Source organism: Haliotis rufescens, unplaced genomic scaffold (genome assembly GCF_023055435.1).
Source record: "Haliotis rufescens isolate VD_foot unplaced genomic scaffold, xgHalRufe1.0.p SCAF_31, whole genome shotgun sequence".
Lineage (NCBI taxonomy): Eukaryota > Metazoa > Mollusca > Gastropoda > Lepetellida > Haliotidae > Haliotis > Haliotis rufescens.
Window position 1 is genome coordinate 5,748,116 of NW_025964013.1, and position 72,089 is coordinate 5,820,204.

At 42.4% G+C, this 72,089-nt stretch overlaps 2 protein-coding genes and 1 long non-coding RNA gene across 3 annotated transcripts; 2 read left to right on the forward strand and 1 right to left on the reverse strand.

The window, feature by feature from the left end:
- Positions 1 to 229: 229 nt before the first annotated feature.
- On the reverse strand, positions 230 to 12,770 carry LOC124114758. Its single transcript, XM_048380559.1, has 10 exons — positions 12,658 to 12,770; positions 12,009 to 12,131; positions 10,298 to 10,495; positions 9,279 to 9,370; positions 8,624 to 8,737; positions 3,696 to 3,728; positions 3,195 to 3,306; positions 2,969 to 3,011; positions 2,177 to 2,328; positions 230 to 446 (listed from the first exon to the last, which is right to left on the reverse strand). The coding sequence occupies exons 1-10, from the start codon at positions 12,740 to 12,742 to the stop codon at positions 364 to 366; spliced, it is 1,035 nt and encodes a 344-aa protein (XP_048236516.1). The 5' UTR covers positions 12,743 to 12,770; the 3' UTR covers positions 230 to 363.
- A 13,750-nt stretch (positions 12,771 to 26,520) lies between these two features.
- LOC124114762 lies at positions 26,521 to 30,921 on the forward strand. The gene is made up of 2 exons (XR_006857895.2): positions 26,521 to 26,606; positions 30,376 to 30,921. It is a non-coding gene; the product is annotated as an uncharacterized LOC124114762 (long non-coding RNA).
- Positions 30,922 to 33,548: 2,627 nt separating this feature from the next.
- LOC125371778 lies at positions 33,549 to 41,674 on the forward strand. Its single transcript, XM_048380502.1, has 6 exons — positions 33,549 to 34,086; positions 34,169 to 34,208; positions 34,367 to 34,451; positions 34,711 to 34,815; positions 35,614 to 35,693; positions 41,607 to 41,674. Exons 1-6 carry the CDS (start codon positions 34,018 to 34,020, stop codon positions 41,672 to 41,674), a joined length of 447 nt encoding a protein of 148 aa, XP_048236459.1. The 5' UTR covers positions 33,549 to 34,017.
- Positions 41,675 to 72,089: the final 30,415 nt, after the last annotated feature.

The following is a 72,089-nucleotide window of genomic DNA, read 5'->3' on the forward strand; positions in this document are numbered from 1 at the left end:
AGTGTTGTGTCCGTCGCTGCAACCCGGTTGTGTTGACCTGTGTAGTCATATAAAGACACATTAACTCATGGCAGTTACTTGTGAACGTAAGTTGTGAATATATATTTACACCAGCTAGTTTATGCTGGGCATTTACCATTACCCTTGTATTGGCATCCCTTGATGTTACTTGTTGGTGATAACTCCCTACTGTGTGTAGGAGAAGTGCAATGTATCATTCAGTAGTGTCTATAGCATCACCCATCATACCTGTATTTACATTGGACAAGGAAAGGAACCTTTGGAATAAACATTACAAAGTCTAGATTTTGTATTTGTTTTTCAAGTTTGCCAGGTGGAGCCGTCACGCCCATTATGTCCATGTTAACCCACTATGGAAGATGAGGATCCGATGACACGTGACACCATACGACGTACAGCTGTCATTTGGAAGCCTTTGTTGGTCGCTGAAACAAGACGTGCTCACTCTCAGTATCCCGCTGTTTGTTTTTAAAGCTGTATACAACCATATTGTAGCCACTGACGACGGCCTGTAAAGAGTCGTCTGAGGACCAGATAGTCTAGTTATTGACATACGAATAACAATACACTTTGTGTACAATAACATGCAATCAATCGAGTCACCGAATCTGACCGCCAGATCCCTTTAGGTGCCCCTTGGGATCAGTACAGGTAGCTGGGGACACAAGTCTAATCCAGCATTCCCACAAGGTCAATGTCCAAAAGAGCTTCGAGCCCAAACAATAAGTTCATAATAGCACCTTTGTGCTGGATGGTCTCATTCAGCCTACCAGTAGATGAGTACCACAATTACTGAGAAACAAGGTTTTACTCTTGTACCGGGAGTTTATTTGACCCGAACTGTACCTGTACATGGACCAGTTATGTCGATTCTAGGTTTTGTTTGTTTTGTTAGCATCACTCGGCAATATTCCAGCTATATGACGGCCGCCTGAAACTAATCAAGTCTGGAGCAGACAATCCAGTGATTGACATCTTGAGCATCGACCCATGCAGTTGGGATACGATGACATACATCAACCAAGTCAGCGAGCCTGACCACCCGATCCCGTTAGTTGCCTCTTACGACAAGCATAGTCGCCTTTTACAGCAAGCATAGATTGCTGAAGACCTATTCTATCCCGGATCTTCTTGGTAGCCCATCTAGTGAGTATATTGTAAAAGGGACCCGCCTCAAAAAAGGTCCTTGGCAATCCTTTGCTGGTTGTAAGAGGCGGCTAAATTGGATCGGGTGACGGCTGATTGTGTGTCCTAGTGCCCGACGGAGTGGGACGTTTTAATGGTATCTGGTTTGTCTGGCCCATATTATTTTACAGGTAGTGATGCAGCTGGAATGGGCTGACTGTGGCTTAAAACAACTAATATCGGGTTTGCAGACTGGTTGCATGGTCCTGGTCTTGTCACATCAGTTGGAACCTCGACACGTTGCTGTGTTTAATAATACGCTAAGACTGACCATTACTAAGACCAATGCTTCCACAATGGACAGGTTCAAGTACCGCCCTAACTTTCCATTCAAGAGCGACCAGTGAAGATCCGGGTCAGAATATGTCTTCACCAACCCATTCTTTCCGTGGCGACTAACGGGATCGGGTGGTCAGGCTCGGTGACATGGTTGATGCATGTCATCGTAACCCAATTGCTCATGATTTCAATCACTAGAATATCTGGTCCAGACTCGGTTATTTACAGCCCGCCGTCATATAGCTGGAATATTGCTAAATACGATGTTAATCTACCAGCAAATAATCCAGTATCCCCAAAGTTCATTATGAAGTCATCAGTATTAATTAGTGTAGCTTCAGTGATTCACTAGTATAAATGTGCACTCACGGTCATAGTTGGACATGGTCCATATTAAGATTTTGTCATATATTTCAGGTGTGTTGGGGTTGTTTTGTTTTGTTTTGTTTGTTTGTTTGTTTTTTTTTTTGGGGGGGGGGGAATTTAGTGACATGTAAAAAAGAAATGTTAATGTGCGGCGTTAAACAACGAACCAAAAACAAACAAATTCATTCACGAACCATCGGCAACTCAACGTCAATAACTTTTACAATACTTTTACAATACGTTATCAAGAAATTGAACATTGAGATGCGATATGTTACCACGAACTGTTTAGTAGGGTGGGCGTTGTGTAGTTTTGCATACTCACCAAACAGAGACCCGGTGTATCCGAACCAGTCCCAACAGCCCTGAGAGTTCGTCGCCGTCGATATTACTTGAGGGTAGAGGATGATGATGTTGTTCAAGTCACCGACTTCGTTGTAGCCGGCGTCGCGGACATACGCCTCCCCCACAAACATCCTGTAGGAGATATACATTGATTTACAAATATAAATTCATGTGCACATTTTGTGAACATATATACATAAACGTAGCTGTATGGTTACTTTGGGCGACACTGTTGATATATTAGGATATATCAGAATGTTTTATCTGGTTGTATACTCTTAACTGAGTGACGGACTAACGGCACTTTGAACAGTTGGTTATTGTGTACACACAAACGCAGACAGGTACTCGCACACACAGTGAGACACGCGCACACACAGACGCACGCTCGCACGCTCGCACACTCACATAGACGCGCACACGCAGACATGCGCGCACACAAACACGCACGCACGTTCGCACCCTCACATAGAAGCGCACACGCATACAAGCACGCACTCACGCACACATAGACACGCACGCACGCACACACACAGACGCGCACACGGAGAGACATGGCCACACACACGCGCACACAAACACAGACGCTCACCCACACAAATACACACAGACTCGCACACACATAAACACACAAATACAGACACAGATACACACACAGACACATATACACGCGCGTGCACACACACATGCACGCACGCACACACACACACACACACACACACACACACGCACACACACACACAAACAAACATTTGTTGCACTGTATGCTCACCTTCCCATCTTACATCCATGGAACGCCACATGCAGTCTGCATTCTGAAACGACACTGTGGTGTATGAACCGGTAACAACGTTCATTCAGCTGTGTCTTAAGATGAAAGGACGCACGGTCAGTTTTCAAAACCATGACTTTACATAGTGTTACTTAATAAATACAGGGACACCTTCTATTCCTTCGAATTCGCGTGTTGTAACCAAACTTGACACGGGTAGACTTACTGTGTTGCTTGTTGGCACACCCTGTCGGGACATAGATATAGCCAACGCTATCCATGCTGTAGGCGGAGGGGAGCGCCAAATGGAAGAAATCATTTTGGTTGAACTGTAAAAACTGAAGATAGGACATGAGTTGAGTATGTGGCCAACCGAACATTGAAAATTATCAAAGTTCTTCAAAAGCCGTTATGTCAATTAAATTCCATGTTTGGACAATATCGTCCAATCTATGTTCAGTCCCTCCAGCGATTGGCTGAAGTTATTCCCGCCTGCTGCACCACCATACGAACACACAACCCTGTATACTGGGTGTTCCTTTGGGAGAAAACCTGAATAAAGCGACGTTGCTTATATTGCTTAATGTGGACAGTGGTTGAGTTCACAATATCTATTCCGAAGGAACGTTATTGGAAATCCCAGATGTCGCCTTGGTGTGAATCGTGTCAAGGTTATATTGGCAACGTTTGTGATGAGAGTCGTGTTGTTCTGTGTGCGTTCACTCACCTGTCCATTTGCCTGTGTCTTTGAGTTTGGTTCCTGTGGGCCAAATAGTAACAGTGGATCAATTTTCACAATAATGATACAATGATATCACATTTACCGTCAGCCAACAGTCAGAGGCACTGACAGTACCAGCGAAGTGTCTCAAAAAACTATTGCATCACTGATTACAGAAACATGACATAAATATGTATACATGTACACTCTGTGCGTGATTAAATGTTGATTTGGTAAGCAGTATGCCAGCTTGTAAAGAAGCGTGTCTGGACCAGCGTGAGAAATAACCCATGCTGTCGAGATACGATTCATACAATCAACCAGGCTACTCGCTGACCACCTAATCTTCACTAAAGTCGGATCTCGCGAGAACCATGGGGTACTAGGGATCTATTCCAGCCTTGAATGCCACAACGAGACAAGTATGGGGCACTGGAGATCTGTTCTAACCGTCACCTCCACGGGGAGACAAGCATATGGTACTTGAGATCTGTTCTAACTAGGATCTCCACGGCGAGACAAACATGGGGTACTTGAGATCTGTTCTAACCGGGATCTACACGGGGAGACAAACATGGGGTACTTGAGATCTGTTCCAACCGGGACCTCCACGGGGAGACAAACATAGAGTATTTGAGATCTGTTCCAACCGGGATCTCCACGGGGAGACAAGCATGGGGTACTTGAGATCTGTTCCAACCGCGAACTCCACGGGGAGACAAACATGGGGTACTTGAGATCCGTTCCAACCGCGAACTCCACGGGGAAACAAACATGGGGTACTTGAGATCTGTTCTAACCAGGATCTCCACGGGGAGACAAATATAGGATACTTGAGATCTGTTCCAACCAGGATCTCCACGGGGAGACAAGCATGGGGTACTTTAGATCTGTTCTAACCAGGATCTCCACGGGGAGACAAATATAGGATACTTGAGATCTGTTCCAACCGGGATCTCCACGGGGAGACAAACATGGGGTACTTGAAATCTGTTCCAACCGGGATCTCCATGGGGAGACAAGCATGGGGTACTTGAGATCTGTTCCAACCGCGAACTCCACGGGGAGACAAACATGGGGTACTTGAGATCTGTTCCAACCGGGATCTCCACGGGGAGACAAGCATGGGGTACTTGACATCTCTTCCAACCGCAACCCCACGGGGAGACAAACATGGGGTATTTGAGATCTGTTCCAACCGTGAACTCCACGGGGAGACAAACATGGGGTACTTGAGATCTGTTCTAACCGGGACCTCCACGGGGAGACAAGCATGGGGTACTTGAGATCTGTTCCAACCGGGATCTCCACGGGGAGACAAACATGGGGTACTTGAGATCTGTTCTAACCGGGATCTCCACGGGGAAACAAACATGGGGTACTTGAGATCTGTTCCAACCGCAAACTCCACGGGGAGACAAACATGGGGTACTTGAGATCTGTTCTAACCGGGATCTCCACGGGGAGACAAGCATGGGGTACTTGAGATCTGTTCTAACCGGGATCTCCACGGGGAGACAAGCATGGGGTATTTGAGATCTGTTCCAACCGGGATCTCCACGGGGAGACAAACATGGGGTACTTGAGATCTGTTCCAACCGGGATCTCCACGGGGAGACAAACATGGGGTACTTGAGATCTGTTCTAACCAGGATCTCCATGGGGAGACAAGCATGGGATACTTGAGATCTGTTCTAACCAGGATCTCCATGGGGAGACAAATATAGGATACTTGAGATCTGTTCTAACCGTGACCTCCACGGGAAGACAAACATGGGGTACTTGAGATCTGTTCCAACCGGGATCTCCACGGGGAGACAAGCATGGGGTACTTGAGATCTGTTCCAACCGCGAACTCCACGGGAAGACAAACATGGGGTACTTGAGATCCGTTCCAACCGCGAACTCCACGGGGAAACAAACATGGGGTACTTGAGATCTGTTCTAACCAGGATCTCCACGGGGAGACAAACATGGGGTACTTGAGATCTGTTCGAACCAGGATCTCCACGGGGAGACAAATATAGGATACTTGAGATCTGTTCCAACCGGGATCTCCACGGGAAGACAAACATGGGGTACTTGAGATCTGTTCCAACCGGGATCTCCACGGGGAGACAAGCATGGGGTACTTGAGATCTGTTCCAACCGCGAACTCCACGGGAAGACAAACATGGGGTACTTGAGATCCGTTCCAACCGCGAACTCCACGGGGAAACAAACATGGGGTACTTGAGATCTGTTCTAACCAGGATCTCCACGGGGAGACAAACATGGGGTACTTGAGATCTGTTCGAACCAGGATCTCCACGGGGAGACAAATATAGGATACTTGAGATCTGTTCCAACCGGGATCTCCACGGCGAGACAAACATGGGGTACTTGAGATCTGTTCCAACCGGGATCTCCATGGGGAGACAAGCATGGGGTACTTGAGATCTGTTCCAACCGGGATCTCCACGGGGAGACAAGCATGGGGTACTTGAGATCTGTTCTAACCGGGATCTCCACGGGGAGACAAGCATGGGGTACTTGAGATCTGTTCCAACCGGGATCTCCACGAGGAGACAGACATGGGGTACTTGAGATCTGTTCCAACCGGGATCTCCATGGGGAGACAAACATGGGGTACTTGAGACCTGTTCCAACCAGGATCTCCACGGGGAGACAAGCATGGGGTACTTGAGATCTGTTCTAACCAGGATCTCCATGGGGAGACAAATATAGGATACTTGAGATCTATTCTAACCGGGACCTCCACGGGAAGACAAACATGGGGTTCTTGAGATCTGTTCCAACCGGGATCTCCACGGGGAGACAAGCATGGGGTACTTGAGATCTGTTCCAACTGCGAACTCCACGGGAAGACAAACATGGGGTACTTGAGATCCGTTCCAATCGCGAACTCCACGGGGAAACAACCATGGGGTACTTGAGATCTGTTCTAACCAGGATCTCCACGGGGAGACAAACATGGGGTACTTAAGATCTGTTCCAACCAGGATCTCCATGGGGAGACAAGCATGGGGTACTTGAGATCTGTTCTAACCAGGATCTCCACGGGGAGACAAATATAGGATACTTGAGATCTGTTCCAACCGGGATGTCCACGGGGAGACAAACATGGGGTACTTGAGATCTGTTCCAACCGGGATCTCCACGGGGAGACAAACATGGGGTACTTGAGATCTGTTCCAACCGCGAACTCCATGGGGAGACAAACATGGGGTACTTGAGATCTGTTCCAACCAGGATCTCCACGGGGAGACAAGCATGGGGTACTTGAGATCTGTTCCAACCGCGAACTCCACGAGGAGACAAACATGGGGTACTTGAGATCTGTTCCAACCGCGAACTCCACGGGGAGACAAACATGGGGTATTTGAGATCTGTTCTAACCGGGACCTCCACGGGGAGACAAGCATGGGGTACTTGAGATCTGTTCTAACCGGGATCTCCACGGGGAGACAAACATGGGGTACTTGAGATCTGTTCTAACTGGGATCTCCATGGGGAAACAAACATGGGGTACTTGAGATCTGTTCCAACTGCGAACTCCACGGGGAGACAAACATGGGGTACTTGAGATCTGTTCTAACTGCGAACTCCACGGGGAGACAAACATGGGGTACTTGAGATCTGTTCCAACCGGGACCTCCACGGGGAGACAAACATGGGGTACTTGAGATCTGTTCTAACCGGGATCTCCACGGGGAGACAAGCATGGGGTACTTGAGATCTGTTCTAACCGGGATCTCCACCGGGAGACAAGCATGGGGTATTTGAGATCTGTTCCAACCGGGATCTCCACGGGGAGACAAACATGGGGTACTTGAGATCTGTTCCAACCGGGATCTCCATGGGGAGACAAGCATGGGGTACTTGAGATCTGTTCTAACTGTGATCTTCACGCCGAGACAAATATAGGATACTTGAGATCTGTTCCAACCGGGATCTCCACGGGGAGACAAGCATGGGGTACTTGAGATCTGTTCTAACCGGGATCTCCACGGGGAGACAAATATTGGGTACTTGAGATCTGTTCTAACCGGGATCTCCACGGGGAGGCAAGCAAGAGGTACCAGGGATCTATTCTAACCCAACAAGACTGTATAATGCGTACCGGGAACCCCAACGGGCTCTTTACGAGAGAACAGTGATGGATTCTAAGACAGCTAGAGGCCTTCACAAGCTCCCTACATTACCACATTACTACAAACTATATCATTACGTTACAACCATACTACATATTGCTACAAACTATATCATTACGTTACAACCATACTACATATTGCTACAAACTATATCATTACGTTACAACCATACTACATATTGCTACAAACTATATCATTACGTTACAACCATACTACATATTGCTACAAACTATATCATTACGTTACAACCATACTACATATTGCTACAGACTATATCATTACGTTACAACCATACTACATATTGCTACAGACTATATCATTACGTTACAACCATACTACACATTGCTACAGACTATATCATTACGTTACAACCATACTACACATTGCTACAGACTATATCATTACGTTACAACCATACTACATATTGCTACAGACTGTATCATTACGTTACAACCATACTACATATTGCTACAGACTATATCATTACGTTACAACCATACTACATATTGCTACAGACTATATCATTACGTTACAACCATACTACCTATTGCTACAGACTGTATCATTACGTTACAACCATACTACATATTGCTACAAACTATATCATTACGTTACAACCATACTACACATTGCTACAGACTATATCATTACGTTACAACCATACTACATATTGCTACAGACTATATCATTACGTTACAACCATACTACATATTGCTACAGACTGTACATTCCTGAGTTACAACGTGACTACTTCATCACTATGTTGTACATGGTTGTTACCTGCAGTCCGCCGTAGATGTGGTTGAGGAGTTGAAAGGCTGCGGAGTAGTTGCAGTTGTTGAGGTAGGTTTTCGAATTGAGCTGATCACATGCTCCACCGTAGTTCAAGGTCGGCTGTTGAACCCGCCATATATGATAAAATACTTATCTCTTAAACAAGTATCTTGTAATATTTATTTAAGAGCCAATTGTTGAGTGATTAAATATTTTGGCTTGACGTTTTTAAACATATGAGAGGATTCAGTACAATGTAAACGGACGTGGAAGTGCAGAGACGCCATAGTGCTGAGATCTAAGTACATACAGTTATCTACTCGATTGTGGTCTGCAAAAGGTGACAACTGATTTCCGTTTTCTTTTCCATTTGAATTATGACTCGAAACAATAAATCACATGATTTATAAACTGTGATTCCTATTTGTTAAAGTGGCAACAGTCGGCGGTGTGTAAAGACGACATAAAGAGTAACGGCTTCCACGTCATCTACAGCGACGATATAAAGAGTAACGGCATCCACGTCACCTACAGCGACGATATAAAGAGTAACGGTACCACGTCATCTACAGCGACGACATAAAGAGTAACGGCTTCCACGTCACCTACATCGACGATACAAAGAGTAACACCATCTATGTCATCTTCAACATCGACTTACCATGCCGTGTTCGGCGTTGATGTTGAAGACCGTCTTGATGTGGGAGCTGGACATATAATGGCCGTAGTACTGAGCCACCTTCTGTCCAGCAACTGGTGGAACACAAAGTAGTGGGGATGACATCCTAGCAATATCATGGCGGGCACACACATACCCTTGCGGCAGGTTGAACCCATGTCGTCGGTATGACTAGAGAACGCCACAATCGCTCAAAAGAAGAACGAAAAACCTTTCCTCACTCCATGTCGTCATTGTCTTTATAATATTTCCCAGCCCGTCCGGATATAACGTGTCGATATGTCATTTAGAGGGTAGTGAGGTAGGTCAGTGGTTAAAGCCTCACCTAAGGTATTGGCTTGTCGTCCCACATGGTTACAATGTATGAGGCGCATTTTCGGTACCTCCCCAGTGAAATTACTGACATATTCTCAAAGCAGGGTAAAACCTTACACACTCTACCATCTGTGTATTTCTTTGTTACTTCAGACCGCCTCCGTAGTAGAGCGTCCGCCCGGTGAGCGGAAGGTCCGGGGATCGATCCCCGCCCGCGTCATACCAATAGACGTTAAAAGATGGTACATGTTGTTACCCTGTCTGGCGCTCGGCATTAAGGGTCTAAAACAAGGACTGGTCGGCTTGGAGCCAGTATACTGTGTCTGAGTGGGGTATTCATGTTAAACTGCGGCATGGTATCTCAGTGAGCTAGCACTATAAATCGGCATCCGTCAGGACTAGTACAAGCAGCCACACACACACATACACGTGCATGCACGACGCTATATAAGTGCAATAATCTTGGACTCGACGTTAAACCCCATTTCACCTCACCTCACCTCACCTTTGTTACGTTATACGTGACACGTATTATAACTTGTAGCAGGATCAGGAGGGGTACATGGGGTTTAATGCAACCTGACTTGCTCGTGGCGGGGTGTAAGGGATTCTGAGGTATGATAATAATGCATACATTTACTGGCTGGCCCGATACCATCCGTTATGTACTCAGGAGCATGCGTTACCTGGGTTAACTACAGAGTCTTTGGTGCCGTCAAAGATGAACACCCGGTCGTTCCTCATGTGGTATGTGGCGTCGACGGTACCAAACCACGCCCCTGATGACGTGATGGACTCGAGGGCGGTGACGCTGATCAGGGACGGGGACGTCATGCACGTCCCCACCGCCGTGGCCACTAGTCCCCCGGAACACATGAAGGGCGCTGAGGGAGAGGGCGGTATACAACGTTCTTTGTTGAGAATTCTGATTTTGTTACGAGGCATTCCATGTTATGGTACAAGTATGACATGAATAACACGTGTTGGTGAATAACACGTGATGATGATTAACACGTGTTGGTGAATAACACGTGATGATGATTAACACGTGTTGGTGAATAACAAGTGATGGTAAATAACACGTGATGATGAATGACATGTGTTGATGAATAACATGTGTTCATGAATAACATGTGTTCATGAATAACACGTGTTCATAAATAACACGTGTTGATGAATAACGTGTGATGATGAATAACACGCGATGATGAATAACACGTGATGATGAATAACACGTGTTCATGAAAAACACGTGTTCATGAATAACACGTGTTGATGAATACCGTGTGATGATGAGTGAGTGAGTGAGTATGGTTTTACGCCGCTTTTAGCAATATTCCAGCAATATCACGGCGGGGGACACCAGAAATGGGCTTCACACATTGTACCCAGTGTAATGATGAATAACACGTGATGATATATAACACGTGTTGATGAATAACACGTGATGATAAATAACAAGTGTTGATGAATAACATGTGTCAGTGCCACTCATTTATATCAGTGTCTAAAACAAGGCAAGCAGTGTAGTTCTCTCGAAATATTGTGCTCGATGAACGTAAGCATTCTCCGATCCCAGCAACAATTTCACATGGTGCAAACGGTAATGCTGAGTGGTGTTTGTTTCATACATGACAACACACCTAAGATAATGGTATGCGAGTAATAACAACCACCATTACCACATAATGACATGCATGTTCGTATTACAGAATCTGTCAGCAACAACCAGTCCATTTAGCCTCGACCTGATAATGACTTCTTTGGTGCAATGAGATAACGTAATTTTGATGTTCGGAACCATCCGCTTGACATTTTGCTTGTGTACTGGTCTTGGCGCCCTGGACATGGATTCCATCGGTTTCATAACGGTTCCAAACTTTCAACTCTCTGCCCTGCGATGTTTGCTATATCTATACTGGTTAGGGCGATATGGCTCGCCATCAGGAAATGTACAGTAGTTTTAAATGGAACGAAAGTTTAGCCCCATACGCATATAAAATACACCAAGCTACCTCAATATGTCTTGTACAAAGTTAAAAGGGGAAAAAAGTTTGACGGTGATTATAAATAAAATAAATATGAAATTGTTATTCGATGGTGATGTATTTGATACGAGTATCATAGTTGTGTTTTGAACAATAAGTTTGCAGTGTTTCAGAGACTATTTCAGCCCAGTCTTGCTTTGAGTAATTTTTTGTCAAATCCAATATTAAGTGTATACATTCGTTTGCCCGGCAGTGTATAACCAATATATACCAAATACTCATATCATATATCAGTTATCAATCAATCAGTATGGTCACAGTCACTGCCAGGTTGTCATAATATTATAACATGACAATATGCGCTACGTCAAGCTGCTCAGGCTGGAGTTGATGTCACTGATGACGTTACCTCCAGCTATGATGCCGGCGCCCATGACCTCCCTGGAGTGGACCACGTGGTACTGGGTGGCCATGCACGCGCCAGAAGAGATGCCGGACACGGACACCTTGGCCGTGTCCACATTGTAAGACGCTGAAACATACTACTGCTGGCAGAACACACGAATAACACTTGGAATAATAATAATAATCATCATCATCATAATAATAACAACAACAACAACAATAAACATCATAATCATAATAAATATATTATTTTAAATATATGACCCTCTTTTGAAAAATCTGCGTTGCCCCCATTCTTAACCATAGATTTGTGGAACAGTCTTGATCAGTACATGATATTGCACGAAGTGATGTCTATGCTGAATACAACATATACATGGGGTAAAAGTGGCCTAGTCGTCTAAATCCCTGTGCAGAGTTGCGTCCCTTGCAAGACACCATGATCGGAGGTTCGAATCCCAGCTTCGCCGTGATTATATTTCTGCGTGTGTATGTGCTCGCTGATTTCACCGATGTGGTAAACGTCTAAGACCTGCATCTCATCCTCCAGACACGCCATGATAGAGCTGGCATACTGTTCAAAGCGACGTTAAATCAAACTCACTCACCACAACCAATGTATACCGTAGTTTGATGGTATCAGGTTTACTTACCAAGCTTCGGTACCGCATGTAACAATGTACAACAGACGCCGAGTACAAGGTAGTGTACCAGTCTGCCCGTCAATGACCACGCCATTGTCGTAGAGAATCGGAATAAGGTTAGGCCCTTGAGATTAAAATTGCGATAAGATATAAACAAGATTGCCACTCATGATATATGACGTCACCGTGATTATGGCGTTAGCTTGTTCCGTGTTCCGATTGATAAATGTAATAAGGCTGCAAATATCATTTCACATTCATACTGAGAAGGTGTAGAGCGACACTTCAATGGTTATTTGCATTGTTGGGTGATACTCATATTCGAAAGAAACGTTATACGAAACATCTGAGGAGTGAGTGAGTGAGTAAGGTTTAATGCCGCTTTGAACAATATTCAAGTTGTATCACGGCATGTCAGCTTAGTGTGGGAGGAAAGCAGGTCTTAGACGTTTCCCACCATGAGCACTGTGTGTGTGCGTGCGTGCGTGCCTGCCTGCGTGCGTGCCTGCGTGCCTGCGTGCGTGCGTGTGACTGCCGATAGTAGTCCGTCCTAATACCGGTTTTAAAGTGCTAGCCCACTTAGGCATGGTATACTGACTCCGAGCCGACCCGTCCTTGTTTTGTGGTATGTGTGGTAAGTTTGGTAAGCGAAGAGAGGGATATAGCAAAGGGTGTGGTAAGGGAAGAGAGGGATATAGCAAAGAGTGCGGTAAGGGAAGAGTGGGATATTAAAGGGTGTGGTAAGGGAAGAGAGGGATAAAGCAAAGAGTGTGGTAAGGGAAGAGAGGGATATAGCAAAGAGTGCGGTAAGGGAAGAGAGGGATATAGCAAAGGGTGTGGTAAGGGAAGAGAGGGATATAGCAAAGGGTGTGGTAAGGGAAGAGAGGGATATAGCAAAGAGTGTGGTAAGGGAAGAGAGGGATATTAAAGGGTGTGGTAAGGGAAGAGAGGGATATAGCAAAGGGTGTGGTAAGGGAAGAGAGGGATATAGCAAAGAGTGCGGTAAGGGAAGAGTGGGATATTAAAGGGTGTGGTAAGGGAAGAGAGGGATAAAGCAAAGAGTGTGGTAAGGGAAGAGAGGGATATAGCAAAGAGTGCGGTAAGGGAAGAGAGGGATATAGCAAAGGGTGTGGTAAGGGAAGAGAGGGATATAGCAAAGGGTGTGGTAAGGGAAGAGAGGGATATAGCAAAGAGTGTGGTAAGGGAAGAGAGGGATATTAAAGGGTGTGGTAAGGGAAGAGAGGGATATAGCAAAGGGTGTGGTAAGGGAAGAGAGGGATATAGCAAAGAGTGCGGTAAGGGAAGAGTGGGATATTAAAGGGTGTGGTAAGGGAAGAGAGGGATAAAGCAAAGAGTGTGGTAAGGGAAGAGAGGGATATAGCAAAGAGTGCGGTAAGGGAAGAGAGGGATATAGCAAAGGGTGTGGTAAGGGAAGAGAGGGATATAGCAAAGGGTGTGGTAAGGGAAGAGAGGGATATAGCAAAGAGTGTGGTAAGGGAAGAGAGGGATATTAAAGGGTGTGGTAAGGGAAGAGAGGGATATTAAAGGGTGTGGTAAGGGAAGAGAGGGATATAGCAAAGGGTGCGGTAAGGGAAGAGAGGGATATAGCAAAGGGTGTGGTAAGGGAAGAGAGGGATATAACAAAGGGTGTGGTAAGGGAAGAGAGGGATATAGGAAAGAGTGTGGTAAGGGAAAAGAGGGATATAGCAAAGGGTGTGGTAAGGGAAGAGAGGGATATAGCAAAGAGTGTGGTAAGGGAAGAGAGGGATATAGCAAAGGGTGTGGTAAGGGAAGAGAGGGATATAACAAAGAGTGTGGTAAGGGAAGAGAGGGATATAGCAAAGAGTGTGGTAAGGGAAGAGAGGGATATAGCAAAGGGTGCGGTAAGGGAAGAGAGGGATATAGCAAAGAGTGTGGTAAGGGAAGAGAGGGATATAGCAAAGGGTGCGGTAAGGGAAGAGAGGGATATAACAAAGAGTGTGGTAAGGGAAGAGAGGGATATAACAAAGAGTGTGGTAAGGGAAGAGAGGGATATAGCAAAGGGTGTGGTAAGGGAAGAGAGGGATATAGCAAAGGGTGTGGTAAGGGAAGAGAGGGATATAACAAAGGGTGTGGTAAGGGAAGAGAGGGATATAACAAAGGGTGTGGTAAGGGAAGAGAGGGATATAGCAAAGGGTGTGGTAAGGGAAGAGAGGGATATAGCAAAGGGTGTGGTAAGGGAAGAGAGGGATATAACAAAGGGTGTTGTAAGGGAAAAGAGGGATATAGCAAAGGGTGTGGTAAGGGAAGAGAGGGATATAGCAAAGGGTAAGGTGAGCAAACGTTGAATTAGCATCTTACAAAAACGGCATTTAAGTGATTCAAGGCATACCTACATACCACGGTTACAGGGTACTTAGCATTTGGAATTAAGAGCACATAGAGTGCGATTCTTTTTGTGAATCACGAATTTTGGATGTAGCTGGAGAACTTTGCCTCTTGAGTAACTTAGGTCTGCACTGATAATTCTGTCACGTTGTCTGTATAAAGAACACAGTACACACACGTACTGATCTGCCGACTTCAGCAACCTATGCTTGTGAGAGACGACAACCGGGATCGGGTGGCCAGGCTCGCTAATTTGGTTGATGCATGTCATCCTATCCCAATTGCGTAGATCGATGCTCAGGATGTTTATCACAGGATTGTCTGGTCCAGACTCGTTCATCTAAAGACTGCTGTTATATAGCTGTAATATTGCGGAGTGCGTCGTTAAATAACAAACAAACAAACAGCAAACAAACACACTGCACATGCGTTCACATGGATATGGCCTGGCACCTGGAAATACAAAACAGGACAACTGCTCATCGATATATTTTAAACTCAACTATTTAAAAAAAACAAATAAGTTGTGGACATGCACAGCGACACATTCCTTGATTTAGTGCCGGGTTCTGCTGCTAAATCACATGATACGATGTGTGTCTTTGCTAATATGGTAATTTACACGAACAGGTTACATGCATGAATGCAGTTGGACATGTGCTGATGTAACTGATCCAGTTGTGTTATAGACTGTGCAGGTCAGCTGTGCAATCTGACCTACATATCAAAGCGTTAATTCAACAACCAGTCGGCTGTTCGTGATTTGTCCTTGAACAGATTAGTACCTGTGATCATAGGTTAGTTCAAGATATTCAAAGCCATATCAATAAATACAAATTCTAAAACATGGAGTTTGATTGAAAAAATATGTGTTCCAGAAGATATTGTGAAACTTATTTTGTCTCAGGTTTTACAATAGAGTGAGTGAGTGAGTGGCTGAGTGAGTGGTTGAGTGAGTGGTTGAGTGAGTGGTTGAGTGGTTGAGTGGTTGAGTGAGTGAGTGAATTGGTGGTTGAGTGAGTGAGTGAGTGAGTGAGTGAGTGAATGTGAGTGAGTTGGTGAATTGGTGGTTGAGTGAGTGAGTGAGTGAGTGAATTGGTGGTTGAGTGAGTGAGTTGGTGAATTGGTGAGTGAGTGAGTGAGTGAGTGAGTGAGTGAGTGAGTGAGTGAGTGAGTGAGTGAGTGAGTCTTAACGTGGCTTTTAACAATACTCCAAACCGCAGTTTCGCCTGTTTGTGGATTCATCCGTGTGTCAGACCAGGGACTCCATCTGTACAGCGACTCACAGGTTAGACTGAGCGGCGGTGTGCTGCATGTCAAGACAAACACAGTGTCCTAATATATGCATGTGTGGTAGGGGTGGACACCAGCTCTCCCGGGCGAGAGATGGATTTCTAACCCGACCTTCATACTTATACTGAGTGTATTTGTACACACCCTAATCTGTCTTGTAAAGAATGACTGAACTCTTCCCGCTGAAAATGCGGGACAAATCATCTAGGAACACTTTTGAACTGCGTTTATTTGAAGGTGGCATGACATAGTATTCGAATTTGGAAGTTTCGTGTAAAGTAAAAAGTGACTTCATATCAGGTTCATTGCAGAGAGCAGCACAAATAAATAGGACTGGCTCGGTTCAAATATCTTAATATTCACTAACAACGCACAGATTCAGTTGTCTAAAAAGGACTATGCACAGCGGCCGTTTGTGGGGTGAGCCATCGGACCAGCCTCGACCCTTCAACTCTCGGGTTAAGACATATTTGCCTAAATATTCAAGGTGCGAAACTAGCCTGCTAGGTTTCCAAAGCAAATTTGTCAATGGCTCTGAAGCAGTGCTGCGTAGAACTGCTTGAGGCGATATTTCTCACACTGCGACACAGTGAGTGTGTTTGCCCTTGCAGTATCACATAACGAAGACCGTTCGCCTTCCAGCCCCCCTCTCTTTATCTAACCTTGTTAAGATGCTCAAAGTCACGAAGTGTCTTCCATTCAAGTTTATTTTTGAAGAACGGAATGGGAACATGGTGTTTGCAGTACTTCAGGTAAATAACGAGGCGTCGAGGGGTCCACGCACGAGCTCAGTTGTACTAGACCTGGCATCTAAACTCGCCGTCAGCCGCGTGGGCAGGTAGTTAACAGGTAAGCCTATTATCTATTTTTATGTTTTATCATAGAAAGGATAGATTGTTGTAATTGTTTTGTCCTCAGTGAATCAGGTGCAATGGCAGCGTGCCACGTAAGTTCACACATGTCCGGTCAGGAAACACAGAATAACGTGTTTCCTTCATCACTGAATGACAGAAACGTGTGTATCTTCCTGTTCATATGAAGCTACAAAGTCTGGTGTATGCACGAGATTAGCACGCACTGCATACATATATAGCATAGGTCATCATAAAAATTACTAAGGTTGTATCGACCCTATACCATTGGATATGTGTCACCAGAAGGCCGGCTATTCCCCTGACTGTGTCATAAGAACCAATGACTGTGTTATCAAGACACGTAACAGCGCGTTAGTGTGACGTTGATTCATGTTATTTTCATACTCGTATATGCACTGGTTCGGTAGGAAGTGATAACATCAAGTTAATGGCTCTCCCTCTCTCTCACTCTCTCTCTCTCTCTCTCTCTCTCTCTCTCTCTCTCTCTCTCTCTCTCTCTCTCTCACTCTCTCTCTCTCTCTCTCTCTCTCTCTCTCTCTCTCTCTCTCTCTCTCTCTCTCTCTTTTTTTTCTCTCTCTCTTTCTCTCTCTCCCTCTCTCTCTCCCTCTCTCTCTCTTTCTCTCTCTCTCTCTCTCTCTCTCCCTCTCTCTCTCTCTCTCTCTCTCTCTCTCTCTCTCTCTCTCTCTCTCTCTCTCTCTCTCTCTCTCTCTCTCTCTCTCTCTCTGTGGACCAAGGCCTATATAGCCAAGGTCGCATGACATGAATTAATTCATGAACACAAACAACAGTAATTAATCGGTGACGTAGTCGCACAGCCCGTTGCAGACAGGTAATGTACCGTACAGTGGGGAATAACACGTTTGATTAGCATCTTATAAAAACGGCATTTAAGTGATTCAAGGCATACCTACATACCACGGTTACAGCGTACTTAGCCTTTGGAATTAAATGTTCATTCAGACAATGGTTGTCCCAAATCGGTCGCTATGATAGACAGACAATCCTATGTCATCGGAAGAGTTGCTGTGTTATCAGTAGACGGGCAATACCCATGGTTGTGTCATCAATACGCCTGGCTGTGTCATCAATACCCCTTGCTGTGTCATTAATACCCCCGGTTGTGTTATCAATAGACGGGCAATGCCCTTGGTTGTGTTATCAATACCCTTGGTTGTGTTATCAATAGACTGGCAATACCCAAGATTGTGTTATCAATAGAGGGACAATACCCTTGGCTGTGTCATCAATACCCTAGGTTGTGTTTTAAATAGACGGGAAATAGCCTTGGCTGTACCATCAATACCCAATGCTGTGTTATCAATAGACGGGCAATATGCTTGGTTGTGTTATCAATAGACGGGAAATATCCTTGGCTGTGTCATCAATAGACGGGCAATATGCTTGGTTGTGTTGTCAATAGACGGGCAATATGCTTGGTTGTGTTATCAATAGAAGGGCAATATGCTTGGTTGTGTTATCAAAAGACGGGCAATATGCTTGGTTGTGTTGTCAATAGACGGGCAATATCCCTTGTTGTGTTGTCAATAGACGGGCAATATGCTTGGTTGTGTTGTCAATAGACGGGCAATATGCTTGGTTGTGTTATCAATACCCTGGTTGTTATCAATAGACGGGAAATATCCTTGGCTGTACCATTAATATCCAATGCTGTGTTATCAATAGACGGGCAATATGCTTGGTTGTGTTATCAATAGACGGCCAATACCCTTGGTTGTGTTATCAATAGACGGGAAATATCCTTGGCTGTGTCATCAATACCAAAGTTTGCGTTATCAATAGACGGGCAGTACCCTTGATTGTGTCATCAATACCCCTGGTTGTGTTATCAATAGAAGGGTAAAACCCTTGTTTGTGTCATCGATTTAACTGGCTGTGTTATCAATAGACAAGGGACACCCCAGGTTGTTTCACCGATAGACAGATTATTAATGTTACCACAATGTTGAGGCAGACAGGAAGTAGTTGACTGGCTTCAGTGTTACTTCAACCGGAGTGAGAGTCAAGCAGACATGTTAAACTTGTGTCGGTCTGTACATTGTGGTGACACGGACGCTAGCCAGCTAGTCGTATATGTATGTCTCTTCATAGAGGTAACTATGCGTTGTAAGTCATTGACGTGGTCAGCTTCGAACATGGACACCAGTCGGTTTTCGTCAGGCCCTTGGGGCGTCTGGGTAACGGTATAGGTCTAGAGCAACCCGTTTTGTCGTAAGAGGCGATGACTCGCTGATTGTATGGCGCCGTATCCCACTTATCGGTGATCGGTGCCCATGATGTCAGTGACTGGATTGTCTTTTTCATTATTTACAGATCACGGTCATATTGGTGGAATATAGCCAAGTAAGCTTGTACAGACACAGTGTTTGCCTCAGAGTAATTCGCTGTTCTGTTTAGTGGTGACATGTAATATGCTTTTATATACAGTAAGTGAGTGAGTGAGTCTTGGTTTGACGCCGCTTTAAACATTAGTACAGTTATATGACGACGTGTCAGCCTCACCCGGGAGGAAAGCCCGAAGTGGTGAAACCCACGAGCATGGGCATAGTGCTGCAAAACCTAGACACATAACCAGGGCGAACTGGGATTCGAACCATTTAAAGGTGAATTAGTTATAACATGACACATATGAAAACAAAAGTGTAGTCATAGATATCTGTTACTTATTTGGCATTTGGTAGATAGAAATATACGACAAACAAATGTTAAGATATATGTCAGACTATATGACAGAGTGACAGCTACATCGTGTTCTCTTCACCCTCAACACTTTCATACATTTCCAAACCACCTCCGTGGTCTAGTGGTAGGGGAGCGGAAGGCCCGGGGTTCGATCCCCGGCTGCGTCGTATCAAATGAGGTTAAAATATATTACTTGTTGTTACCCTGCCTGGCGCACGGCATTAAGGGGCTAAAACAAGGACTGGTCGGCTCGGAGTCAGTATACTGTGTCTGAGTGGGGTATTCATGTTAAACTGCGGCATGGTATCTCAGTGAGCTAGCACTATAAAGGCGGCATTAGTCCGGACTGGTACAAACAGCCACACACACGCGTGCATGTCGCTATATAAGTTCAATAATCTTGTACGCGACGTTAAACCCCATTTCACCTCACCTCATAATTTCCAAGAGTACTGATATATTCATTGTACCCTGTAGGTATTGTGGTAGGTGTATCTTTCCAGTGACGTCAACTGGTGCATGGGCGTGTCGCCGAGATCGACGTCACCGACAGCGTATGGAAACCAACTCCCTGTAGAAACTACGTGACATGAACGTACTTGTTTGACTCACTCAAATCAAGCATGTTGTGAGTGAGTGAGTGAGTTTAACGCTTTGAACAGTATTCCTGATTTATCACGGCGTGTCAGCTTAATATGTGTTGCTTGTTGTTGAAACTGACCGACAAGGGTATAGTGCTGACAAATCAGGACACAATCAGGGGGAATCCGAAATTCGCAAAAAGTTCTTAATTGGCATAAGATCCTGAAACGCCCAAGGGACGCAACTCTGCACAGCGAATTATAACTGCCTGAGAGCCCTGTACTATATCTGGCGGACTGACCTCATATTCTTCCGCGGTTGTGATAAAAAGAAGGGGTATGGGGCCGAACGTTTTATACTACTGCGTTGTTCCTTTCTCTTGAATTAGCTTCATGGTGTCTCACAACGCTGTAAACCCAACCACATCGGTATATGATCTCTGACCGAATCGTTCATCTATTTGGTTTATTGTAAAACCGGACATGTCTTAGGCTATCCTACGGTCGCACCTGTCTTGATCGGCCTACACCGGTCGTTCCGCCCAATTGTGAGCGTATTTGATCTCGTCACGAAAGACAAGGGAATAGGTTTGAATGGTAATAGATTGTCACAGCATGTTAAGTTACAAAGGAAGCGATTAGCATCTTATCTACCACTCTCACTTGGCCTCGGATCTCATTACATGGCCCTGCTGACGCAAGCCTCGTTGTCTCAGGCTGTGGAGACAAGGAATAGACCGTTTAATATTTCCAACATATACGGGATAATTTTCTCAAAACAATCCCATCTCAGCTTTGTTTGGTTACAGGGTGTGTACTCATAACCCGATAAACATTTCTTATCGTCTCCTGTGTAAATATTGTTCTTAATTATTGTCACGTTCTGTATACTAGAATTAGCCCTAATGTCATGTATTAACGATCAACCTCTAAACTAACGTCATGTCTTAACGATCAACCTCTAAATAATGTCATGTATTAACGATCAACCTCTAAACTAATGTCATGTATCAACGATCCACGTCTAAACTAATGTCATGTATCAACGATCCACCTCTAAACTAATGTCATGTATCAACAATCCATCTCTAAACTAATGTCATATATCAACGATCAACCTCTAAACTAACGTCATGTATTAACGATCAACCTCAAAACTAATGTCATGTATTAACGATCAACCCCTGAACTAATGTCATGTATTAACGATCCACCTCTAAACTAACGTCATGTATTAACGATCCACCTCAAAACTAATGTCATGTATTAACGATCCACCTCTAAACTAACGTCATATATCAACGATCAACCTCTAAACTAATGTCGTGTATTAACGATCAACCTCTAAACTAATGTCATGTATCAACAATACATCTCTAAACTAATGTCATGTATCAACGATCCATCTCTAAACTAACGTCGTATATCAACGATCAACCTCTAAACTAATGTCATGTATCAACGATCCAACTCTAAACTAATGTCATCTATCAACGATCCATCTCTAAACTAACGTCATATATCAACGATCCATCTCTTAACTAACGTCATATATCAACGATCAACCTCAAAACTAACGTCATGTATCAACGATCCACCTCTAAACTAATGTCATGTATCAACGATCAACCTCTTAACTAATGTCATGTATCAGCAATCCACCTCTAAACTAATGTCATGTATCAACGATCCATCTCTAAACTAACGTCATGTATCAACGATCCATCTCTAAACTAACGTCATGTATCAACGATCCACCTCTAAACTAATGTCATGTATCAACGATCAACCTCTAAACTAATGTCATGTATCAACAATCCACCTCTAAACTAATGTCATGTATCAACGATCCACCTCTAAACTAATGTCATGTATCAACGATCAACCTCTAAACTAATGTCATGTATCAACCATCCACCTCTAAACTAATGTCATGTATCAACAATCCACCTCTAAACTAATGTCATGTATCAACGATCAGCCTCTAAACTAATGTCATGTATCAACCATCCACCTCTAAACTAATGTCATCTATTAACGATCAACCTCTAAACTAACGTCATGTATTAACGATCCACCTCTAAACTAATGTCATGTATTAACGATCAACCTCAAAACTAATGTCATCTATTAACGATCCACCTCTAAAGTAATGTCATCTATTAACGATCAACCTCTAAACTAATGTCATGTATCAACGATCAACCTCTAAACTAATGTCATGTATCAACCATCCACCTCTAAACTAATGTCATGTATCAACAATCCACCTCTAAACTAACGTCATGTATTAACGATCCACCTCTAAACTAGTGTCATGTATCAACGATCAACCTCTAAACTAACGTCATATATCAACAATCCACCTCTAAACTAATGTCATATATCAACGATTCACCTCTAAACTAACAACTTGTAACAACGATAAACCTCTAAACTAATGTCATGCATCAACGATTCACCTCTAAACTAATGTCATGTATCAACGATCCACCTCTAAACTAATGTCATATATCAACAATCCACCTCTAAACTAATGTCATGTATTAACGATCAACCTCTAAACTAATGTCATGTATCAACCATCCACCTCTAAACTAATGTCATGTATTAACGATCAACCTCTAAACTAACGTCATGTATTAACGATCCACCTCTAAACTAATGTCATGTATCAACGATCCACCTCTAAACTAACGTCATATAACAACGCTCCACCTCTAAACTAACGTCATGTATTAACGATCAACCTCAAAACTAATGTCATCTATTAACGATCCACCTCTAAAGTAATGTCATGTATTAACGATCAACCTCTAAACTAATGTCATGCATCAACCATCCACCTCTAAACTAATGTCATGTTTCAACGATTCACTTCTAAACAAATGTCATGCATCAAAGATCCACCTCTAAATTTATGTCATGCAACAACGATTCACCTCTAAATTAACGTCAAGTAAGAACGATCCACCTTTAAACTAATGTCATACATCAACGATCCACCTCTAAACTAATATCATACCATCAATCTCTAAACTAATGTCATGTAACAATGACTCACTTCTAATCAAATGTCACGTAACAACGATCCACCTCTAAACTAGTATCATGTATCAACGATCCACCTCTAAACGAATGTCACGTAACAACGATCCACCTCTAAACTAACGTCTTGTAACAACGATCCACCTCTAAACTAATGTCATGCATCAACGATCCACCTCTAAACTAATGTCATGCATCAACGATCCACCTCTAAACTAATGTCATGCATCAACGATTCACCTCTAAACTAACAACTTGTAACAACGATAAACCTCTAAACTAATGTCATGCATCAACGATTCACCTCTAAACTAATGTCATGTATCAACGATCCATCTCTAAACTAATGCCATGCGTGAGTAAGTGAGTGTTTTGAACGACTTTGAGGATTCTTTCATCAATGTCACAGGGGCAAGTGTGACTCGAATAGTCCACTCTGAGACAAACCCGCTCACGTGATTTGTTTGTTTGTTGCTTAGCGCCACACTCAGCAATATTCCAGCTATATGACGGCGCTCTGCAAATAATCGCGCCTGGACCAGACACGCCAATGATTGATAGCATGAGCATCACCGTTAGTCGCCTCTTGCGGCCGGCATAGATTTCTGAAGACCTATTCTACCCCGGAACGCTCACATGAAATATGGACTATCTGAGGCAGGCCTATACTGTGTATGGAATCTGAAGTTACTTTCACCATACAAAGCGACGATTCCAGGACCGTCATGCGTGTCAGACAATACACGTCCATGACCACATACATATTGAGACACACACATCTCTCGCCACGCTGCATGTCACGGACAGTGCGTAATGCTGACTGCAGTTTGTTAATCACGCCTTGAAGTGATTTGTAATTTTATGAGCTGCTTTAAATGGCTTAATCTGTGTCTGGGTGGCTCTAAAACACTGCAAGTAGCCATTAGAGAACACGCTCACCACTGTCCTGGAATATTCCGCCAGCCTGACGTGTCAGTTCGTCTAATGGCAGAGGGAGGGGGAGGAGGGTGCTTCTCAGTATACATAATCAGGGCACAACGGTTTCAGTTACTGGCCCGAAACTAGATCGAAACAGTTTGTGTTTGTGAATGGCGACATTTTCAGAATCTCAAGTTATGCTTGACCCTGCCATCAGGTCGGCCTCGAATGAGACGTGTTGCAGTATTATGCACTATGACGGCCACATGGATCGATGCTTGTTTTAATTACGTATGAACACATCCACCGACCCCAAACTTCACATTCTTCAAATTTTTCTTCTAACCGAGCCTGTTTAATAAATTCAGAAATGAAAACATCTTGACGGTAAGCCATGAAGGAGGAAGTCACCCATGTACGTCATATTGCCCTGAATCGCTATTTATTTATTTCTATCGCCCGGCCGATAATACCTTTTATAAAAAAAACACCTATTATAATTTTTTTATAGGCATTACTTAGAAGTTGACGGATGACAAAGGAAACACAATTTATGGATAACAGTGAGTGAGTGAGTAGGTTTGGTTTTACGCCGCTTTTAGCAATATTCCAGCAATATCACGGCGGGGGACACCAGAAATGGGCTTCACACATTGTACCTATGTCGGGATTCGAACCCGGGTCTTCGGCGTGACGAGCGAACGCTTTAACCACTAGGCTACCCGACCGCCCCTTATGGATAACAACTTTTTTAGTTACTGTTTACGCGACGTTACGGTGTAGATCCTTATGCCGTTCCCCTTGTTTGGCAGCGGTATAAGAATCTGTACCGAAACGCCGCCTGTACAGTAAATAAAGACGTTGTTATCCTTACATTGTGTCTACTTTGACATCTTTTATAAGTCGGATTAATAAATATGTTTATGTCGACCACTTGTGTTTTTTTTTTAAAGAATTCCGCAAACCAAATAAATATAGACAACCAAAGCGCAACATTCAGCAAAAGAGATCTGACATTGCAACTTAAAGGCAAGTTCAACATAAAGTAAGTTTTAAGTTGTTCTATGTGAGAGAGAGAATGAGAGAGTGTGATTTTACGCCGCTTTTAGCAATATTCCAGCAATATCACATCGGGGGACAGACCCGTGAAGATTCCGGGGTAGAATAGGTCTTCAGCAACCCATACTTGTCGTAAAAGGCGACTATGCTTGTCGTAAAAGGCGACTAACGGGATCGGGTGGTCAGACTCGCTGACTTGGTTGATGCATGTCATCGATCCCAATTGCGTGGATCGATGCTCATGTTATCAATCACTGGATTGTCTGGTCCAGACTCGATTATGTATACAGACCGCCGTCATATAGCTGGAATATTGCTGAGTGCGGCGTTAAACAACAAACCATCCAACCAACCAACATCGGGGGACACCAGAAATGGGCTTCACACATTGTACCCATGTGGGGAATCGAACCCTGGCCTTCCACGTGGTGAGCGAACGCTTTAACCACTAGACTTCCCCACCGCCAACGCCCCTTCAAAAATCAAAAGAAGACATCTGCCTGATTGTATCAAGTTTTTCTGCGACAAAGACACTTAGCTCCAAGATAACGCAGCCTATATGTAGCAACAATAGGCCAGTAAATCTCTGGAATGTATCCAAACACACTTTCTTATTTTAAGAGAAAAATTCAAGATAATTATCGCAAATATGTATGATAAACCCATTTTCTCTTTCTTGGGAGAACAGTATCCTTCCATTGTTTATGCAATGTCGCTGCAGGTCAAAGAGATCGTATATCGCTAGGCCCGAGTCAATGTCAGCCTGTATCACTGTCTAATTAGAACGGCTTCACCTTTCGCCTTTCTGATAGACTTATTAACATTTCGACCAGCCTTAATTATCCGTGACGTTTTATAAACACGCGCCCTGGCTTTGTGCCGTGAGAAGTGAATGCATGTCGCTGCACGATCGAGTCGAGCAGCCACGTTGTGTGTATTCCTGCGCACGACCAAATTACTAACGTGACGGTCGGTCGTGGCGAGGAACTATATAACGGGGTGGGTCGAGACACCCCTCCAGTTCAGGCTAGCGTTACATAGCGAGCGTGATGAGATGTCCCGGGGAGAGAGTGGACGGAGAGGGAACGCTGGAGGATGAGGGACATCAATGCCACATGTATGTATGTATATGTACACTCTATGGGGTATATATCTGAATATATATACTGATATAAGGGTATGGTGTTCAGGAATAGTTTCTGAGCGTGCCATATGTCGACATAGGTACTAACTGAGATATGACACGTACAATGCTTTATTGTAAAGAGACTATATAACCTTTGAAATGCAAGGCGTTAACAATTATGTTAAGATTTTCTGAGTTCGTTAAAGAATTCCTTAAAGATCTTCATCATTGCACTCTTAAAATTAGTATATCTCTTACATCGTACGTGTAGGATCAATTTTGTAACCCCCTCATCTGGAGTTTTCCGACTCCAAATAACTTTAACGTGAATATATATAATTGTCTTAAAATTCAAGTTTCTTATGCTGAGGCTATGGACAATGCATTTGGAGGACCAGATTTTGTAATTGCTTAACAATAATCACAGCAATACGTAGCTGTACTCAAAATAATATTTTTATAGACACTCGTAAAATAAGTTCATTAAAACATTTGTGTGTGTTGCTGTGCATTAATTCAAATTATAGTAGCCACGCCTCTGGATACTGTCTGTAGTCATATAGAGGTGCAGCTGCGTGTCATACGGGCCATAGAATTCATATTTTTAATCCAAACGAGAGTAGAAAGTATTTGTGTACACATCCTATGGACTAACGGTACACGGGACAGAGTTCAGTCTACACTCCGGGGTGAAACTCGATCCCCTCCTTGCTGGGGTTACAATGCAGAAGACAAAGCTGTTTATCTGCCCGCGTGATAGAGAGGGGGTGACGCCCCTTTAGTGATCCCGTGTGTGCTCGGTGACGACTGTACAGTGTGGGGGTGGTGGTGGTGGTGGGGTGGGGGTGAGGGTGGGGTATATGAGTTCTTGTAACTTCCATTGTTGGTTTCTTGGATTATTAAATACTAGTGTTAGTTCAACACAGGTGGTCGAAGGATTGGAACTATGAATCATAAATCTCAGTTTCAAATAAAAGGGGAAATCTATCGCCTTGAATGTACTGGTGGATGGATGTTCCGCTGCTGTTGGTGGATATGCTCTCTGTGGTACACTAGTACTGTTACAATGCCATCCCAACTTGAATCTGTCATTCCCGACATACCAATAGACGAAATAGATCTTCTCTATAAATCACATGACGTTCATCCTGAATTTTCTTTCTTCTAAAGGACACCGACAAGTCTGGATTAATGAGGTTCTATTGTACATTTTTTTTTAATTTGGTACTTCTCACACTTGGTTGACAATCTGGTTCGCACACGTCATTATTATAAGGAACTCGTCGATGTACTACACCTTCGTAGCCTCCTATATATGGGTGTTAAGTGTATTGCTAACATTATCGTGTCAGCATACAGTATATGACCAAAGAAGACGAGTACACCCCCACCCCACCCCCACCACCCCTAACACACACCACACCATACAGTTCCTATGTGTATGTCTCTATGGCACAGTAGTAAGAGGTGAAACAAGGTGCTAGTTGTCGTCTTTGTCTATGTACTATATATCTGTAGATTATATGGCGGAAGCCCCATGGTTTAAGTCTTCGCTCGTCACGCCGGAGGCCCGGTTCGATTCCCACATGGGTACAATATGAGAAGCCCATTTCTGTGTCCCCCGCCGTGATATTGCTGGAGTATTGCGAAATCGACGTAAAACAATACTACTCAGTCGAATCCCCTTATCACCTATAGGAGAGTCACATCAACATAAAAGCATTATGATTGCTATTTCAGTGTTGCCAATCCCAACGTGGGTAAATAATGTATTTACTATGTAACAGTTGACGAGTCATTGGTGGTAAACGTCTTCAACGGATAGAGGCATTAGAGATGTTTTACCTCAATTTCAAATTCATCATCACCACTAGTATTGGTGTCATGCAGCTAGGTCACAACCAGTCCTTATGTTTTTTCAAAGATATGTTTAACTTTCTACGTGAGTGGTGACATCAACTAGGCCATGCCGTTCTCTATAGACGCGAACAGCGGTTTTTAATTCCAACAATGGTTTTCACGCTGATTACCACAACAAACAGAGTCAGATAGCCGGACAGTCCTCGAGCTTAACCAGCACCACGTGGGGGGAGGATTCAGTGTGGGGTGATGGTCTCTGCCTTGCCCCTCGCGTGTAACCCGACCTATTTTATCGCGCCTTGGCATGCATTGTTTGTTCTCCACCATCAGGCAATTTGGACTCGGTGTTATAGATCAAGTGATAACTGTTTATGGCCTAGCAGCCACATTTTATACACAGCCAACCCATTGTCATGAAGTTATTAGTAGAAATAGAGTGTTTTACAGCGTGGCACTGCGATACAGAGACTCAGGCACATTCTGGGAGACATCAAACTGTAACTTCCTGTCAAATCCTTTTCGCTGGTTGTAACAAGTTTATTGGAAAACTTTATTAGCGTGACGATCTAGTTTCGGTGTGCGTTTGAAGGTTAACGTTTTTAAATCTATGAGTTTAAGCTTGTGGTTGTTTCAGAACACAGTTTGTGTATCGGTGTATAATACCAGATTAACACCCGGCTTAATCCGACGTCCTGTATGCTGCGCAGCGTAGAGTTGTTTATTCTGCTACTTAACGCGCTGAATAAACAGACACTTGGTAAATATTCATACCTTTAACCTATCTGATATAACTAATGTTACAAGTACCGTTATTATTTCTTGTTTGTAGCATGACACGGCATGTAGTCGGTGTTACCACGTCATAAAGCCCAAGTCTGTTAACCGTTGTATATCAAATTTGACATTGTCAGCACATTTGTAAACAGAGGTAGCCTGTATCTAATATATCACCCCGCTGTGGCCGGTCTCTTTCCCTCACGGAGTGCAAACACTTCAAAGGACGTTCTCATATTATTACCCTGCCTGTAAGTGGCATACCCGGGTATGCTGCACCCGACACCACTGACTGGGGCTGGTCTTACCCTCAAGTTAGTGTCGACCATGATGTTTCTCTGGGCTGCGTCATGCCGCTAAGCCCACTCTCGACAACGTTGCAGCTGTTTCTTCTAATTAGGGAATTTAAAACAGGAATTTCTGTCGGGGGTTAGTGTGTGTGTGTGTGGGGGGGGGGGGGGGGGGGGGGGGAGCGGGGGACACTTGCTTCACCTTTGCATAACATATAGTTGTCTGATAATGGAGTAATCTACGTAAATTGACTTAACACTCGGTTGGTTAAAGAAGTTTCAATTGTTGCCATAACTACGAAACAGTAATTGTCACAATTTCAAAGACTATCTCTTACATAAATTGCCCGCATCTTATATGTCAGCAGACACGATGTGATTCAGTTGTCTTACATTGATGAACACGTGCATTCCCATCCAGATCGTTGTTCATCGTTGACGATGAGGAGGATCTAGGTACATGTCCGTATCCTGCTACAAGTGGCAGGTTTGGTTTTGTGTTAAAATTCAACTTGCAATAAGTGTAAAGACGGGTAAAGTTAGTGAGTGACTTGGATTAAAACCCTTTGAACAGTTTTTCGGTTATATTACTGGTTAATAAAGGAAAACAAACATAATGCTTATCTAAGTAAGTTTAACACTTGGAGACATCCACGAGTACGGTGATGGTTCTGATACACCAAGAATCATAATGGTTCTGGGATTCGAACTCACGATCACACTCTCTTGGCACTGTAGCAGGCAGAAAGTTGAGATAAGACACAGCCTGATTCCTTTTGCTGTTAGGAAGGTAGACATCGTTTACATGCTGACCATTCCAATGTTATTTTTTTCAGGTCTGGAGTCATGCGATCGAGTTTGCTGACGGAATACGCCGAGATTTACCGAGACCTCACGATGAAGGGAGCATCCGTCGACAGTCAGACAAATGACACTGTCATGGAGTTGCTCTCTTTACCGGTCGGGTCACTAACGTCACAGATCCAACTCCGCAGAGCTAACATCACAGACCGAACACCACAGATCGAACCTGCAGTTCGAGCATCACAGATCAAACACCTCTCTTCGATGACAGTTAATCAGTGTCAACAACATCATCATGATCATCGTCATTATTTATTTATTTTATTTTTTTATTTATTTATTTTTTTTTTTCATTATTACTATCATCATCATCATCATCATTGTTATTATTTTTATTTTTATTTTTATTATTATTATTATTATTATGTGTCTACTTGTTCTTCCACCACTACTTTACCCTAACAACAAAGACGATACAGATGCCGTCTGAACAAAGACCTTAAAATCGTGATTATCGTATTGTCAACTATTCCATGTAAGTTAGCTGTATATTTTTTTAATAAACGTATATAATTGTATCCTAGTTTCTTTGTAATCATTTTCCCGCATGTGCTGAAATTTGCTGGACTAGTCTGACCAGGCACTCCCTAGTCCCCCTCCCTGGTTGGTGAGCACCATGCCATTGTTGGTGGTGAACGCGTGTACGACATTATTGTCATTCCAACATATTAAGCTGGCAAGCAGTGATATACATTGCAGAGGCAGACCAACGATTTGAGAGGGGGATGAGTGCATATGATACTCGAGTCACGAAGTTGCTCCCCTTGGGCACGCCAGAAAACTACGATCGTGGGTTCGAATCACAGTTCGCCCAAATTACGTTTCTCGGTTTGTCAGCACCATGTCCATGCTCGTGGGTTTCACCGAAGTGATAAACGTCTGAGACCTGCATCACCTGCATCGGGCTTTCCTCCCACATTAAGCTGACACGCCGCGATATAACTGGAATACTGTTAAAAGCGGCGCTAAATCCAACTCGCTCGCTCACTCACTGACTTGGCCGATGGCGCATTTAACATGTAAAGTGTTTGCTGAAAGGGTGAGTGCGCACCCGGCACAAGCCCTGGACACGCAAGCGGACTGAAGTAGCGTCACTACCCCCAGATTCTCGCTGTATTCTAACATAGGAAACGGAATGTGTTCATCCCATGGAGCTGTGCGGGAGTTGCTTCCCTTAGGCGTGCGAGAATCCTACAGGTGAGGTATGTGTGGTACAGATGAGGTATGTGTGGTACAGATGAGGTCTGTGGGGTACAGGGGCGGTCTATGTGGTACAGGGGAGGTATGTGTGGTACAGGTGAGGTCTGTGTGGTACAGGTGAGGTCTGTGTGGTACAGGTGAGGTATGTGTGGTACAGGTGAGGTATGTGCGGTACAGGTGAGGTATGTGTGGTACAGGTGAGGTCTGTGTGGTACAGGTGAGGTATGTGCGGTACAGGTGAGGTATGTGTGGTACAGGTGAGGTCTGTGTGGTACAGATGAGGTCTGTGTCGTACAGGTGAGGTCTGTGTTGTACAGGTGAGGTATGTGCGGTACAGGGGAGGTATGTGTGGTACAGATGAGGTCTGTGTGGTACAGGTTAGGTCTGTGTTGTACAGATGAGGTCTGTGTGGTACAGGGGAGGTCTGTGCGGTACAGATGAGGTCTGTGTGGTACAGGTTAGGTCTGTGTGGTACAGGTTAGGTCTGTGTTGTACAGGTGAGGTATGTGCGGTACAGGTGAGGTATGTGTGGTACAGATGAGGTATGTGTGGTACAGGTGAGGTATGTGTGGTACAGATGAGGTATGTGTGGTACAGATGAGGTATGTGTGGTACAGGTGAGGTCTGTGTGGTACAGATGAGGTATGTGTGGTACAGGTGAGGTCTGTGTGGTACAGATGAGGTATGTGTGGTACAGATGAGGTCTGTGTGGTACAGGTTAGGTCTGTGTTGTACAGATGAGGTCTGTGTGGTACAGGGGAGGTCTGTGCGGTACAGGGGAGGTATGTGTGGTACAGGTGAGGTCTGTGTGGTACAGATGAGGTCTGTGTCGTACAGGTTAGGTCTGTGTTGTACAGGTGAGGTCTGTGTGGTACAGTTGAGGTCTGTGTGGTACAGATGAGGTCTGTGTGGTACAGGTTAGGTCTGTGTTGTACAGATGAGGTCTGTGTTGAACAGGTGAAGTCTCTTTGGTACAGATGAGGTCTGTGTGGTACAGATGAGGTCTGTGTGGTACAGTTGAGGTCTGTGTGGTACAGTTGAGGTCTGTGTGGTACATGTGAGGTCTGTGTGGTACAGTTGAGGTCTGTGTGGTACAGTTGAGGTCTGTGTGGTACAGGTCATACAGGTGAGGTATGTGTGGTACAGGTGAGGTATGTGTGGGACAGTTGAGGTCTGTGTGGTACAGGTGAGGTATGTGTGGTACAGATGAGGTCTGTGTGGTACAGATGAGGTCTGTGTGGTACAGGTTAGGTCTGTGTTGTACAGGTGAGGTATGTGCGGTACAGGTGAGGTATGTGTGGTACAGTTGAGGTCTGTGTGGTACAGATGAGGTCTGTGTGGTACAGATGAGGTCTGTGTGGTACAGATGAGGTCTGTGTGGTACAGATGAGGTTTGTGTGGTACAGGTGAGGTCTGTGTTGTACAGGTGAGGTATGTGTGGTACAGGTCATACAGGTGAGGTATGTGTGGTACAGGTGAGGTCTGTGTGGTACAGGTCATACAGGTGAGGTATGTGTGGTACAGGTGAGGTATGTGTGGTACAGGTCATACAGGTGAGGTCTGTGTGGTACAGTTGAGGTCTGTGTGGTACAGTTGAGGTCTGTGTGGTACAGTTGAGGTCTGTGTGGTACAGGTGAGGTCTGTGTGGAACAGGTCATACAGGTGAGGTATGTGTGGTACAGGTGAGGTATGTGTGGTACAGTTGAGGTCTGTGTGGTACAGGTGAGGTCTGTGTGGTACAGATGAGGTCTGTGTGGTACAGATGAGGTATGTGTTGTACAGGTGAGGTATGTGCGGTACAGGTGAGGTATGTGTGGTACAGTTGAGGTCTGTGTGGTACAGATGAGGTCTGTGTGGTACAGATGAGGTCTGTGTGGTACAGATGAGGTTTGTGTGGTACAGGTGAGGTCTGTGTTGTACAGGTGAGGTATGTGTGGTACAGTTGAGGTCTGTGTGGTACAGGTCATACAGGTGAGGTCTGTGTTGTACAGGTGAGGTATGTGTGGTACAGTTGAGGTCTGTGTGGTACAGTTGAGGTCTCTTTGGTACAGGTGAGGTCTGTGTGGTACAGATGAGGTCTTTGTGGTACAGGTCATACAGGTGAGGTCTGTGTGGTACAGATGAGGTCTGTGTGGTACAGGTCATACAGGTGAGGTATGTGTGGTACAGGTGAAGTTTCTTTGGTACAGGTGAGGTCTGTGTGGTACAGGGGAGGTCTGTGTGGTACAGGTGAGGTCTGTGTGGTACAGGTGAGGTCTCTTTGGTACAGGTGAGGTCTGTGTGGTACAGTTGAGGTCTCTTTGGTACAGGTGAGGTCTGTGTGGTACAGATGAGGTCTTTGTGGTACAGGTCATACAGGTGAGGTCTGTGTGGTACAGATGAGGTCTGTGTGGTACAGGTCATACAGGTGAGGTATGTGTGGTACAGGTGAAGTTTCTTTGGTACAGGTGAGGTCTGTGTGGTACAGGGGAGGTCTGTGTGGTGTAGGGGGGGGGGGGGGGGTCTGTGTGGTACAGGTGAGGTCTGTGTGGTACAGGTCATACAGGTGAGGTCTGTGTGATACAGGGGAGGTCTCTTTGGTACAGGGGAGGTCTGTGTGGTGCAGGTGAGGTCTGTGTGGTACGGATGAGGTATGTGTGGTACAGGTCATACAGGTGAGGTCTGTGTGGTACAGGTGAGGTCTGTGTGGTACAGGGGAGGTCTGTGTGGTACAGGGGAGGTCTGTGTGGTACAGGTCATACAGGTGAGGTCTGTGTGATACAGGTGAGGTCTCTTTGGTACAGGGGAGGTCTGTGTGGTACAGGGGAGGTCTGTGTGGTACAGATGAGGTCTGTGTGGTACAGATGAGGTCTGTGTAATACAGGTTAGGTCTGTGTTGTACAGGTGAGGTATGTGCGGTACAGGTGAGGTATGTGTGGTACAGTTGAGGTCTGTGTGGTACAGATGAGGTCTGTGTGGTACAGATGAGGTCTGTGTGGTACAGGTGAGGTCTGTGTTGTACAGGTGAGGTATGTGTGGTACAGGTCATACAGGTGAGGTCTGTGTTGTACAGGTGAGGTATGTGTGGTACAGTTGAGGTCTATGTGGTACAGGTGAGGTCTGTGTGGTACAGATGAGGTCTGTGTGGTACAGATGAGGTCTGTGTGGTACAGGTTAGGTCTGTGTGGTAGAGGTGAGGTCTGTGTGGTACAGGGGAGGTCTGTGCGGTACAGGTGAGGTCTGTGTGGTACAGGTGATACAGGTGAGGTATGTGTGGTACAGGTAAGCTCCGTGTGGTACAGGTGAGGTCTGTGTGGTAGAGGGGAGGTCTGTGTGGTGCAGGTGATACAGGTGATGTCTGTGTGGTACAGGTGAGGTCTGTGTGGTGCAGGTGAGGTCTGTGTGGTACAGGTAAGGTCTGTGTGGTGCAGGTGATACAGGTGAAGTCTGTGTGGTACAGGTAAGGTCTGTGTGGTACAGGGGAGGTCTGTGTGGTACAGGTGATGTCTGTGTGGTGCAGGTGATACAGGTGAGGTCTGTGTGGTGCAGGTGATACAGGTGAGGTCTGTGTGGTGCAGGTGATACAGGTGAGGTCTGTGTGGTACAGGGGAGGTCTGTGTGGTACAGGTGATGTCTGTGTGGTGCAGGTGATACAGGTGATGTCTGTGTGGTACAGTGATACAAGCGAGGTCTGTGTGGTACAGGTGTTGTCTGTGTGGTACAGGTGGGGTCTGTGTGGTACAGGTGGGGTCTGTGTGGTACAGGTGGGGTCTGTGTGGTACAGGGGAGGTATATGTGGTACAGGTGATGTCTGTGTGGTACAGGTGAGGTCTGTGTCGTACAGGTGTTGTCTGTGTGGTACAGGGGAGGTCTGTGTGGTACAGGGGAGGTATATGTGGTACAGGTGATGTCTGTGTGGTACAGGGGAGGTCTGTGTGGTACATGTGATGTCTGTGTGGTGCAGGTGAAACAGGTTAGGTCTGTGTGATACAGGTGATGCAAGTGAGGTCTGTGTGGTACAGGTGATGTCTGTGTGGTGCAGGTGATGTCTGTGTGGTACAGGTGATGTCTGTGTGGTACAGGCGAGGTCTGTGTGGTACAGGTGATACAGGTGAGGTCTGTGTGGTACAGGTGATGTCTGTGTGGTACAGGTGATGTCTGTGTGGTACAGGTGATGTCTGTGTGGTACAGGGGAGGTCTGTGTGGTAGAGGGGAGGTCCGTGTGGTACAGGTGATGTCTGTGTGGTACAGGGGAGGTCTGTGTGGTACAGGTGAGGTCTGTGTGGTACAGGTGAGGTCTGTGTGGTACAGGTGATACAGGTGAAGTCTGTGTGGTACAGGTGATACAAGTGAGGTCTGTGTGGTACAGGTGATACAGGTGAGCTCTGTTTAGTGGAGGTGAGGTATATGTGGTGCAGGTGAGGTCTGTTTGGTGAAGGCGATACAGGTTCAGGTCTGTTTGGTGCATAAGGGCTTTAATTGGTGCAGTTGATTGCTATTCTAAAAGTGCTTAACAACCAGAACTGAGTGAGTGAGTGAGTTTGGTTTAACGACGCTCACTCACTTACTGTATATAAAAGCATATTACATGTCACCACTAAACAGAACAGCGAATTACTCTGAGGCAAACACTGTGTCTGTACAAGCTTACTTGGCTATATTCCACCAATATGACCGTGGTCTGTAAATAGTGAGTGAGTGAGTGAGTTGGGTTTAACGTCGCTTTTAACAGTATTCCAGTTATAACACGGCGTGTCAGCTTAATGTGGGAGGAAAGCCCGAAGTGATGCAGATCTGAGACGTTTACCACTTTGGTGAAACCCACGAGCACGGGTATGGTGCTGACAAACCTAGAAACATAATCGGGGCAAACCGGGATTCGAACCCTCAATCACAGGTTTCTGGCGTTCCGCAAGGGACGCAACTATACACAGCGAATCGCGGTGCACTGGACGACTGGGCCACCCGTGCCCCCCGACCAGAACTGAGTCAATGGGAATAGTGGTGGGAGATGTGTGTTTTAAACCCTGATTAAAACGACTGAAGCGTTGGCGCTCATTGTGAGAGGGAATGATTTTCACACAGAAGCGACAGCGGCACTGAAAGATGGAGGTTTTTAACTCTTATCGTGGAATCAACAGCAAGAAAAGTATATACGTGAAGGATAAAGCACGACTCCGAGGTTATGTTCGAGGAAGTAAGATCTCGGCAATCGGGTATCGGCGATGTAAGACCAAGGAGCTTCGCGGAGGAGCCGATACCCGATTGCCAAGGTCTTACTGCCTAAGGTCTAACAGCGGGGGAGTGATTTATCTCACTTATAAACCGTCTAAATGGAAGAAATAACAGAAGAAAATAAGAAAACATCGAGATATATGATAGTGAAACAATACAGTGTGTCCCGTTATAAAAGGAATACGATCAAAGCGTGCGAGAGAAAGAAACACGACCAGCATAGAAAAAACTAAGTCATGACATCTAAAATTAAACTTTCATCACCTACCCCGGTAGCTCAGTGGAAAAAAACGTGGATTACAAAAGTTAACACGATATGTAAGGTTGCAGGTTCGATCCCTGTCAACCATAATGAAAAAGTTTCATTTCCTGTCCTCGATATTAGAACATTGGACGTTTGATGTCCAAATTCTGTCTGCTACTCAAATCATCAGGTCTTACTTCCGAAAAGTAACAGCTTATACCAGGAGGTTATTACGAGATACAAATATACCTACAATACAATAGGCAAAAGTGACAGTAGGTTTACAATGGAGTCTCATTTGTGTCTGCTTTCAATCTCGACACGTTGGCACAGTCATTGCCGCTTCATGGTTGACAATGGAGTTTTCCTACTAGAAGCGCTCGTAAAATACCAGAGGAAACACAGGAAGTTGCACGACATTTAATTTCTCACCGCCTAAGTGGCATTATAGTCTATGGTGATGATGATTTTGACTATGGAGACTACTTCATGTAAAATATGGAACTTGTGTCACTGGCATATTACTTTCAGGACGTTCACGATACATCTTTTGATTCCCAAATTGTCCTTTCCGTGACCACTCGTGTCATTCCGTTATGCCCGTTACGGAAAGAGGCGAGGATGTACCTCTGCAGCTAAATACTTTCACTGAAACCGGAAATGTTTTTTATTTAATATCAGTCACCAAAATCCACATGGTTTCTTCAAATTCTCACCATTTAACATTTTTATTTAATACATTCAGTACATTGGAATGCTAACGGGTCATTGAATCATTACATTAATTCACTCTCAAGATTTTATTCACGAGGATAGCCTTCGTGTCATTGAATCATTGCATTATTTTTTTAAGGAGGTAAATTGAATTATTACACCATTCACTCAAGAGGATAGCCTACGTGTCATTGAATCAATATATCATTCACTCACGAGAGTATCCCCCGGGTCATTGATTTTACAGTCAATCATACAAAGATATCTAACAACAAAGGGTAGCAAATTATATGCCTTATTTGTAGATTTTGCGAAAGCATTTGACTCAAAGAGATAAACCCAGGAAGCTATTTCAAACGAATGGGGAAAATATTGTGCCTTATCTACCGTAAAGTATAGGTTTGTGTGCGTAAAAACAATACTGTATCACATACGTTTCCTTGTAATATTGGTGTTCGCCAAGGATGTATTTTAAGACCTTTTCTCTTTTCTTTCTTTATAAATGAATTAGCAGAGCAAACCAATGCACATTGTATAAATGGTATACAGATACGCCCTGAAAGAGTAACGTTATTTCATCTTTTGTTTGCTATGAAAATTTTAATTGGCATTTTTCAAAATCTTTTACGCTAAAATTTTGATAAATGCAGCCAAAATGTGGGGATTCAGAAATATAGATGATGTTGATAAGATTCATTTTCATGCTTTCTCGGTATTAAACCTAGCACTCCAAATGTTGCGGTACATGGTGAATGTGGAAGATGTCTGTTTTACAGAGACGCTCATATAAAGGTTATCAAATACTGGCTAAAATAGCTGCAGGCGCCAAATTCAAGATTTCCAAAGAAATGTTACAATATGAAGTTACTCTACGATCGCCAGGTAAACCTAACTAGGCTTGGTGTGTTGAACAGGGAATTAATTCAACTGGGTATGGGTTTATGTGGAGTTAATAAATGTAAATATGCCAGAGCGATTTTATTATTGACTTCGCAAAGACTTCAAAAGACATGGATATCTCAAGATGTTGGAAATGATAAACTATTTATCTTCATGCTTAAGGAAAGATTAGTTGATATATTTTCACAAGATTGGCACTGTCAAATATCATCCTCAAGGTTTTTATGCCATTATACGAATATAAAATCTTTACTTGTTCCTGAAAAATATGTATCTGTACTTCAGGATAGAACTTTGAGAAGATCTTTGTGTAAATTACGTATATCATTACATAATTTTAATGTTAACAATCTCAGAAAGAAAAATGTACAAGATAAAGAAAGTAGTTTATGCCGTTATTGTAATGAAGGCTATGTTGAGGATGAGTTTCATGTACTTCTCATTTGTAAATATTATCAGTTTCTTAGAAATAGATACCTCCCTATGATTTCAACTATGTACAAAGATGAACAACTGATGAGAAATTTGTTGAACTCCTGCAATGCAAATACAATATCATCTCTGTCAATATTCCTGAAGAAGATTTTTGAAATTAGACGTTAATATTTTATGTAAACTTATTATTACCTACACGTGACTGTACAATGTTGATACAAAAAACAAACACTACTGTACTATAGGTCATATGGCCTCAAATATTGAATAAACTTCTGTTCTGTTCTGTTCTGTAAAAGACATGTACTTCAGACAATGGTTATCTACTCTACCTTTGTCCAATAAATTAAATCACTTGTCGGATATCAACACAAACATAACTAGACAGCACGATTTGTTTGAAATAGATTTATAGAAAGTCCGAGTGGCGTTAGTTCTATTAAGCTGGAACTCTCACGATCTCCCTATTGAATCAGATTGACACTGCAGAATTTAAAGAGAAGGCATAATCTGTCAACTGTGTAGTTTTAATAATATAGAAGATGAATATCACTTTTTATTTGTTTGTTCGTTTTATGTTGACATCAGAAACCAATTCATTCATGATTATTTTATTCAAGGATCACCACTTGTGTAAGTTTTACTGACTAATGCAGACTAATTAAAAAATTGTCAGAAATGTTCATTTTCCATGTCATGAATGTTAGAAAGCATGAGCTTATTCAACCACTAATTTAACAGTTGTCATGGCTATTGATGTATATTATATTATATAAATGTGCCCGCAACTCCTTTGTAAACATGTACAATATGCCTATGGCCCTCTCACTATTTAGAAATATAGATTGATTGAATTCGAACGATGACGTCATATGAACGACCTTGATCAAACAACTTCTGAGCGAGAGTCGTATGACGCTCTATGAAACCTTGGTAGTAAGAGCATTCTCGATTGTACCTCAAACGTGAAATTAAGACAGCAAAGACTGGAGTTACTGGAATATTTCACAACATAAAGGGAAAGGTGGCTATTGGAAATTGGAAACCACCCCTCTTGTCATACAGCCTTGGGGACAGTGGTTTATCACTCTAAATCTTTATGCACAGATATAAATAGGAAACTGATGAGGAGGCCACACGGCTCTTTTTTATTTCTAGTTCAATTAGGTAAATCAGAGAAAATGAATTGGTATTTGATCGTCATTAAACGATATCAGATTTTTACAATTTGAATGCATGTACAGAAAACACGAATATCTTCAAGATTTGAATGCATCCAAAATAAACACGACTATCGCACTCACTCACTCACTCACTCACCCATTCATTCATTCATTCATTCATTCATTCATTCATTCATTCATTCATTCATTCATTCACTCACTCACTCACTCACTCACTCACTCACTCACCCATTCATTCATTCATTCACTCACTCACTCACTCACTCACTCACTCACTCACTCACTCACTCACTCACTCACTCACTCACTCACTCACTCATTCACTCACTCACTCACTCACTCACTCACTCACCCATTCATTCATTCATTCATTCACTCACTCACTCACTCACTCACTCACTCACTCACCTACTCACTCACTCACTTTCAGGTGCCAATCATCATACCCATCATCTTCATGCTGTGGTGCTTGTTCCTCGTTGTCGCTCCGATTGTACAGAATCCACAAATTGAGTTGCTGTATGCCACCATGTTTCTCGTCAGCGGTGTCATCGTGTGTTTCCCTCTTATCCACTTCAACTTGAAACCAAAGTGGCTTGGTATGTATTATGAAGGATGGTAATATGTTCCCGAAATGATACGGCATCCCTGGAGCTGCTTTTAACTATACATCCTTGTCACATTATCTTTATAACGAATGATCACCATTCTATGCCATTGAGATGGCAACACCATCTTAAATGATAATGAATAATTTATTGGGTTAGTATTACGTTCACAAAGACAAGGGAGTGGTAGCTTCAACAACAGCATAGAACACAGAGAAGAAACCATGAACTTCTGGGCAAAAGAACTAATGCACTTGAAAATTGGATTTGACCAAAACGTTACTTTACTAGGTTGAAAACAGTCGCCGAAACACTCCAAACTTAAGGTCCAAAAATACGACTGCAATACCCGTTTCCAATACATCACCATCGAATGACCATTTCTTGTTTGTGTCATTTTTGGCCACCATCAAACAGACATGTTTGTTTTATTTTTAGCCACCATCAAACAGACATGGGTGCATACTTTCTTTTTCCCGGTAGTTTATTTTTCTCTGGATGGAGGAGACAAGTATAACATGTTGGACCCCATGTCATTATTGTGTAGAACATCCCGCTTATCCAGGCTTGTCAATGAATTATCACACGCAGGTTAAGCTGCAATGACAAATACGTGTATCATGCAAGATTACATCAGTCTTACCTTGGTCCCCTAATGCTGTAATAATATTTGTAACAAAAGTTAATGGTTTTATTATTTTCAGAAAGGTTTGAGATGTATGTACAGTTGCTTCTCGAGGTCGCCCCAAGCACGCAAGCAGAGAGCTTCTGAAACTACAGATGACTTGCAGTGTAATCAACAAGTGGGGTGCGCACCTTGCACCCCCACCTTGGATCCGTGCATGGTGGTCATTCACGTTTTGTTGCAACAAAACATTTATCATCTGATAAATGTATGTACTGTGTCATACGAGTGAGCTCTTACTACTCTACATGCTAAATAAATAGAAACAGACTGTGAACAAGGAACTTAACTTCAGCAAGATATTATCATTCTTTTCGCCGATGAGTGAGTATGGTATTACGCCGCTTTTAGCAATATTCCAGCAATATCACGGCGGGGGACACCAGAAATGGGCTTAACACATTGTACCCATGTCGGGAATATATTGATATTTACATGTATAAGCCAATTAAATCTGTACATCTATTAGCATGTAAGCGTTTTTGTTTGTTTTGTTTTGCTTTTGTTTTTTGTTGTTGTTTTTTTGGTTGGTTTGTTTTGGTTTTTTGGTTTTTTTTGTTGGTGTTTTTTGTGGGTTTTTTTGTTGTTGTTGTTTTTTTGGGGGGGGTGGGTGGGTGGGGGGGGTGGGGTGGGGGGGTGGGGGGGGGGGGGGGTGTAAGGCTTCAACACCAGATCTTAATGTAAGGGGAGAATGTGGGAGATATCCATTATATATACAGGTTTTTAAACCATGTCTTAGTTATTGGTGTAAATTATTGAAAATGCCTGAAAGTAGATATCCTAGAAAATGTTATCATATGCAGTTTAATGTTTGTGTGTGTATGGGGAAAACAAGAAGTTTGTTTCGAGACGCATTTGTTTCACGTTTACAGTTTTCATATGTGCAAGACTGGCATTCTTCTTTAACAAATAGCTAAATCTGTTGATATATTTCGATGTGCATTAGCTCAGTTTCACTGTACCTCTCATAGTCTTCATGCAGAAACGGGAAGATATTACAAAACACCAAGAGACCAAAGATTATGCCACGTTTGTAAACAGGTTTACATTGAGAACGACCATCATATTAATATATTAGTTTGTCAGACGTATGATAACTTGCCTAAACAGTATATACCTTTAAACTATTATGTCTATCCTACCCTCCAAAAAGTCAATATGATCATGTCCTTGACAAAAGAATGCATTTTAAGAAATGTCGCTGTATTCATATACCATGCTATGCGCCTGAGAATGTCTTATTTGCAGTAATTATGAAAGACAGGGACCTATGCCAACACTCTGTATACCTCTGTATGCTTATATATTATATTGCATCTGGCCCAAGATTGTACCATGGGTCGATGGCCCACGTATGTGCAAATATAAAGTGAATGAATACTCCCTATAATATAAAATAACATCTTATTTATCAACATTAAGGTCGAGTCCAGCTCCCTAACATTGACAGGAGGGTCAGGAGGTCGTGCCGTATGGTGGAGGGGGTCTTATAGTGTGGGAAGGACTTTGTGAGCAGGAGAGAACACCGCTCGTCATCGGTAACAGAATTTGACAGCTCAGCGTTACATGGATGACATTCTTCCATTCTTGGAATTAACACCATATGGATATCCAAAATCTCCAACAATTTGCTTGAATTGTTGCAGTCTTGGAAAGGAGCCCAGTTCAGTTCTGTCCAAATATATGTTTTCACCTTTGAACACCACAATCCCACATGACAAAGTTAAGGAAAAACATCTTTCTTTGATCAGCGGGACCAGAGACCATACACCGATATGGTCACTGGTGGGACATGTGTTATGAAATGTGGTGACCATAGATATATTTAGATATCTATCTTCAGAGATTCGGGACAATTTGTCAAAAATGAAAGCAAATATCATCTGAAGTTTACTGAAAAACAATATGCGAAATTCTGGGCCTCATTGATAACATCTATGTGAGGTCATGAGTCAGACATTTTGGCAAGAAGTAGGCATCCTCATGGGCACCAAGTGTGCTCCGCTTCTTACTGTTCTGTTTTTTTCATGCATATGAATCGGACTTTCTGCTCGGATTGCCAAAGTCAAAACAAGGTAATCTGGCCAAGTTTCAGGTATATAGATGATCTCATATCGTTCAATAACGGTCAAATAGCCATTCCTTCCGCTGATTTACCCACCCGAACCAGTGAAACTGCCTCATCTGTTTCCTATTTACAAGAAGGATGACTTCAACTTTCCAAAAGTAAATTTCACCTTTATGTCGAGCAAAACTCTATCAGCTCGAATATTTGGTGTTGTGTTTCACAACATTTGAGGTACAATCGAACATGCTTTTTCTACCAATATTTCAAAGAGCCTCCCCCGCGCCGACGGTTATTACATTCAAGGCCTCAGTGAAGCTTTCAAAACGTGTTATGGTAGACATGTGGAGAACAGTTTCAAATTTGTCTGATGCATTTCCCTATTTTGACTTACCATATGTTCTAGTGTTCTTTGTCAGGTGAACAGTTGACATGCATTTGCATATGTTTTGTTTTGAGCGTCTCCGGTGAAGGGGGATACGCTGACCGTTTTTGCGAACACCTGGTGTCGTAACTATTTGATAGTTATTCATAAACACATGCTGATGATATAGTGGTACAGTGGACTGTGTCAGCAGAGATTTCTTATGAATATGTAAAGGATTTTGTCGATTTTATTTACAGGCAGTTTCCTGTATACATCAACTACCGCAGCGAACTCAGAACATAAAGTGCTTATAGTATACAGTTTAGCTTAATCTCAGGGAACTATTGAATGTGTCCCTCAATATCATCATCATTTCTACACTCAAACACAATCCTAGATCCACATGCATCTGTGGTGATGGTTGTATATAGAACGGTGCATAGAAGGCCGGCATATTACGCCAGGGGACACAGAAAAATGGTCTTAACACGTTATACCCATGAAGGGAATCGAACCCGGGGATTCGGCGTGAAGAGAGAGCGCTTTACCAACTAGGCTACGACGCCGCCATAACGGAGCGAGAGTGGATAGTGGTCACGTCATCGTCACCGCGTCACTAGTGCTCAAATATCTTTTCTGGAGAACATTTGCCCCAGTGAAACCTTTAGCATGGTTATTCATCTGGTCCAGCAGGTGACGTATTGGTAGAATGAAAAAAAATCGGCACGATGGTAGGACGAGCAACGACTGAACGCGTCTAATGATTCAATGGAAACACTTCGACTTCGCAAAGTGATAGTGGTTTTGCATGTGGTAACTCGATCCTCAGATATCGGCCACGTGTCCATTGGTCACATGATAAGATCTTCTCTCCTCTGAACCAGCCTGGATGGAAGAGACAGAGCTTGTAGTGGACAAGGCCGACTCTAGTGGTGTTGCCAAGGGACACGGTAAAGTTGGACAGTCGCTGCCCTGTCAAAGAGACAAGATTTTCTCAAATAGACCTCATTGTACGTACGTTATCAACACGTACTCCACACCACAATACACGGTCAAAATGAATTTAGTATCAAATCGTAGTACCAATCTGCTTGTTGATGTGAAGTGTCCTATGTGTTTCAAATATATTCGAAAATATATTATATTGCGTGACTAATAGTATCCCTTTATTACACAGTCAATCCCTGTCCAGTTATGAAAGATAATGTTCCTCTTCGCTTATAAATACCAATGTCATCATTTATATTTGCCAATAACGACCTTCTGACCAGTGACAAATGTTCGCCATGACCCGTGTCGTATTGTAGTTATGCCTAACAACGGGAATAATATCAAAAATAATATTTACAGCAGCAGTCTTCCCTGTTCAAAATGCTGATGTAGTTGATGTGGAAGATGTCGTTGAGGTCCACCACCCACCATGGGAGGGTCTTGCTCTCAAGAGCAGTATGTGAGCATGCTCCTCTTATAGTCGAGTTCCTTCTTCCGTCAACAGCTTTTCGCGATACCCACCCCCGAAAGACAGAGCTCTGATGTGTTTTTTTGTGTAGCGCCACGTTTTTGCTACCTGCAACAACCAAGGTTGAACCATATAGCTCCCCCGAAGATTCCTGATACTATTTCGAATTAGACAAAAAGTGAGCATTGCTCACGAATACCCCCGACTCGACTCCAACATATAAGTTCAAAACATGGAACAAGCAATATTTCTCGGAAAATCCGCTTATCGAAATGAAACTTGTCACTGCACCACTCCTATTGGTATAGACTATATACCTCCAACTGGAAAAGAATCCATGAAGTAGATTTTCAGTTATAGGTCGCACAAATGTTTCGGTAAAAACAATCTAAGTTAAAAATAGTTGTATTTCTTCAGAATATCCAATTATTGAAAACTTCGCACTGCACCTCTCTTATTCATATAGAAACTGTACCCCCATTGGAAAAGAATCCATGAAGAAGTTTTTAAGTTATAATTTAAGTAAAACAATTGTATGTGAATATAGCTGTACCTTTTCAGAGTTTATGACAGAGTGCATCTTGTTAACGGTAAATGATGAGTGAAGTTGCCTACGCCGCAACCTTGTTTAACATCACCGTTCATACACTCCATATATCCTCGTGTAACTTCATAACATCACTTTACATCATCAATGTGAGTCTTATACATTATGTCAAGAATTGTTATATTTTAAGCGTTTACCCTCATATTCAGGTGCAATTAAGTAGCCAATAACAACACTAGGTATAAATGTGTTATCTCCGCTTATGTTACCTAGAATTTAATGTTTATGTAACATGATGGGTTTTTTCGCTTGTACCACGTGTTTCTTCTTGTGATTATCTTACGAGATACTTTCTCTGTTTTTTATTACACAGTGCAGTCTCCGCTCATGTTACTATTGGTTCTATGCTTATGTTATATAGCGCTTTCTGAGCTCATGTTATATAGTGCGATGCTATTTTTACACTAACATGACGCAGTGCTTTCTACTCTTGTATTGTGTGGTTCTTTCTACGGCTCTATAACCTGGTGTTTTTAAATTCATCAGAGTATTACCTATCGCTTTATGTTCAGAATGTTCTTCATCGAAAGCATTAATTTATCCCGCTTACATACAAACTCGTCAATGGTCCATTGACCCTGGTTGCACTTGACAACGGTCTCTGATGAGTTCGTGAAGACGTTCCGGAAACCTTTCTTGCACGTAGCCTTCCCTTCCAGCCCATCCACTACATCTTCTGTGACGGCATTAGGAATCAACGGCAGAGGACCACATGGCGGCGACTGTGTTCGGTCAGCTGCTGAAACATGCGCTGCTACAGACTTAGACTAAAATCTAGTCTCTGAAATGAACATATCGTACATAAAAAAACAGTTGTTCAGTTATCTTAATAAAAATATAATAAAAAGAAGCCCAGTGACTCTCTTCATTTTCAGATACTGCAGTGATCAAGACTTGCCAAACATTATAGACTTGCATGGGCTAATTTTGATATATATTTGTATCAGGGTCTGTAAGACAGACTACTACAGACTAAGTACTGACCATTTAATACTCTATGAAAAGTTAAGCAATTATTTTTACAAAACGATTTTCAAACATCCGGCAGGACCGGCGAACAATTTGTGTTGGTAAAACTTGAGCTCAAAGTCGGTTCATAAAATACATACCCTGCATAGATTTAACATATTTATCTGAGGTATGTCCAGACTTCACGTATTATTGTTACAGATGGAATTCGAAGGACAACAGGTGAATTGTGGGCACATAGTATGTTAGATAATATAACCATGTCAATTTACTTGTCCGTGAACAGGACATAGCTATAACGCACTCACGAAAGGTCCATGAATTATCGATAATGCACGTTTTTAGTCGGAACTCACAGCCCAACTAAGAGTGAGTTAGTGAGTGAGTTGGGTCTAACTCCGCTTTAAACAGTATTCCAGTTATATCGCGGTGTGTCAGCTTAATGTGGGAGGGAAGCCCGAAGTGATGCAGGTCTTAGACGTTTACCACTTCGGTGAAACCCACGAGCACGGGTATGGTGCAGACAAACCTAGAAACATAATCGGGGCGAACCGGGTAATTGGTAATTTTGAAGGCAAGGCTCTTGGTCCAGATTTCTGTTGCATCATTGCTTTGTGTTTCCTTACTGGAATGTAAGTAAATATAAAACGTGAACACCAGAGACAAACCCGTTTAGACCATCCGCCGAAAATATTCAACGGGGCGTAAAACACAAAATAGCGGTCACTGAAAATCGGTGATGACACCAAGACACAAAACAGTCTTCCAAATAACATCAACATTGATAACATGGTCAGTTTCCAACTTCTAGACCCTCTATGTTGCTATGATAAGGACACTAATAAGGAAAATAGCATACACGCACATGCACACGCACACGCACACGCACACGCACAAGCACACGCACACGCACGCGTACACTCACACGCACCTTATCAAAGAAGTGATCATCTTAACCAAGAATGGAAGAAACTTACAAAATGTCTTTGAAACTATACAGAAGGCAGAGTTAATGTTAGTAATGAACACACATTGTTTGAATTTTAAGCGAAGAATATCAATTTACTCAATATAGTTATGATGGTACCAAAATCGATAATTTACACATTTAATAGAAAATAGTAAAAGCATTTTTTTATTAATATTTAAAAGGCAATATTATGAAATGATAAAAATGATTGCGTATTCGAATTGTAATAATGCAAATTTCCATGCTTTCTGGTCATTACAATTATCATATAGAAACCCTGTATAACAATGATATGTAATAATTATGATAAATGTAACAGCTACCAGAGTCCAGAGCCGAGGTTTCTGTGTCAGAGGCCAAAGTTAGACCCACGCTTTCATTTTGTGCAATGTACGATTGAACTATTCAAATGTATTATTCTCTGGCGTCCACATTTTATATTTTTGAAATGATTAACAAATTGATGAAATTCGTAATGCCTTATACAGTTATCAAGAATAAGAATTGCCAGAGGCTAGCTCCACACAGGGGGCACGGGTGGCCCAGTCGTCTAAAGCGCCGCGATTCGCTGTGCAGAGTTGCGTCCCTTGGGCACGCCAGAAACCTATGATTGTGGGTTCGAATCCCGGTTCGCCCCGATTATGTTTCTAGGTTTGTCAGCACCATACCCGTGCTCGTGGGTTTCACCGAAGTGGTAAACGTCTAAGACCTTCATCACTTCGGGCTTTCCTCCCACATTAAGCTGACACGCCGTGATATAACTGGAATACTGTTAAAAGCGGCGTTACACCCAACTCACTCACTCACTAGCTCCACACAACGACCTCAGCGCAAAGACTAGTGTATCTCCGATACGTCATCATAAACTAAAACAGCTTCAGCAACAGCTTGCTGAGGGAGCATGGTGGCCGGTGATGACACAACAGTAAAAACGTTAACTATGTGAACCAGTCATGAACAAATTGTTTAGGCATAAAGTGTTACCAGGACGTCTGTTAAATCATGCATTAATGCATATTTAGAAATACGGGCTACCTCTTTCGACGTGAAATTTAAAATCTTTCGACGTGACATTGATCACACGACCTTCGGAATTTTCAAACATTTGGACATAGATACAATCGTCTTAATGGCAAGGAAGTGTGGAACTTGAGAATGCCGTCATTAAGTTTGGGTCAGGTCTAGTCAATTAAAATAAATGACAGCAGATGGCTAGCAATTAATATTTAATAAAAATTGTTTCCAATTTGTAAAACAGGAAGCAGATGAATATCATTTTGAGTTTCTCGTCCCGGCTAATGATGAAATGTAGGGAGAGATATCACCAAGGACACATGTATAAATATTTCAGTATTCAAACATTTGAACCTCCGTTAGTTACTGAATATCCTTATTTGTTTCAACTTTAAGCCGTGGTCTTATATACGATGTCAATTAAATGATGACTTATTTAAAGACATATATTGATTTTACGCTCACCTTTTCGCGAACACCTCATGTCATCACTATTTGATAATGATTTATAAACACATGCTCATGATATAGTCGGAATAAAACAGTCGAATCTGCTTTCGGCAGACATTTCTTATGAATATAGAAAGGGTATTGTGAAATTTATTTACATACTTGTATGTATGTGCATGTTACAATACATACAATATATAAAGGTCTGCGGTGTTTGTATGATAAATATCTCTGAGCTATAAAATGACAGCGATGATTACGAGGAAAGGTATCAGGCTGATGTCAATGCTAAATTGATTTTTAGTCAAATTTAGCCTCTCTGTTGAAACACCTAAGGTGTAAATGTGACGTTAGCCTCCAAAGTCATGTTTATGCAACGTATTTAGTCAGTAATGTACAATACAAGTTTTCTTACTTCGAAGAGTCCCTTTGGTGCTGGCACTTTGTCTGATGTCTGTGACGTGCTTGTCTCCGTTGGCCACCACGTTCCTGTTCCATGGTTGAACGGTGTTTCTTGATCCGAGGTCACCGCTGCTGAATGGGTCCACTGTGGGACTGGGGGAGTCCTTTGCGTTACTGAGAGAGTCCCTTGTGTTTCTGATATCACGGTTAACCATGTACAGGTCACTTTGAAGAGTGACGATGCCCTGGTGATGGTGGTCGTTCTGTGCTGGTTCACTGTGCAGGAAGCACGTCAGAGATGATGTGACCACATAGAAGGCCCTGCATCCGGGGGACCCAGAACACAAAGCCCTACACTCGAATAAAGGGGTGTTCTCATGTACCGCAAGTGGGACCCCCTCTGGCCTACTGTTACTCTCCAATACATCTGGACAAACCCCAGAAGCAGATAAAACCAAAGTTACAACCAACAGCAATACCAATAGCATACTTCCGGATGCCCCTCTACAGTGTTGCCACCAGTAATCCACGTCTGAATAGGACATATCTCCTACAGTGCGTGGATAGTAGATGATTGTCTTGAATAAATCATTTCTCATTTGCATTAGATTTCCGGGGACGGAATCAATGTGGTACTATTTCTTCATCTCAAAAATAATTTAATTCGAGAGTTTGTTGCCTTCCTGGCGCTCGACACTTAGGGGTTAAAGGACTGGTCGGCTCCGACTCAGTGTACTGTGTCTGAGTGGGGTGCCTCGTAGCTCGGTGGGCTAGGAGTATGTACTTGAATAATCCGAAATATTACAAGAAGCCGCAGGGCACAGACACCCATGCATCCACGTTGCTATACACGTGCACCAATCTTAAACCCCATTTCACCTCACCTCACCTCACCTCACCTCACCTCACCTCACCTCATAATCCCTGAGCTGTTCAATTAATTTACATCTTCACATATCACGTGTAAATAATTCTGAAAACCTTACAGAAAATATTTACAATGCCAGGATATGACCCGATTATGGCCCAGATGGTTGAGGTGTAGTGAGGTAAACGTTAACGTTAACTTTTGCACTTATATAGCGACGCGTGTGTGTGTGTGTGTGTGTGTGTGTGTGTGTGTGTGTGTGTGCGTGTGCGTGTGCGTGTGCGTGTGTGCGTGTGTGGGGGTGGGGTTGGGGGGGGGGGGGGGGTGTCAGCTTGTACTTGTCCGGACTAATGCCGATTTTATAGTGCTAGCCAAGTGAGATACCATGCCGCAGTTTAACACGAATACCCCACTCAGACACAGTATCCTGACTTTGTTTTAGCCCCTTAATGCCGAGCGCCAGGCAGGTTAACAACAAGTACCATATTTCAACGTCTTTGGTATGACGCGACCGGGGATCGCACCCCGAACCTTCCGCTCGTCGTGCCTACTCTCTACCACTAGACCACGGAGGCGGTATATGACCCACATAGACATACACGCAAACATCTAATGTTGACCACACATTTGGTACCATAAAGGTGCATTTTGGGAATAGAACAGCGTGTGTTTAATTAATTATTAGAATCTGTATAACACACAGACACCATGTTTAATGCATGTCATCTTTCCCTAAGTCAACTTTCCCTTTATGTTGAGCAATATTCCAGCGGATCCATCCTTCACAACTTATGAGGTACAAACGAGCATGATTTTTACGAAGATTGTGAAGAGCGTTATACGCCTTTTCCTCAAAAGGTTATTGGATCAGGGTTACGACACCCAATGGCTTAGTAAAGCTAGTGACTCTTTGATTGTGATTCATAAACATTCATGATACAGTCGGAATTGTACAATAGACTCTGCTTTTGGAATAAATTAATTGACTTGCCTTTGCATGTGCTTGTGACGCATGCCATCAATGGGACAGGGTAGGCTCACCTTTTAGCGAACACCTGGTATCATCACTATCTGATAGCGATTCATAAACGAATGCTCATGGTGTAGCCGTAACCTGACAGTTAACTGTGCTTTGGGCAGAGATTTCTTATGAATATGGAAAGGATATCGCATATATTTTATCACTGGTGGGTCAAATTTGGAAATGTCCTCCACATTAAATTATTAATGTAAATGTAAAAAATAAACACATAATTACTTCAGCAAACTAAGCATTCGCAATATTCAAGTTCTCCTTCCGACACTATCCAGATCATGTTTTGTTCTGGCATAAGTTGAAGCGTACGTGTAATAAAGATAATTACAAATGAGTATCTTCGAAGTTCTCCTTAGACTGCTTGATAACTTGTGCCGAGTCCCATGCCAAGAAGACGCTTGTAGTAGAATATTTGAACACGTTCAATTGATTGACAAAAGTCATAACCCTATATTTCAGATCCATTTGCAAGTATTCGTACCACAGTTCCGCCGAATAAAACAAATCATGAACAAGACGTGGGAAATTATTTGTCAGCAAAGAAATTATTTAAAATAGAATGTGTAAGATTTTAAAACCAAAATATTTTAGCAACAATATATGTAGCCGGGAAAAGTTAGTAAAGTATTTGTGGAAATCCCTAAAATGTCATTCCGGTGAAGGAGTCTCAAACGATATGATGACACTAGGCACTTGGACATTAGTATTTATTGGAAATCCCAAGGACACGTCTTTGAACTGGTTCAAACTATAACTACGAATTCACTTTCCACCTGACCGCCTCCGTGGTCCTGTGGTAGAGCGTGCGCCCGGAGAGCGGAAGGTCCGGGGTTCGATCCCCGGCCGCATCATACCAAAATACGTTAAAAGATGGTACTTGTTGTTACCCTGTCTGGCGCTCGGCATTAAGTGGCTAAAACAAGGACTGGTCGGCTCGGAGTCAGTATACTGTGTCTGAGTGGGGTATTCATGTTAAACTGCGGCATGGTATCTCAATGAGCTAGCACTATAAATCGGCATCAGTCCGGACTAGTACAAGCAGCCACACAAACACATACTCGTACATGCACGTCGCTATATAAGTGCAATAATCTTGGACGCGACGTTAAACCCAATTTCACCTCACCTCACCTCACTTTCCACCTAAACTTTTATAGACAAAGACACAGCCTCATTTCCCGCAACATGCACAGAAAGCCCATGGCCTTTCTAAGGTTTCTCCTGAAATATGACTCTGGAAAGGCACCTCAGTAGATATCTCATTATGATTTCATCTTCACAATAAACCAAAGCGTCTAATTCAGTTTTAACATAATCACAAAATCCCTAGCTAGGTCAACATATCTTTCGCCAAATGCTTATGTTCAAGTGCCTGGTGATATCGTTTTGCATGTTATAGTCGGACTCGTACAACCGACTCTAGCAGCGATATCTTATGTATATTGAAAGGGTTTTGTTGCTTTCATTGACTGCGGCTGCTTGAAGGGTAGGGGTATCCACCGAAACAGATCCACTGGGGCGGAATGGGCAGAACTAGCCATGGCAATTATATAAATGGATTACTGGAGATGAGTGATGTGACCTGGTGTCCGCCCTACTAACGTGCGAGTCCAACTCTATAATGAGCACGTGTTCAGGAATCACTATGAAATCACTCATCCTTGCGCACAAGCAGAGTGTTTCATTTGTCTTATTCTCCACTTCTTCAAGATTCGAGCAGACTGAAACTTACTAGGTATTAATCATTGTACGTTGGTCCAACACTTAAGAATGACAACTATGCTTTTTATGTCCACCTGATAAAGAGAGGAAGGCGCTTATTTGCCATATCCAATAAGTTCAAACTGCTATCAATACCTATTTTACAATCACTGTGATACCGAGTATGTGTTTGTTTGTTTGTTTGTCTGTCTGGTTTTTAAGGCCACACTTGGCAATATTCCAGCTATATGACGGTCGGTAAATAATCGAGTCTGGACCAGACAATCCATTGATTGACATCATGAGCATCAATCTACGCAATTGGGATACGATGACATGCATCAACCAAGTCAGAGAGCCTGACCACCCGATCCCGTTAGTCGCCTCATACGACATACTTGGTCGCCTTTTACGGCAAGCATGGGTTGCTGAAGACCTATTCTACCCCGGATCTTCACGGGGAGACAATCACGGGTTGTTGAAGACCTATTCTACCCCGGAAATGAAAAGACATTTGGCCTAAGAATTGTGTATGTAAATTGTAAAAGTGATGAGTGACAAGATATATCATCATGCTATCCCTTTTGAGATGCCCTGAAGATGCCCTGTCAGACAGTACAACGATACTCGATTTAATAAGCTTTTAGGATAGATAAAGCTACATTGAAGAGAGGGAGAAGTGCTACTATAGTGTCTTATGATATCGTCCCAATCGAATACCCTATAACCATAAAGCTTTAACTAAAAATGCGATTAATATTATTCATAATTGATTTTGGGATCATTTTCATATTCAACCAGTCATCAAATGAACCTTTTAATTCTAGCAATCGGTCATTACCTTTAAAACATTATGTTTTCCAAATGTCAAGTGATGATAAAAACAGGCCATTTGTCTATAAAATATAATAAAAACACACTAAATCCTAGCTACCACTTGTAGTCAATCACTGGTGGGTGGGAACTAATTAATTACAATCGATAATGGATCATTGGAACACGCCTAGTCTTCCCGAGTTTTCACTTACGAAACCTTTATTCGTTACTTAAATTATTTTCTGACGGGTAAAGTAGCATTTAAAGCGCTCACTCGTTCGATTCCCCACATGAGTACTAGGTGTGAAACAAAATAATAAAGCCATTTCCATAAACATAGGTTTATTGTACTATTCGTCATAATCATTTATAAATCAATATCAAAGATTGATGAAACTATGTGTTCGAATAAAGGTGAGCGCATCCTGCTCAATGGGTGGCGCCAGTTACAAACACATATTTGATACTGATACATAAATACATGATTATAATAAAACACAACCACACTCTGCCATGAAGATGTTTTCCCGAAGAACTATGAATATGTACCCACCGTCTTCATACAGCACAGGGGAAATTCATTACAAGTTTCATGGAACCCTCGAATACATGTCGAGTAGTTCGAGACAAGAAGACTATATACCACCATAGTCTCGAACTTCTGTACTGACCATTGCCTAGCGTCGTTCTAAGCAATATGACAGGAATTTTTACAGGAATTCGGTATCAAACGTTGTTTGTTTGTTGTTTAGCGCCGCACTCAGCAATGCTCCAGGTTTGTGACGACAGTCTGTAAATCACAGTGCCTGTCCAGACATTGTGATTGATATTGTGAGCAACGATCTATGCCGTCGGGGTACGATGACAGGCCATCGACAAAGTCACCGGGCCTGACCACCCGAGTCATTTGCTTTTAAACTGGAATCCTTGTAGGGCCAAAACATTGTAGTCATGCGGGTCAAACATTGAAGTCATGCGGGTCAACATTGTAGTCATGGGAGTCAAAAATTTTAGTCAGAGTGTCAAACATTGTAATCATGGGATCAAACATAGTATTTATGGGGGCCAAACATTGTAGTCATGGGGTCAAACAATGTAGAAATGGGGGTCAAACATTGTTGACATTGGGGCAAAACATTTAAGTCATGGGAGTCAACATTGTAGTCAAAGGGTCAAACATTGTAGTCATGGTGCCAAACATTTTAGTCATGGGGGTCAAGCATTGTAGTCATGGGGGTCAAACATTGTAAACATGTGATAAAACATTGTATTTATGGGGGCTATCCATTGTAGTCATGGGGGTCAAACATTGAAGTCATGGGGTCAAATATTGTAGTAATGGGGGTTAAACATTGTAGTCATGGGGGTCAAATATTATAGTCATGGGGGTCAAGCATTGTAGTCATGGGGGTCAAACATTGTAATCATGGGATAAAACATTGTATTTATGGGGGCCAAACATTGTAGTCATGGGGGTCAAACATTGAAGCCATGGGGTCAAACATTGTAGTAATGGGGGTTAAACATCGTAGTCATTGGGATCAAATATTATAGTCATGGGGTTCAAACATCGTAGTCATGGGGGTCAAATATTATAGTCATTGGGTTCAAACATTGTTGTGATGGGGTAAAACTTTGTAGTCATGGAGGTTTAACATTGAAGTCATGGGGTCAAGCATTATAGTCATGGGGTCAAACATTGTAGTTATGGGATCAAACATTGTAGTCATGGGATCAAACATTGTAGTCATAGGGAGCCAAACATTATAGTCATGGGGGTCAAACACTGTAGTCATTGGGGTCAAACATTGTTGTAATTTGGGCCAAACACTGTAGTCATGGGAGTCAAACATTGTAGTCATGGAGGTCAAACATTATAGTCATGGGGTCAAACATTGCAGTCATGGGGATCAAACATTGTAGTCAAAGGGTCAAGCATTGTAGTCACAGAAAATATTTGCATTGTACCTGAAGGAAATATTAGAATACTTATCGATACCATAAGATGATTAGCAAAATGATGACATGTTATTTGGATTGTCGTCTTTGCTTGAAGTCTGTCATACACAACACGCGTCATCTAAACATATTTTATATATTGTTACGAGTTAATTCCCAAGTTTAAACCAATTGCATTACATTTGCTGATGTTTCAGAATGTTGCAGTGCTAAATTTGCCGGCGTTCTCTCCAACCCCGTTGCTTAACAAAGGATTGTTGGGAAGTCTGTATCTGTAATGTGGGGTTTAAGGTTGAGACATGTGTTGAGTCTCCAAGAAAAGAGCATATCACAGTTTAAAAGAAATCAGACTTCTTAACTGCAGCAGAATGTCACAGCCTTGATGTCAAGCCTTCACTGAGAAAGCGTGAAATTTAGAAATGAACTATAGAACATTTGGTTGAGGAGGAATTTTTGGATGATTCAGATTTGGCTTTGTTTGTACTATGTAATTCCTCTGCTGAAAAGGCCTAGTAGCCTTGTGGTTAAAGCGTTCGTTCGTCACGCCGAATACCCGGGTTCGATTCCCGACATGGGTACAACGTGTGAAGCCCATTTCTGGTGTCCCCCGCCGTGACATTGCTGAAATATTTCTAAAAGCGGCGTTAAACCATACTCACTCATTCACCCTTTTGCAAAGCGAGAGTTAACCCAGAAATTGGTTCTCACAGAACTCAATTGTGAAATCAGTAAATAACCATACAACATCGATGAATATCTCACAAATTATATTAAAGCACACAGTTTTAGGTTTACAATCACAAGGGGCAATACGATGGGTGAAATATATAGCAACAGCAATAAGTAATAGGCGCTAGACGAAATGGCAGTGCACGAATGTTCAGAATAAAGACATGTCCCGGAAATAAATTAACAAATAGAAACAAGCTCCTCACAGCGGGATGGCAATGAAGCAGTCGTGTGGAGCTTGCAACCACAAAAAAAGGGAGGTCACTCCAGATATACGAGTTGCCGTGGACCACTTCTAAAGCTTGACATTTTAGAGATGCTTCACTGCTGCCACTAACAATCATCAGAAATAAACATCCATTATCATATAAAAGGTAGGTTTCTTAGCAGGAAAAAGCCAACGGATAGAAATAGTATCCGTACGGGTCATACACGAAAAAAAATGCAAGTATGAAGATCTGGTAAGCTCTACTTTCAGTTTTTTCAAAGATACATGACATCACCCTTGCCAATTGGCGATCAAGTCAGAATTAACCATTAGGAATGTGGAGAAATTACTGGGATATTTGTTATCATTGTCAAAACAATAGTCAAACATACTGAAAATCAGTGTCGAAGCTGAGGCATTTTAAGTTTGGGCACCTTTGGATACATAAATTGCGAAACAATTAAGCGAGGAGACTAGCCTACCTGGATCAGTTTATATAAATGTTTTTGTAGACCTCCGCGGCATGGGGCCCTTTCTCCAATTTAAAACAGTTGGATTTGACCAAAATATGACCGAATTGTTACCTTGTTTCGTTTTGTCGCTGTGTACATCTGACATCTGCACTTCGTAACGTCATGACAGGACAGTCAGATCTAAACACACGGTTAAGTAGCTTTCCTTTGATAGAGGAAGTTTTTCTTATGAGCGGACAGATGGAATGCCGCGAAAGGCAGGTAGAAAATGTATGTTGGCAATTGTTAGCATGTCTTAATGTGGTTAGGCCACTGTATAAGAAACAGGTTTCAGTTGGACCTATATTGACTGTTGTCACATCACTGACCTTCTGACGTAATATATATTAATGCGCACATTCCAGGAAAACTTCCACAACAGAATTACAGAATGGCATTATATGATAAAGAGGTCATCACGTTTGTGTGATGGTAAAAATCCTGTATTTGAAATAAACACTATGTATTATAGGATATTTACCATCCCAAAACTAAATACAAAACATCAACGCTAGAGAATAACCAGTCTGGATCACCTGCTGAAACAGATTCCACTGGGCGCCAAAGGCAAAACAGCTGTGAAAATGATATGAATGGGTCAGTAGAATACAATAGTAGGCACTGAGGTGGGGACAAATGTACAATCATCGAAGTCTAAGTATCTACATTACTCTTTTGGGGAAACAAAATACAATACTTTACATTTTACTTTGAAAACAATATGCATACGGTATAAGTTGTTTGCCTGTTGTTTAACGTCGCACTCGGCAATATTCCAGCTATGTGACGGCGGTCTGTAAATAATCGAATCTGGACCATAAAATTCAGTGATTGACACCTCAAGCCTCGATCTACGCAATTGGTATACGATAACATGCATCAGTCAAATCACCATGTCTGAGTAGCCTCTGGCGACAGGAATGGGTTGCTGAGGATCAATTCAAACACGGATCTTCAGGGGTCGCATCAGACAAAGAACGTTCAGGTCTTTATACTGTCTTACTGTAACAACCTTTCAGTTACTACTTACAGAGTAACATATATATGGGAATTACCTTAATTGCAGTGTATGTGTATCCTGGTCAAACATACACGTTAAACATACAAATTGAATATATTAAATCATAAATACCTTCTTTTATCGGGTCATATGTATATTGTCTTTCAGGATATCAAGATCACATTCTAATGTGAAACCAAAGTCAACGTCTTCTGGGATACAACTATCATCTATCGAGTTAAATCTTCTCTAATAGCATCTTCTAGGACTACAAATATCCTTTTCATCTGGGACACCGATTGTATCTTCTTTCTTTCATCTGAAACATGATTGCCATTTTCTGTTGAGATACTTTTAGTATCGTCTCCTGAGATATTAATGTTATCTTTTCCCAGATTATCAACAGCATCTCATACTTTCTTCAGAAAATTAGTTTCATCTGTTGGACTGCCATCATGAAGTCTATTTTCAGCAACACTGTTTGGGGCCAGGGTGTACACATTATCACATTCTGACATGCTTCCGTCTCGTCTATCATCAACAACACTGTTTGGGGCCAGAGTACCACATTCTGACATGCTTCCATCTCGTCCATTATCAACAACACTGTTTGGGGCCAGGGTGTACACAGTACCACATTCTGACATGCTTCCATCTCGTCTATCATCAACAACACTGTTTGGGGCCAGAGTACCACATTCTGACATGCTTCCATCTCGTCCATTATCAACAACACTGTTTGGGGCCAGAGTACCACATTCTGACATGCTTCCATCTCGTCCATTATCAACAACACTGTTTGGGGCCAGGGTGTACACATTATCACATTCTGACATGCTTCCATCTCGTCTATCATCAACAACACTGTTTGGAGCCAGAGTACCACATTTTGACATGCTTCCATCTCGTCCATTATCAACAACACTGTTTGGGGCCAGGGTGTACACATTATCACATTCTGACATGCTTCCATCTCGTCTATCATCAACAACACTGTTTGGAGCCAGAGTACCACATTCTGACATGCTTCCATCTCGTCCATTATCAACAACACTGTTTGGGGCCAGGGTGTACACAGTACCACATTCTGACATGCTTCCATCTAGTCTATCGTCAGCAACACTGTTTGGGGCCAGAATGTACACCGTATCACACGCTGACATGCTTCCGTGTCCTCGAAAACTGAAATCAAGTTTTGTTGTTGATTTCCGAGTGTCCCCCAGATAACTTCCAGTATTAGTGCTGTCATTTTCTGTTTGAGCTTTGACGTTCTTAATAACCGCACTTCCGTTTACTGAGGAACAACGCCTTGATTTCAATGCAGTGGTTTGTTTGTTGTTGGGAACATCTATCGCTGTTTCCTCAACGCTGTTATCTGTAAAGATTTTATTCAAGAATGAGGAAAAAGAACGTAAATATTTTTGTCTCTTACACAGGGATGTTGAGAATCGAAGTGCTGTCAGGTCAGCAAATTGTAGTCATTGAATCAGTAAGTGTATGTTGTTAACTAACCAAATCATCACATCCAGGCTGGTTGGGTCAGACAAACCAGTGACTGAAGGTATGAACAACGGCACGAGTGACTGAGTTGGGTTTTACGCCGCTTATAGTAATATTCCATCAATATCATGGCGGTGGACACCCGAAATTGGCTTTGAAACATTTTACCCATAAGGGAAATCAAAACTCGGGTTGTCAGCGTGTCGAGGAGACGCTTTAATCACCGAGCTACCTTACAATCTCTACATTGATATCTGCATCATTTCTATAGCCATGTTGGACCAAATAGAGTACTGCGTGCGTGCATGCGTGCGTGTGGCTGCTTGTACTAGTCCGGACGAATGCCGCTGTTTTAGTGTTAGCCAACTGATATAACATGGATCACTCAGACACATCCGATTAGCCCAGTTACCATCTGATAACGTCTTCTGGTGGCCGGGGATTGAACCAACGACCTTCCGCTTTCCGATTGTAGTAACTAGTTCGACTTTCAGAATGGTGCACTTAGATAAATACTAATGTTGGACACACAACATGGATAAAGGACCAGATTATTGTACAACCATCATTACACGGGTACTACGTGAAGATAATGTCTAAAAGCAGCATCACATATCACTGTGTGTCCTAAACAAACGGACTGGACAAATTGTAAAATTATTCAATGATGAAAAAGAAAAGTGCATGTGTAATGTAAGGGTCATATCATGCATTGAGGAAGTACAGTAAACTACGGTTATAACGAACTCAAAGGGACCACTAATTTTAGTTCGTAATAACCGTAGTTCGTTTTAAGCATATATATACATCATATATACAACAAATGGCCAGGACTAGCAAATACGTTCGTTATGTCGGCCAGTTCGTTATAAGCGTGTTCGTTATAAACGTAGTTTAATGTAATATGTTACCTGATTCACAGCCGATAGGCTCCTGTCGTAACGGTTTGGACAGAGTGTTCCTCTTCCTCCTGCCCCAGAGAACAATGTTATATAATAGTCGCCCGTGTTCTATCTGCTTGAGGCTTTAACCTTTAGTATATTGTTCTGTGTGTAAATGGCAGTTCTATCTGCGCACATATAAAACACGAGCGGAGCGTCTATAAGACTTTTTTTTTAATTTGGATGGTTGGTTTGTTGTTTAACGCCCCACAGGCAGTGTTGGTTGTATACTCCCCAGGGAGCTGAGAATGAAAATCGAGTGCTTATTGATCAATTGACCGGGGTAATAATAGTGTAGCGCTATGAGCATCCACTTGGTGAATGGAATCTGGCGCATTATAAATGCACTTATTATTGTTGTTGTTATTATTATTCGATCTCATACTGAAAAGCATTGTGTCGTTGAGGCAAACTGAGAGTGGTTGAAGTAAAGTGTCATTTCACTCCAGTGCACTCGTACTGCATCGTAACTTACACTACAAATATATCTCGCTCAGTTGCAAGCTTCAAACTTAGAACCTTCAGTTCTGCATCGGTTTAAACTTTGACCCAAGGACAACCTTTACCTCTTGTACTGATCCATCCTCTTCCGCTTCCTGTAGGCAACAAGGAGTGCAAGCAGGCCGGCACCTTCATACACGCTGATTGTGATGAGGACGTTCTCAAGGGTTTGGTCCACTGGAGGACAACCTGTAACCAGTGATGGGGACACACATGGAAGTGTGCATATTGCGTCATGATGAACATTAGTTATGATCGTACCAATAACATGAACTTCTTTAATTGTATGTGTTGCAGCGCTTGGAGTCATCCCACCAAGTGCATACTTACATTGTCATATTGCTGGCGGTTTTAATCTCTTTGATCATGCGGATAAAGTGGGATGAGGTGACATGAGGTTAAACACCGCGTTCAGGGTTACTTCATTCATAGAGAGACGTGTATGCATATATGTGTGGGTCTACTTGTACTAGTCCAGACTGTTCGCTCGTCACGCCGAAGACCCGGGTTCCATTCCCGACATGGGTACAATGTGTGAAGCCCATTTCAGGTGTCCCCCGCCGTGATATTGCTGGAATATTGCTAAAAGCGGCGTAAAACCACACTCACTCACTCACTAGTCCAGACTGAAGCTGGTGTTTTAGTGCTATCCCACTGAGATAACAGAAATAAACCACTGTATATTGATTCTGTTTTCTGGGCAAACGTTCTATCCACTACACCACGGAGGCTGTGGACTTGGAGTTTGACTTTGGATCAGAAGGTCCGTGGTCCGAAACCCATGGACTAGGAGTGTTGTGGCGAGGAACAGTATATGTTACAATTGTATCGGTAAGGTTCGCCTTGTCCCTGTGCCAAGATGAACGTTCATATACCTCAGATGGGATGTTAAACCGAGATGTCGTGGACTTATTGTAGGTTGTCTGCATTTAGGACTCCTACGTTCTTTTCAATAAGTGAGTGAGTATGGTTTTACGCCGCTTTTTGAAATATTCCAGGAATATCACGGCGGGGGACACCAGTAATGGGCTTCACACATTGTACCCATGTCGGGAATCGAACCCGGGTCTTCGATGTGACGAGCAAACGTTTTATCCACTAGGCTACCCGACCGCCCCTCTAAGTAAGAAGTGCGTATTCCCAAGAATTGATTTACGGCAACAATCTGGCCATAAGGGCTGGCAATGCTCACCGCCATCATGGTTTCTGTGACGACGCCCTGACACTCTGGGGGCATCAGTTGGGGTGGGTCTTCGAGAGGGAGTAACAGTCCACATATGACGAACTGGGCAGATGGTCAGGAATTTTCTGATGAGAATGTATGCTGTTGATATTCCCAGTGTGTTTGATGGGTTCATTAAATTCATCAGAATAATGGTCGGAAAGCCCGGATTTTGAGCAATGTGTTTCTTCAAGAGCAACTGAAATGAATTTTGTCGGTTCTTGATATGAAATAATGTTTCTCCGTCTTTATCTAGCACAATATGCATGTCCTGTGCTTCTATCAAACCAATCACATGGAACGTTAAGAGAGTTTTGTCGGTTCCTGTGTGAAGCTGATCTACCTGGATCTCGTAGACTTCCTGATCAAAGTGTGCTGGGGGGTGATCGGAATGACCAACACGTGCCTCAGTGTGATCAGAATGAATCACAATGAGCCTTTGATAACCCATCAAAACAGTCGCTTCCCTTGAAGCAGACACTGTAAAATACACAGATCGTTCCATGCCGTGTCTGTTTAACGGCGCCGTGGTTCGGAGTTCACCAGATTTCGGGTCTAACATTAAAACGCCAGCGTACTCTGAAACATCAACAAAAAAGTCGAATATACAAAAATCCAATTATGACGATTAATATTCTATGTGTAGTAACAGGAAATCAATAATGAATTTACATAACCTTCCAACTTTATTGTGAAAACGACAGCTCTACCATTGGTGCCATGCTCTTTTAAATCATAATAGTGTAGGCATCCTCACATAGGGGAAAACGTGAGTGATGACGACTCAGGTGCGATCATTGGGCAGAAGTTGATGACACATGTGGCTTATGGGTCTACATTACATTAATATGCAGTAAGAACAGGTAAAATGCCAGGGATATATTTGGAAAGTAAATGTATATCCTACCTGAGAGTGACTAATATTATGATTAAACGGCTTACCACACTAACTTGTGTAGATTCCACGAAGGAAACACAAGCGAATCACAGAAGTGAGCCTACATATATTTAGACACAAAAGTGAAGAAAGAAGAAGAAGTGACACATACCTGTCATAGGTGAAACATAAGCAGTATTTACCTGTCAGAGATGAAAGACACCAACCACAACCCCCGTCATGGTCCATGACAAGGATGTGTATTATCACGAGATATGTCAGTGTACATAAACATTTGTGTAACTGAATTGGATACCCCCTCCTTAAAAACTAAAACATGTTGTACATAACCCTATCATGCATACCCTAACTGTAACGTCATACATATCCTAACTGTGACGTCTTACATACCCCTGTCTGTGACGTCATACTAACTGTTGTCCTATACATACCCTTATCTGTGATGTTATGTAGAACAAAGGAAATGTTTGTTGATCCAGGATTCCTCACACGGTAGGTAGTGAGTAAGCTCCCCACAGGGACTGCAGCCGAAACTTCCACATCCGGGAACCTGCCCATGTTGTCGGGAGCGTGTGACACCCAGGCAGGATTAGCCATCGGCAAAATCTAAACAAGAAAACATTGATGCAGAGCATCAAAGTTCCCCGCCATATGTGATGCCTCACAAACGCATAATTATGATGTTACTGAAAGGCATGATGGAGCATAATTATATTAACCACATATAACACAACGCTGTTGTGGAAAAAAATATTATTTATTTTGAGTATTGGGCAATACAGTTGATACATTTGCATAGGGTAGGTCTATTTAAAAATAGTTTCTTGTTTAACGCCCACATTATTCCAGCCATATGACGGAGGTCTGTAAATAATCCAGTCTGGACCAGATCATCCAGTGATTGACACCAAGAGCATCGAACTACGCAATTGGAATATGATGTTATGCATCGACCAAGTCGGCGAGCCTGACTACCCAATCCTGTTCGTCGCCTCTTACGGCAAGCATAGGTTGCTGAAGACCTATTCTTACCTGGGTCTTTATCTAAAAAGTAGATCGAAGGAAATGGAAGCAATTTCTGGCACAAATGTAAACATGTGGAAATAGTATCAAAACTGCCAACAACATTGGCAGATGCACATACTCAAAAAATAGATCACATTCTTTTTACACTTAGCATTTGGTTATAATAATGTAAATGAAAATACTAAGGGCTCTATATGGCAAAAAAAGTCATACTAGATAAGGTCTTTTTGTCACAACCACAGATGCACATACTCAAAATATTATCACGTAGTTGGAGAACATTTCAATACCGGGACTAATCAATAAGGGAGATTCCTCGTCCCTTGTTTTACGTTTTTTGGTCAGTTTTTTTTTGTATTTCTTTCTTTCAAAGAATAGTAATTGTGATCATGATGAGTTGAGTTACTTGGTTTTTTTCTATATACTGTCTTTTATCCAGTGTCAGTAACTGTTGTGGAATGTGGTTTACTTGTAACAATGACTGGTTTAAGTTCATATGATGATGATTGATTGGTTTGTCGTTTAACGCCGCACTCAGCAATATCCCAGCTATATGACGGCGGTCTGTAAATAATCGAGCCTGGACCAGACAATCCAGTGCCTAATATCATGAGCATCGATCCACGCAATTGGGATCGACGCCTCTTACGACAAGCATAGTAGCCTGATATATATATACTGTTAAGATGTAAGATGACAGTTCATCCATACTACTTAACAGAAGTAAAACCGCTTGTCCATTCGGATCAATCTGACCAAGACCATTCCGCTGATGACAGTCAAATAATGCATACGAATCGAAATCCGTAAAAATTGCAATGGAGACATCATTAAAAGTTACCAAAAGTGACGGGGATATCAATATTGCTTTTTGAAATGATTCTATGAAATTTGTTTTCCCTGCTTCAATATTTGGAGCACCTGTGACGGAGCCATAAAACTGATCTTTTATGTAGACAATATCGCTTGAGGCAGTGGCTGCTGGGGACTGATTATGACCTAAATACTCCTCATAGCCTTCGGTGTTAACTTTGTGGCTATAGAGAGCTGTGCCTTCATCCAACAGATTATCGAGGTCAGTGGAACAAGGTACAGACGCAAATAGATTTGAGCTATGGGACACAAAATATATGAATGACCAGAGCTACGGCTGTACATTGAATTCCATTAAACGGTTGAAAAATACTACAGCCTTGATGCAAATTCGCTGACACACTACTCCGATTTTGCTTTGACTTTGCTACCAAACGATTCACATGTGGTTATGTGCGGTGCACTGATTAAAAAACACACACGGGGGACAGGGTTAATTCAAAATACGGAATATAACTATTCCAAATATTTCCAGTGAACATGAGCATCCAAACAATCAAAAGTGTGGTATGTAGAATATGGAATTCAGCCATATTACATTTAAATTGAGATGTCGTCGTTGTTCATGAATAAGCATATTCAGAACATATTTTTTATTATGCTGTTATTTACGATCTCCTGAGCACAGTTCTTCTTTTGTATACACCGTGAAAATCAGAAAATTAGTCCTTGAGGAAAAAAGGACATCGGATTACACATGAATGGTTTAATAATGTCAGCTAATGACCAGGAACGGTCAGATGCATCAATTAACTACATAAAGACGATTTTGAAGTATCTCTTATTGCTGGAAAAGAATAGCATCAACATTCGACGCACATGATTTGTATGTTTTGTTTCCGTAAATGCGTGGCTTGAAATTTCAAATAAACCAACATGTCGACATACATGCCACAAATTTAACGTTTCCCGTATACTTCCTCGCCTTAAGCGGGAAGAATAAGAGATAAAAAAAAACCTGATAGAGGCAAGACAAGATGTACATTATTTAGACGCATTAATCATTATTTTTTGGCAAAATCGATTTTAAACAATTGTACCGTGTTGACTTAAATATTGGCGTGGTGCTTATGGGGTTATTTTATTTTAACGCCGCTTTGAACAATATTTCAGTTATATCCCGGTGTGTCATGAACTCCCGAAGTGATGCAGGTCTAAAACAATAACAACTTTGGTGAAACCCACGAGCACGACAATGCTGCTTACAAACCTAGAAACATAATCAGGGAGTACCGAGATTCGAACCCACTATCAGGGTTTCTGGGACGCCTACTGGACGCAACTCTGCACATCGAATTGAGGCGCCTTTACGACTGGGTCACTCGTGCCCCCAATTACTTATTATTATTATTACTACTATTATTATTACCATCACATATTTATATGGGGCGGGGGCGTAGCCTAGTGGTTAACGCGTCTGAAGACCTGAATTCGATACCCCACGTGGGCACTCTGCGTGAAGCCTATTCCGATACTGCTAAATATTTCTAAAAGCGGTGTAAAACATCACTCATTCACATTTATCGTTACATATCGTACATTATCTGTGACCAAAACATTGTCTATTTTAAATGATGAGTGAGTGAGTGAGTTGGGTTTAACGCCGCTTTTAACAATATTCCAGTTATATCGCGGCGTGTCAGCTTAATGTGGGAGGAAAGCCCGAAGTGATGCAGGTCTCAGACGTTTACCACTTCGGTGAAACCCACAAGCACGGGTATGGTGCTGACAAACCTAGAAACATAATCGGGGCGAACCGGGATTCGAACCCACAATCATAGGTTTCTGGCGTGCCCAAGGGACGCAACTCTGCACAGCGAATCGCGGCGCCTTAGACGACTGGGCCACCCGTGCCCCCTTTAAATGATGAACGAACGATACCTGACGTTCATGCACATGTACCGGAAGTTGGAGAGTTACCCACCTTTACAAGCACAGCGGTTGTTCCGGTCTGAGTGACAAGAGAGCTGGATGTGTCCGTTGCCCGCACAATGAATGAATAGACACCACGGTGTGCCCGCGCCGGATCAGACTGCCCGGATGTGATGTACAGGCGTGTACTCCTTACGTAGAACACGCCAGGGACGCTGTGACTGATTGACAGGTTAAAGACTCCTTGATCACCGACATCAACGTCGTGGACCTCCATGTCGGCCAACAGAGTATCTGAAGAGGATGCACTGCAGTCGTTATCTTTTAATTTCACACATAAATACAACACTTGCTGGTCTAAACCTGAAGTCCTGTTTTCAAATATACAGCACAAATAAGCTATTTGTTTTCTGGGGCACGGTTAAAGCGCCGAAATACTCAATGTGGGTTGCTTCCCTGAGATGCTGGACGGGTATAAGAATCCAAGCTTCGCCCCACTTATGTGTCTGTTTTTAAGGCCGCACTTAAGCATATGACAGAATTCTGTAAATAATTGTATCGGGACCATTCAGTGATCAGCAACGATTACCGCCGTCGGGGTACGATGACACCAATCAACCTAGTCATCGAGGGTGTCCACCCGATCAATTTGATCGCCTCTTACGACCAGAGCATCGTTCTTCAAAGCGATCTTAGCAAAGATAATCGTAACTCCCATATTTCAACATAGGATCACGATGGTCGTAGCGCTAAGATCGCCAAATAGGGCCAAATACAACTTGCTGGGGACCTTATGACCCTTGGTATGCACCATACACGACCACGTTGATTTGACCAAAGTAGTAAAAATATTCCACCAGCGCATTTTAGCCTTACCTCCCACGTTAATGATGGCACGCCGTGTTTTAACCGGAACTCAACTAAACCGCTAAACCCAACTCATTCATACACTGTTTCCGCTGTACACGTATGTCCTTCACATAGTTAGATACTCCTGCCTTACCAGTAGTGATGTTATCTCCCGTAGAAAGGATGTACAGCTCCCTCTCAAACACTGGAGGGTTGTCGTTGACGTCGGATATAGTGACCGAGATGTTGTAGAGGATGTCACCCCGGGATACGGTCATGTTTACATGACTCGGAACGCTGACATCCTTGTCTACATCTAGTCGCTTCTGTACCAATAGTTCTCCATGTGGGCGAATATCAATATAATCCACAAGAGGACCTGTAAAGATATATGAAACATTGGCCATTAACATGTTAACGGTTTACAGAAACTAACTTATATTCTTAAGGGTAATAGTTGAAACAATTCCTTCGGCCCCTGAGAAGATTTTTTTCTACATCTCAGGTAGACATTCGCAGGTTTTCCTTCTGCTATTTACGAATCTTGTCGTTACTTGGTTGCGAGGTAAGACTCCCGAGCTGGAACTATTTGATTTGATTTGTTTGTTTGTCTGTTGTTAACGCCGTACTCAGAAATATTCCATATACATGACGGCGGTCTGTAAATGATCGACATCATGAGCATCGATCCACACAGTTAGGATACGGTGACGTGCATCAACCAAGTCTGCGAGCCTGACCACCCGATCCCGTTAGTCGCCTCTTAAGACACCCACAGTCGTATGCATGGGTTTCTGAAGACAACGATGGTAATGCATATTCGGATTCGTTGTTATCAGCTGTGCCCATCTTGGTGTCCCCCAATAACTTAAGTACTGCTCTAATACAAAATGAGCATATTTCAGAATTTTTTACAAATGAAAGAGGCTGTCGACAAGGAGACCCATTGTCGCCATATATTTTTCTCCTAGTAGCTGAAATCCTAGGATGTATGATTAGAAATAATAATAAAATTGAAGGGATTACAGTCAATGACAAAGAATACAAACTTGGGCAATATGCTGATGATACTGAATTATTTCTAAATGGCAAAGATGAAAGCTTATATGCAGCTATAGAAACACTAAATAAATTCTACAAAATGTGTGTAGACAAGACAAAAGCAATATGGATAGGCTCAAAAGCGGGTAGCAATGATCGTTTATGTCAAGACTTACAAACAGAATGGCACAATAAGGAATAGATAAGTATTAGAAATTATGTTTAATCCAAACTTAAGTGGACTCTTGGTAATCAATACAAAAAGAAAGCCGGAAGAAATAAATAGATTGCTTGCAAATTGAAGAAAAAGAAACCTAACCATAATAGGAAAAATTACAGTCATAAAAACTTTAGCATTGTCAAAACTAGTTCATATATTTTCGACACTACCTAACCCTCCTGAGGACTTTGTCTTGTCACTTGACCAAATATTTTACAATTTTATCTGGAATAATAAAAAAGACAAAATCAAAAGGAGCACTTTGACAAGAAAATATGAGGAAGGTGGATTACGCATGATTAACATTAGAGCCTTTATTGACGCACTAAAACTCTCTTCACTTAGATTATATTGTAAAAAACCAACATATAGTAACCCTTGTAATATCCCAACTAAAGATATACTATCTTTGGGTGTTAATGGTGACAAGCATTCTTTTGTTAAAAACCCATACTGGAAAGATGTATTGAAAGCTTGGAACAACTCCTGTAAAAAGAATATTATTAACGTTGATAATATCGACGAAATTTTGTCCCAACCATTATGGCTCAACCACAACTTCAAACAAGCAACATACTACATAAAGCAATGGGCTAATAGTGGAATTTACTCAATTAAAGATATATGCAATGAAAACGGACTGATGTCATTTGAAGAACTGAAACTAAAATATCCGATAAAAGGTACAATATTAGACTATAGATATGTAATCTTCAATATACCAGAATCATGGAAAACAACAATCAAGAAAACTAGAAAAATAATATTACAGAATTTGTATATAAACAGTTGCTTAAGTGATCTGATGAAGCCTGTAAACGGCGCTAGAATCTTTTATGATAAATTAATATCAAATGAAAATAATCTTAAAGTTTGTGATAAATGGCAATCAAGTTTTCACTGTGATTTTAATTGGAAAACGACATTTACTGTTTATAGATATAAACTGAAGGATGTAAAACTTTTAGATTTTCAACACAGATTTCTACATGGAATTATCTACACAAAGTAGGAACTATTAATAATTAATCTTGTGGACAAAAGTGTTTGTAGCTTTTGTAATGCTGTCAATGAGGACGACAGTCACGTCTTTTGGGAATGTAATGAAACTAAACAATTTTGGAATGATCTCGAACTTTGGCTTAACAATTATCTTTCACAAAAAATTAAATTGACAAAATATCTTATTTGGTTTCGTTCTAACTACTCTAATACTTTAATCAATCATATAGTTTTATTGGGGGAAATAAGTGGAATTAAAGGAACCAAACCGAAATTAGATATACTTTTAAAACTATTTAGAAACATATATTCAATCGAGAAATTTATTGAAATAAAAATGGATGACAAAAATAACTTTACCAAAAAATGGTCACCTTTATTCTCAGCGTTTGATTCATAGCTCGCTGTTGATACATGATATGTTTGAGTCTGATTGTGTGTTGCAACCGTTTTGGTTTGAAATAGGACAAAGTTTGTTTCCAACACTTTAAACTTTTAAAGACTCTGAGTGTATTGTGCCATTCTATGCAATCCGAAATATGTCTCTGACGGAATACTGTACTAATCTACAACTCTGGGAACAATAAAAACGTTTTAAAAAAACAAAAAAACTTCAGTACTGCTCTTGTAGTGTCACGTCTCACTGGCGCTCTGCTTTAAAATGCTCTTTGCAAAGAAGACGACATAGCCCAGCGGTTAAATCGTTGACCACTCTGGAAGGCCCGGGTTCGATTTCCACTTACGTATAATGTGTGACGCCAATTTCTGGCGTCCTTCGTCGTGATAATTCTGGAATATTGCTAAAAGAGGCGTAAACGTAGCTCTAAGTTGATGCAGGCTGATTAGTGGTGTTCGTGGAGATAAATCATATAACAATTCAGTGAGTAAAAATATTTGTCTCTTGCTTCAGGCACAGTGAACTGGTCAAGGTTACCTTAGGGGCGGTCGGGTAGCCTAGTGGTTTAAGCGTCCGCTCGTCACGCCGAAGACCCGAGTTCGAATCCCGACATGGGTACAATGTGTGAAACCCATTTCTGGTGTCCCCCGCCGTGATATTGCTGGTCTAGGTTACCTTAACGATGTATAACTCAACACTGGACATCAGTGAAATAGTCCAGGTGTTACAATGCATAAACTATATGCATGAACCAATTATCTAACTGTAACAGTACCATTTAATGTGCATGAATGGTTGTCTCTGGCTATTCGCATGGTGAACGACTCAAGATTACCTGACAATAATATTACGGCAGGGGACACCAGAAATAGGTTTCACGCATTGTACCCATGTCGAAATTTGAACCCGGGTCTTCGGCGTGACGAGTGGTGCTTTAACCACTAGGCTACCTGACCGCCCCATAAATACGTAACTCAACAGTGAAGTTGCAATGCATGCAATATATATGTGTCATCCATTTATCTATT

Excerpts from the sequence above, each read along its gene's own strand:
- LOC124114758 (XM_048380559.1), bottom strand. The coding sequence starts at position 12,742 with ATGGCGTGGTCATTGACGGGCAGACTGGTACACTACCTTGTACTCGGC. Across the intron at positions 3,307-3,695 it reads AGACACAGGCAAATGGACAG|TTTTTACAGTTCAACCAAAA; the intron begins GTGAGTGAACGC and ends TCCTATCTTCAG. Across the intron at positions 2,329-2,968 it reads CATGGATGTAAGATGGGAAG|GATGTTTGTGGGGGAGGCGT; the intron begins GTGAGCATACAG and ends TATCTCCTACAG.
- LOC125371778 (XM_048380502.1), top strand. The coding sequence starts at position 34,018 with ATGTGTGGTACAGGTGAAGTTTCTTTGGTACAGGTGAGGTCTGTGTGG. Across the intron at positions 34,452-34,710 it reads GTCTGTGTGGTACAGATGAG|TACAGATGAGGTCTGTGTGG; the intron begins GTCTGTGTAATA and ends AGGTCTGTGTGG. Across the intron at positions 34,816-35,613 it reads GGGAGGTCTGTGCGGTACAG|GTGTGGTGCAGGTGATGTCT; the intron begins GTGAGGTCTGTG and ends CAGGTGATGTCT.